Here is a 72,089-nt window from a genome sequence, read left to right as displayed (position 1 = left end):
TGTAACTCACTCCAGGGTGGGCAATGGAATCAGAAGATAAAGCAATGATAATAATAAGGATAACGAGGACATTAAAACAGACTGTGGATTCAGGATAATCAAGACAACATAAAGGGCATGTGACAGCACTAACACTATCTGATTTTCTCCATTTCAAAAAAATATATATATATTTAAAATAGATCATATCATATATTGGATATATAATATCGCAATATATAGATACATTCATGCACATATGAGTAAACATACGTATCTTTCTGTGAATATATTTTGTATATATTTTTTATTTTATATATGTTAATTTTATAAATATTTAATGTGTATTATGTATTAAAATAGTTTATTACATATGTAATATTTTGGTATATGTAAATTTCCATATTACTATTTGAAATGTGTATATAAGAACAACCTACTCCACATGTATTCTACATATATACCAGACACAATGTAATGTACATGTATAATAACCAATCAAAAGTTTAAGCCATACTCTTTATGGATTAGCACACTGCTGTTCAGCCATCCAGTCAGAATCTCTGGCAGACAATAGTTTTCTACAATAAAACTCAAAGTATTTTGAAGTTTTAATCTATACTGACAAAAGCTCAATAGATTTCTGAAATGTGACTGAAGATTTTTGTTAGTTTCTTAAAAAGAAAAAAAAAAAAAAGAAAACAAACAGTCTTTGATTTAATGTTTATATATCTATATATGTATATAGATGTATACATATATTCTCCTAAAAAGAAGTTGGTTTTCAGATTAAAAATGCTTTCCAATTTATTTTATGAAGTCCAGTGAAAAAAAAAAAATAATAATCTGTCTTCCCCTGCTTGTATCAGCAAGTTCTGCTCAGCCACCATCTAGACAGCTGCTGATTCCCCTGCGCAGGAACCACCAGGACAGTTTGTGTCCTATCCTGTCCAATACATGTTGGTGAGAAGATATGGAGTCCTGGGGACTACAGGAACCTTTGGTCTATGCAGGAGACCAGTAATGGACCACCAATGCAATGAACCCAGTAAGGGAGAAAAATTTATACTTGGAAAAAAATGACTGAAGTGTCTGCTAACAATACATATGAGGACATTTTGCCTCACTATGCAGTGCAATGCCATTTTTTCTTAATAATATTTCTGTTCACCTCTTAAGACCCAAAGTAATATAATTCTTTAATCATGACAGTTTGGCACCACATCTAAATTTACAGCTAAATGTAGCTTTCATTGAAGTCAACCCCCTGCTGGCATCCCAATGGCCATGAAAAGAAAATGTTCTCTTGCACTTCAGAAAAAAAAAGCAAAGGTGGCTGCAAAAGAATAAATGAGCTACTTATCAAACTGCATTTTAAATATGTAATTTCTAAAGTTACAGGATATTTTAAATGACTTATTTTCTTTCTAGTCTGTCTCACTAACTGGTTGTTCCTGTGCCAAAAAAAAAAAAAAAAAAAGGAAAATTAAATGAATTAGAAATGCTGTCCAGAGAATAGATTTGATTTCTCACAGCACAGTCATGCTGTGGTTAGTTAGCCACCTGGTCAAAGACATGCAAAGAACAGGACTATTCAGGTGCCCCTGGCTCAGGAAGAATCTGTCAGACCAGTTTCTAAACCATGAGAATACTCGCTGCTGACCATTGGGTGCTGGGTTAGATGATGTGATAGTCAAGCAGACTTGAAAGGAATGGCCCAAGAGGGGAAGAGAGCTGTCACCTGTGTAATAAAAACCAGGGTCACACTGAAGCTGTTCAAAGCAACAGTGGTTAAAGTTTTGGGTTTCCTTTTAATACTGTATTTTACTGAAATGTTACAGTGAAATAAGCTGTGGAGGGCTAGGGCAGCTGTATGTGACATTTCATTTCATTTCTGGATAGCAGGGGAGATGAATGTACGGGGCCCCCAGCCTATGCATTTCCATTCCCATTCCTCCAGAAAATGAAATATCATGTACAGCAACTTATACTTTATGGCTTAATTTCCTTCTGCCCAACCAGCCAATCAGAAACATAAATGGGCAAAAGCAATTGTACAATAAAACTGTATGTGTATTATATAACAGCCATATTATTCTGAACTTTTGCTCTATTTTTGCCTAAGGATCGATGGATAACTGAAACATAGCAGGAAATATTTTTTTTGTCGTTTACTTCCTAAAGAAAAACAGAACCACCCAATTGATAATAAAAAGTGGTATGTGCTTTCCTGTGAATGCATTCTGGCGTGGCAATTAAGTATTGAGTAAATAATAAACATCTCAAAGCAAACCTTTTACAGCCCAAACAAGACAAGTGAGTTACAAAATGTGCACTTATAATAGGAAAAAGCTACTTCATCATCACTAGAAGCGACATGAAACAACTGATGTTACAATTCAGCTACTGGTGCTTTCTTAACAGTGCAGTGGAGTATTGGGTATTGCTTGAAAGGAAGGAATTCCTTCCTTTGAGCACAGGGAAACTAGCATTTTCAGGGCTTCTCAAATACTGCGCTACCCCAGGAAAATGGAAAATAGCCTCTGAGTGCTTCAAAGATTTATTTATTTTTAATCAGCGAGCCTTGAGTGTTATTGTACTTATTAAAGATATCCAGCAAATGATTAGTTTCCGTAATACAATAAAGGACATTGGCAGGCCAGCTGGCAGAGACAGCATAGAGTAGCCGTGAGTTAATTAGTCCAATCTGCAATGTGGAGGGTCCTCTGTGACACTGGCTGCTGTTGTGTGAAGTACTGCTCCTACTGAAGTCAATGCTACTAATCACATCTGCTGAGACAGGTTTCATCACTCAAGGACAGCTCCTATATTTGTTGTTTTTGACAAAAAAAAAAAAAAAAAAAAAAAAAATCACTAGTAGTGCTCTCTTCCTCATGTTGCCTTGTGACACAGTCTCACTTCTGCTCCAAATGGGGTAAATCCTGATCTTGACAAGTGTGAGAGCTCAGCTCTGGAGAACATAACTCTTGGGTTTCTTCAGTGCATACCTCCCTATGAATGCTTTCCTTGCAGCAGCGAGCTTTTCAGTTTGGCTGTAGCTCATGTTACAAGTGGACAGGTTCATGGACACATCAGGCTGTCTCCCAGGTGTTTCACTTTTTGGTTTGCTTGGGCACTTTGCTTGGGAAGTCCATTTTCATGGCATATTTTCCTGCATGTTAACTGAGAGTTTCACTTGACCAGAAATGGCTTCTCTGGGTCATGCTGCTCACTAATCAATAAGACTGACACAGAGACATAATGTGGAAATGAATTGATTTCTGTGAAAAGAGAAGAATGTGACTAATTATTGTTAAGCCACCTGCCGCTACAGCCGGATTGAAACATCTCCACTATTCACTGCTATGTTTAGCAGCAAATTGCTAGGTGTGAAAGCTTTCTGTGAGCAATGCAAATGCCCAGCATGAGAGGGTGCCTTATTCATAGCATAATCCCATAACTTCAGCTTTTGTAGACATCCTGTCGTCAAAAGAGGTGCTTCTACCAAAACAGGATGTGTATGGCTTACCCCATGTGCCTGGCTTTTAAGAAGTTTTGAAGGCAGTTTGAAATTGAGCTATGGACATGACCACAACATGCAGCCCTGGCACCTGTCTTCAATATAGATGTATTTGGAGTCTGCTCTGATGCAGGAAATGGTTTTCAAAGATCATTTTCCCTTGATAAGCCTCAAGATGCTTTACAAAGGCTGCCACAATTATTCCCTTGCACAGATGGGAAAACTGAGGCAGGGAGACAACAGTGACTACCTTTGATCTGTGAGGAGAGCAATGGCAGAGGCTGAAATTGAGGGACTGCAAAATCCCTTCTAGGTACATTATTTCCCAATATCTGCCCTTGCTTGTTTCTTCAATTCTTCGTTTGTTCTAAAAGAAAAGAAATGATGGATGGATCTCACCTGAGTCATTTTCAAAGCAGGTTATGTTGTTTATATCAAACCCTGATATATATATCAGCCCCCAAACCTATCAAGCTGACCTGGATGCTCAACGTGGCTGCTCCAGGTATACTGCATTGCAGATTTGGCTGGTTAATACTAGGGTGTGAGTGACGGTTGTGCCTGTAACAAATTTATTCATAACACCTTGATAGTCTTTGCATTTTCTAGAGCCCTCATGGTCTTCAGAGAATTTCTCCCTTCTTTCTCCACTCACTGAAAAAATTAAGCTTTTAGCTCTTCTCCCAGGATCAACATGTCTGGGATTCCCTGAATGAACTGAATAAATCAACGTGATTTCTCTAGTGTTTTTGAGCACCTGTCTCTTTAATATGATTGCTATTCTGAGGCACAGAAAAATTTGCCAGCTCAACATTAGTCTCACTGTTTTTTTTTTTTTTTTTTTTTTTTTTAATGCAGACTGGTTACCTGTCAGTCTGGAGAGGACCCTGTTTGCCTGCCACTGTAAAATATTTGTCACACTCCTTCTCCTCCTCCATCCATTTCCAAACAGACACACAAAGGGACAGGAAGACCTTCGCTTGCTTAAGTGGGAATATCTAGGACTGTTTGGGGAGGGAGTTTAATACCTCTTATTTCAAATAACTTTCATCTCAGATTTCCCTGCTTAAAGTCCCTTTGAAGTTCTTTTTTAATTGGATTGGACTCAGAAATTAATTATCATGATTCTCAGCAGTTAGAGAGTGCTTTACCTCCTCCGAGCCTTGCTCAGATGTTAATGAATTAAGGACAGTTTGCATCCAATTTGGATTAGGTGACTAAACAGCTGAGAAAAAAGACCATGTTTCTTTATACAGTGACTTATTTTGTCACTGATGGGGGAAGTTCCTGCTGGGGGATGGCTGACATTTAAGGTGTTGTGCAGCAAGGATATTTCCTTTTGCAGCACAGAGTCATTAGGTTTGCTCCAAGCAGGTTTTCTTGGCATGGTGCTGGAAACGGTTGAGCTCAGTTTGCTCCCTCAACACACAGGCAGCTGCACCAAGTCACTTAGAGAAACAGCCAAAAAGCATGGACGGCATGTACCAGGGTAGATGGGCATATTAAAGTGCTAAATACATTCAACTGTAGTCGATGGTTCATTGCTGGTGGGTTAAACAACCTTCTCCCTTGCTGAGGGATTTTATTTGACAGCAAGGTTATAATGAAACACAGAAATCCAATATCCCTTCTATAAAATACAGAAGGAGAAAAAAAATTATGTGGACTAAAATTATGACTTAATATCACATTTAGTTTGTCCTTTGCTGGGATTGGTAGGCTGTGTTTCAAAGCTTTATAATTGATATTGCTCATAACACAAGGGAAAAAGAGAAAGAGGGCAAGCTATAAACTAAAAGATTGGAGCTGTAAGACAAGCATATTGTAAAGTGACAATAGGGAATAAGGTGGTTAAAGGGATCACTAGATGGCAGTCAGCTCTCCAGTAAGGATAATCGAGGGAGGGAGATGCAAGTTTGCGGAGATGCAAAATAGGCAGGGAGGAAAGTGACTGTAATGTGATAAAATTATTGAAATTATGCCAGATTTGTTTTGCTTTGCACCAGTAGTCCCAGGGCAGGCAATGCTATCTCAAAAGTGGTCTTGTTGTGTCACGGACTTGCTCACATGAGAGAGCATCCATCTATGCACACGCAAACTGAGGAAGAGAAAGGATGTCAGTCATGAAGTAAAGAAGAGAGGAAGGAAAAGAGAGAGAGAGAGAAAGAAAGAGAGAGAGAGAGAGAGAGAGAGAGAGAGAGAGAGAGAGAAGAAGATAAGAAGAGAGAGAGAGAGAGAGAGAGAGAGAGAGAGAGAGAGAGAGAAAGAAAGAAAGAGAGAGAGAGAGAGAGAGAGAAAGAAAGAGAGAAAGAGAGAAAGAGAGAAAGAGAGAAAGAAAGAGAGAAAGAGAGAAAGAAGAGAAAGAGAGAAAGAGAGAAAGAGAGAAAGAGAGAAAGAGAGAAAGAAAGAAAGAAAGAAAGAAAGAAAGAAAGAAAGAAAGAAAGAAAGAAAGAAAGAAAGAAAGAAAGAAAGAAAGAAAGAAAGAAGAAGAAAGAAAAGGAAGGAAGGAAGGAAGGAAGGAAGGAAGGAAGGAAGGAAGGAAGGAAGGAAGGAAGGAAGGAAGGAAGGAAGGAAGGAAGGAAGGAAGGGAGGGAGGGAGGGAGGGAGGGAGGGAGGGAGGGAGGGAGGGAGGGAGGGAGGGAGGATTTTTTCTTACCAAGTATTTAAGCCTTGCTTTAGGATGTGAAAATATGATAGTTCTAACTCAATCCCTAATGAATTTTTAGATAGAGATTGCACACATTAATGTTACTTACTTGTACAGAACCAGTGCAAGAGTGCCGTATATTTCAGCTAGGCTGAAAGCAGTGGAATATCTGACTGTCTGCAGAGTTTATTAATGTTTTTTATTTTTTGTTTTGTGTTGTTCATGGTGCTTAAGGATGTGTTAACTTCCATGGAGAAGGAGAGGTATCCTTGCTCCATAAACCAATGTTAGGGAATTCATTAAAATACCTGAACTGGGGGTAGAACCACAGCATTTCTCTTCCATGGGCATGTTAGAGGGAGGCAGGGGTTTGGAAGGCAAGGAAAACCTATCAAAGAGCAGCTATGATTTAGTTTATCTGCTCTTTTTGAAATCATACATCTATTTCTTCCACATTAACTCTCTTTCAGAAATGTGGCAAACACAGCCCACTTCTTCAAACTATTGCCTGAAATTCCTAAATTTAAGGGACACGAGATGGTGTGAATTCCTATATACCAGCAAAGACCATAGTATTACATTGAACAATGTGCTCCCTCATCAAGAACAAACATTTTTAGTGTTACTAGGGCTACATTTCCTAAGCTGTGGGGTTATGAATTCTACTAGATGGTTGCAGTTTGAACTGGAAAGTTATCATTCATAGCCCAAATCCTCCTAGTTGGCACTACCACGAATAAGACTTCTAATGCATAAATTTGTTAATGTTAGCCTGATAACCCCTTTTATAATTTTAAGACCAAACTTGCTTTCCTCAGTGGAGTGAGGAATGTGTCTTTTTAGAGAGCCATCTAGTTTTGCTAAATGACTTGGAATGATGGAGATCTTACTGATTTGTCCCGTCATTTGCTTCTGCAATACTCCAACAGGCATCACTCTGAGGCAGAGATTTACAGGTGAAAAAAAAAAACAAAAAAAAACAACCAAAAAAAAAAAAAAAAAACTAAAATCTGCCAGTACCTTGGAGGAAAAGTATGCAGAGAGGTCACATTTTTGAGAACATATCTTCCCTCAAAGATATAATTTTGGAACTAGAGTAAAAATTCTTGACTTCCAATATTTGCTGTCTCTCTTTCTCCTTATTTTTTTCCCCAAGGATAGCCCTTTCTTGGGCCTGACGGTGTGTTTTTATCCAGTTTTCTTAATGCTTAGTCCTTGGTTATTTTCTACAATTTACTAGACAACTCTCATGTACTTTCTCCTTACAACAGGGCTTGTTGAATGTGAACTAGTCACTGGCTCAGCTTCTCAACAAATAATGAAGATGGTGCATTTCCAGCCTGCTGAAATGCACTTTTTTTGGACATCTTTTTTTTTTTTTTTTTTTTTTCCTCTCTGAGCTTTGACTTTTTAAAATGTCATTTGCTCAAAATCAGTGACTCTATGATTAGACAAGATATACAGGTCATGGTTTCCAATGCTAGACACAGGGGCAGTAACATCTTCGCACACCTACATGCAAGGCATTGATTAGTCTCCCTACAAGAAACCAGCCCCCAGGAGTTAGGAGGAAACCTCAAGGTCTTTTTAAACCTGCTTTTTAAGGCAATTGTCCTGTCTGTTTGGGTCTTGTTCTGTATTTCTGAAGAGATAAGTTTATAATTAGCAGCATTTAAATAATTATTTTGAGAATTTTCAACACATCAAAAGATGTTGATTCAATAAATTCAGATGGACTTATTGGGGACTGGCTCTGCGTGGTGAAACTTACTGCTGAGACTTATCTGATATCCTGACTGCTTTCCCAGGCAAGCTGCTTTATGAGTTCCAAGGAGTCCTCTGTGCACTGTAAGTAGAGAAGCCTTGCTCTTCTGCCCCTGTAAATCCAGAGAGCTCATTTCATCATTATAAAATGAACAAATTGTTCCCAGTGTTTCTGAAATAAAATACTGTCAAACTGCAATTCAGGGGAAAGGGAAGGAAGTGCTTTCGCTCTTCATTCTGACTCTACATGAACATTTTCTTCAAGGTCTTGAGATTTTCAACGGAACTGAAACTGCGGGTAGATCTGCATCGGTATATTAATTCAGATCAGCAGTATGCTTTTGAATCAAATATCCCCGCGTGCCATTTGCCACATTTTGGCTCTCATTTCAGAACGTTTTTGAAGTATCTTGTTCTTTCCCAATGAACCTAAAATGTAGGCAGCACTCCTGTAGTGCCTCCAGCATGCTCCAATCACCCATGGGCCTTCAGCCTACAAAGTCAGTAGACTGACTACTTGAAATAAGGATAGTGTGGACCCAAGCTCCTCAGCAGCAACTGTTTTGCTCTACAGATACGATCCTACTAAGGAAAATTCCTTGCTGATGTGAGATAGCCATTGTATTCCAAGCAATCTAACAAAAGCACATATTTGAACGCACACTTCTCAAGCAATTTCCTTGCTTCTCTTCTTTTTTATTACCTAATGCATGACTATATTTATTTATTTATTTATTTATTTTCCCAGCAATTCCTTTACCAACCCCATGCAGGATTCTTGGTTTCCACAAAGACAGGTGCCCTACAGATGGACTTTTACAGATATGAATTTAGAGTCAACCACTTGGTCTCACTTAGGGCAAAGCAAAGGACCTGAGAGGTCTAGGAGAAGCTGGGCTGCTAGGCCCTGCCCACGTTTCTGATGCAGCATCATCACTCTCTATTGACCCATAACCTGAAGAGAAATATCAAGGTCTCAGGATTTTTGAAAGATCCAAGTCAGAATGTTTTCACTGTCTAGCAGTGGACATCCAAAGCTGAGCTAATCCCAGGTGGCTCTTTCCACAGCCAATGGAGAGACATGGGCCTCCAGAAAGCCTTTAAATGGATCTACATTAGAAACCTGTCTTAGGATAAGCCTCATCGGCCAACAGATATACTTTTTTCTTTTTCTTTTTTTTTTTTTTTTAATACACTGAAAGGAGACAAGTGACTACGTCAGATCTATGTGTCTTGGTTTTAGAAGCAGACAAATTCTATCTGTACACTAAGCAGAAAGAGATAAAAAATTAAGGTTTTGACGAAGCAGAAAATTTAAATTTAATTTTAAATAATTACTATAAATCTCAGTACTAACAAAATAAAAATGCCAGCAATGATGAAAAGTTCTTCACGTAACAGGTCAGGCAGGCAATTTGTTGTTTCCATGAAAGAATTTAGCTGAGATACAAGTATTGTGTACAATTGGAATAATATGTATGTAATAAGCAATTATCAGTTAGGAGCTCTGTTCCCTGGGCTCATTATAGAAAAAGCATATCAAGGCCTGCTGCTTAATATAATTTTCTTACACAGACTTTCACCTTACTAGAGTCATGTCAGAACAGTGAGTTCTTTTATTTTACCATTCTCTGTTTCATGGTAAGGATAAGACATTTTTCATTTGTTTTCCTGGTGGTATATTATCTATTTCATGCCTTCTAGTTCTCGCCTTTGCCTGTACTGCTGCTTTGCTTAGCAATATCAAAGCAGCTCCATCTCCTCCTTCGCATGCATTTATTTCTGTAATGGAGTGAAGAACTGAGGATAATTCATGTCATGGGACTGGGATTTGTGCATGTCAACACAATTCATTAAAAATAGTAAGGTCTGTAGCTTGTTCCCTAATATTCTGTGATAAGGTTGGTATATAGACTGACAAACTGGTAAAAGCAGATGAGGACATTTAAGTTTCCTCCATAGAGGAAAATCCTTCTGTTGCATTGTTCCAGCTTAGTAGTATGATTTTCATATCGTACTTGGATATCAATCCTTTGTCACCAATATAAACATTGTTCCTATGTCTTCCAGATATCTCCTCCTTTCTCCTTTGACTTTTGTCCTCCTGTAAGTCGTATAGAAGTCTGAAGAGTTTGTAAAGCTTTCTATAGCACTTTAAAGCCATAACGAAGAACTTAGTAAAAAACTGCACTTCTGCTAGTTGATGCTATGGATCAGTAAAACAAGATGAATAAATGCCTTGTGAAAGTATATGGGCTTTTTGACCAACTTCTTTTTAGTGCAAACATTTTACAAGACTTCTTCAAAGATGGGCCTTGGAATGAAGTTTTATCTCCCAGGGATGAGCAAAGAGCCTTGCATAAGCTCCAAACTGTACATCATACTTCAATGCTACTCTTAGCTATTGCTATTAAGGGCTTGATGGGTTCTTGATTTCCATCTCTATCTTGTTGTTTCCATTGGCTTTTTTTTTTTTTTTTCTTTACCATCTTATGACATTTAATTCTTTGTTTCCTTTCTGGGCTTCCTTGAAAAATCCAATATTCTTCTTCCTGATCTCCTTCTCATGCTATTATTGGGTTGGAAGATTATATTTTTTCCTATAAGTATTTTTTCCTATAAGTATTTAATTTAAATCACAAAACATAAGAATTTGATTATTTCATTATTCTAGGTGGTTTTACACTTTTAGTCATATAATTAATTAAATTATTTGTATTTATTATTATTATTATTACTTATGTCACTCCTGATATTGTTCCCAGCTGGCTGTTTTATTCTGAGATGAAGATGTTTTGAGACAGGTTTCCTAGGTCATGTGTCCAGTGCCTCTCTTTCACAGTTTTAACACAAAATTGCTCCTTGTGCCAGGTAAGGGTAAGAATTCTGCATGCTACTGCTCTTCTTGCATTTTTGCAGAGCTTCACAACAAAGAAAACCACGTCCTTTTCTTGTGCTGCAGATCAAACTAAGAATTGATGCTAAAAGCTAATCCCTGCTCCAAGGAAGTCAATCAACACTTTTTTTTTTTTTTTTTTTTTTCTTTTTTCTTTTTTTAAGGAACAGAGTCAGAAAGTCAGAAACATACGGTACTCCCTGCCTTTCTCAGTTCCCAGACATACGGATGCCTTCCAGCCACTCCGGTGGCAGAGAGGGCTGGCAACAGATTTAATGCCAAAGCCATAGGCACACTTGATTGCACAGCCTCATCAGTGTTTTGCGGGAATCCTGTGGGGCACCCAGGTCTGCGCTTCCGCAGGAAAGCTGTCTTGAGGTGCCCCTCAGAAAATAACAGAGCTGCATCCAAAGACCTTTTCGATGAAATGTGTGGGATATTTGTCACTGTCATCTTCTGAAAACAACTGTTGCCCCTGAGCTGAAAGGTTTTGGCAAGCTGTGCGCTCGATGTTAAACTCTCAGTAACAAGTAATGAACCATTCACTGTCAGCTAAGATTAATTTATGAATATTATGATGGTTATCTTCTTACTACTATATATTTCTAAAAGCAATGTGTGCACATATGGGATAAAGTGTGTTTTGTGACATCTTCTAACTGTGGTCCAGTTTCATTAACTTTTATTTTCCTCACCTGTTTCCAGTGTCATTATTGTCAGCCTGGGGGCAGGCATTGTTAAAACATTCATTTTAATTACAGCACAATAGGAATGCAGCCCCTTGTGATATTTATCAGTGGAATACTCCAAAAAAAAATTTAATATATTGAAAATAAATCCTGTTTATAGCATACCGCTTTCCCAACTGTAGAAGATTTTAGCAGTTCATATATCATGCATTTACCACCTTTTTAACATTTAAACAGAGCCCGGAATTTATACCCTTTGATGACTCACCAGTCCCCGCTGCTCAGATGTAATCATCACTCAATAAGAAGTGGAAGAACTGAGCGAACACAACTAATGCTGCAGCGCTGACCTGAATGGCAGAGCTGAACAAAGCAGATTAATAAATACCAACATGATCTATTCCGAGAGACAGACATGGGCACCCCACAGCAGGCTGGGTCTGATCTGCACACATGCAAGGCCAGGTAACAGAGAAAGGGAGACTGATGGATAAGCTCATTATAAAAGTTTATGGCAGACTTTTACTGGCCCTTTAACACTTTTGAGGAATGCGACCTTTGATGAATGATGGATTAATCATTTGCTGGAAGTTTGGGGAAATCCTTGAATAAAATATTTGTAGAGTATCTTTGACCAGGCTTTGGAACAAAGTACCACCTTTGACAGGAGAACTGTACCTTACTATGGTGGGACAACACTTATTAGCAAGGTCTATTAGCAAGGAAGTGTCCAAGGACAAGACTAACTTGTCACTGCTGGGAGCCATTAGCATGCAGTAGTACTGGCCCTTTTCCCTGGCATGTGGAAGGGTTGAACATAACAGCCAAATATTTGGCCTCATATCTCTGCAGTTAATGTCCTTCTGCAATTAAACTCAGTGAGAGTGTTCTGCCTTCACCTGTGGGCTGCAGCTGTGATCAGGCAATGTCTTGGCATATGACTGACCCTGCCAGGCATCTCCGTTATCTCCTTTACTGATGTGCATGACCTCACTGCTTTGGCACCCACACGGGATGCACAATTGGTGTCTTTAGGAGGTGCAAAGAGGTGTGGTAGCAGTAGGCTTCACCTTACTCAAAGGATTCCCAAGATCAAGTCTGTTGCCAGCCCAATCTGCCACAGGAGTGGCAGCAAATCCCACACCTTTCCCCGATCCAGCTGCATGGCTCCTTCACAGTGCATGAGACCCAGCTGTTCAGGATTGCTCACACTGAGATACGTAATTCATGTGCAGTTTAAAGGACCCGATTTCACTGAGGCTATGCTGATTTACCCCTCATGATGATCTGACCATATATATTTATTTAAAGTGCTGTCAGATTCATGGTATGTTAGAGCTCTGTGTGGTCTATATCGCCTTTAGGATGAAATAGAGTATCAAGTGACATAAACCTCAGTACTGGCAGTGGGTATTTATGGCTGTCACCATCTCCTTCAAACGGATGCCTGACAAACAGCAGCCTAGAGTAAAGAAAGGTGGCTCAGGGATAAAAAGCTTTTTTTAGCACCATTAAAGCCAGAGCACCTCATCTTCTCAAGGCACGACCCTGCTTAGGTGCCTACTGTCTGAGGGGTGAATGAAAGCCAATCAATGGCAGAGGCACCTTTGCAGACCATAGTAAGGGATGCCACTGGAAATGATGGGAATAATTTCCAGACCACTGGAAGGGATGCCAATGGAAAGATGCCACTTTGGCATAGTCAGAGCTTCCCCTGACAATCCCACTCCACAGCTGTTGGGCGGTGTCCCTCTACTTCCAGCATAATTGTGATGACCTGAACATTTCTCTTAGTATATTTGGTCCACAGAGTAATTTCTTTCTACCACTCAAGCCATGTGGACTCCATGGAGGGCAGTTCTAGGGAGATCACAGAATCACAGAATTTTCTAGGTTGGAAGAGACCTCAAGATCATCGAGTCCAACCTCTGACCTAACGCTAACAGTCCCCACTAAACCATTTCCCTAAGCTCTACATCTAAACGTCTTTTGAAGACTTCCAGGGATGGTGACTCCACCACTTCCCTGGGCAGCCTGTTCCAGTGCCTCACAACCCTTTCAGTGAAGAAGTTCTTCCTAACATCTAACCTAAAACTCCCCTGGCTCAACTTAAGCCCATTCCCCCTCGTCCTGTCACCAGGCACGTGGGAGAACAGGCCAACCCCCACCTCGCTACAGCCTCCTTTGAGGTACCCATAGAGAGCGATAAGGTCACCCCTGAGCCTCCTCTTCTCCAGGCTGAACAAGCCCAGCTCCCTCAGCCGCTCCTCGTAGGACTTGTTCTCCAGGCCCCTCACCAGCTTCGTCGCCCTTCTCTGAACCCGCTCAAGCACCTCGATGTCCTTCTTGTAGCGAGGGGCCCAAAACTGAACACAGTACTCGAGGTACGGCCTCACCAGAGCTGAGTAGAGGGGGATGATCACCTCCCTAGCCCTGCTGGTCACACTGTTCCTGATACAAGCCAGGATGCCATTGGCCTTCTTGGCCACCTGAGCACACTGCTGGCTCATATTCAGCCGACTATCCACCATCACTCCCAGGTCCTTCTCTGCCTGGCAGCTCTCCAACCATTCCTCTCCCAGTCTGTAGCTCTGCTTGGGGTTATTGTGCCCCAGGTGCAGGACCCGGCACTTGGCCTTGTTGAACTTCATGCTGATGACACCTTCCTGGGTCAGAAAAGCTTCTGAGCTGGCTGGCTGTTCACATACTGTCTCTACAACCTCTTCACTTCAGTTACAGGCTCCTGCCTTTCCCCTGTACTATTCTGCCCCACATTAATCACCCTTTCTTCCACTCCTAGATCTCCGTCATCTTCCCTTATTTCCATTTAGCTAATCCTCTGTAATTAACTCCAGAAAAATTAAATAATTAAAAACACACGTCTGAGAATTAATTTCTTGTTTGCCAGCCATCACTGTGTTCATATATTATATCCCTTTTTCCCCTACCCTTTGCCTTGTCTGTTTAAACAAAGCGTTCTTGGGTCAGGGACTCCCTAATGAACAGTAATGCACAGCATTGTGTGCTGCCACAATGGGCTTCTAATCTCAGCTGACCCTTCAAAAACCACAAATATCAACATTTAATTTCAGCTGTTTGTGGGATGTGGTGCTAAGTGATATCAGTGAGCACTGAGGGCTCCTCTTTTAACTGTGATCCTTGTATTTGCCTTGAAGGCTGGTTTGTGATGGCTGGTAGAGTGAAGTGTGCAGTGGAGGTACTGTTACCCTTGAGAAAGCAATTTTTAAAAAAGGCCCCAGGACTGCCCATATAGTTGCTACTATGGGAACATGCTACAAGTAAATCACTTTTCTTGGTGCTTAGTCTCTTATAGTTGGGACTTGCACCAACTACAAATTAGGAACATAGTCCATGGCAATCATTTGAGTTCTCTCCATAGACAGCAAAGAAAGCCAGACATTCTCAGAGGCTCCTTCACCTTGGGTATCAAAAGTCCCCTACCAGAAAGCTTCACAGATTGCTCCTCAGGAAGCTGAAGTTCAGGAAAACAAATCCTTGTCTTCACAGAGACACTCCTCGGAACACAAAATAAGCTCCTTCTGCAGGACTGATTTATGTCTACTTTTCCTTTCCACATGTAAACAACAAATCTTATACGGGGTCAACTTGTACCAATTCCTTGGTTTTGTTCCACCTGCCTCCTCAGTTTATTCTGCCTCACAACATTAAAAGATTGCTACAAAGATTCTTGTTAGCTATGTTAAATTGAAAATAGAACAAGCAAACAAGATATCCCCTAAAAATCATCAATTTGGCAAAATACTGACAGAGTAGCATATGTGCCCACATATTCACTCCTAACCTGTCCATTTTGCATGTCCATTTTGTGACACCAGAAAGTTAACCTTCGGAAGACCCAAGTGCTGGCTACCCTACGTGGAGTCAATAGGAACTGAAATTTACACAGCAGGAATTACTTGCAATCTATTTATTTACTATTTATTAGATTATTTTATCTTTATGGTTGGGTTTCTTTCCTATCAGTTTAACCTACTTCAGTTCCAGTATTTCCCATTGCCTTCTGTGTGGAGACACTTGCCAGAGTACAAGAGCTAGCAATGCATTTTCCCAGATTAAACAAAGAAAGCAGAATGAATCACAGCTTCATAGACTTTTTTTTTTTTTTTTTTTTTTTTTTTTTTTTGAAGGAGAGCCAAGAGAGACATTGAGTTAAAGAGTAAAGTAATTGGCACTACTTTGAGTTTTGATCTCACATATAGAAAACATAAAAGTTCAAGAGAACAGAGAATTCATCAGAATTGATTCAGTGTGACAAGGTACTGTAGGACTTCTGAAAAGTCATGTAAAATAAAGGCTAAACCCTCCGATTTTCAGCCTATCAAGTTGTTATACTTCAACCTTTCTTTCTCTCTGGAGGAAATCGTAAAAAGAGTGTGTTTTTTTTTTTCTTTTTTGTTTTTTTTTTTCTTTTCCGTTTTATTCAAGGTAAAAAAAAATAATAAATGGGAAGAAAAAGTGAAATCTACCTAAGAAATTTCCTCATGTATTATAGCTTTGCAGTTGCAATCTTCTTACCTTAACCCCCAGTAAGAGGTCCAGATTAGTTCAACATATCAAGTCTTTCTGATTTATTTAAATGGGGCTGGGTCAATTATGTGAATAAGGAGAGGCAGTGCAATTCCTAGGACTGAAGGCTGAAGTGTCTACTTTGCCGTGCAGATCAACAAATCAAATATAAATCAAGGTACAAGCGTTCAACAATCCTTTTAAACATTTTCTAAAAAGAGAGAGAAAAAGTGAGTCAATAGCAATAAAGTTTGTCCCCAGGAGCTGAGCAAAACTGAAATAGCATAGGCTATGCTACATTAAGGAGGAAATTGTAGGTTCTCAAGGTGGGAGCTGCTTTTTTCCATTGCATAAATGTAATTGAACAAACCAGAAAACTTTTGGCTGTACTGGAGAGGATGGTAATGAAGAATTGAGCTGACTTTTTCTCTTGGCCTCTCGGCCATAGTGTTACTCATAGCTCTGTAGTGACACCTAGAAGACAGCTTTGGTATTAAGAATACACCAAGACCTAATTTGATGTTTTCCTTGTTATAACTTTGGTTTTACCTTTCTAATTCAGAGATGAACCTCTTCCTTGGTACAGCATGAAGGAGTGGTGGAGATGAAGTGTTAGGGACTGACCACAGCCCCCATTCTCCATTACGCTCCACTGCTCCTTCACGGTCCCTCTCTGCCCCTGCTCCACGTGGGGTCTCTCCCATGGGATGCCGTCCTTCCCAAACTGAGAACACCCCAGCAGCCCTCCTGCTACCAAACCCTTGCTACGTACACCTAATATACTTTCCTGTTTAGGAGGTCACGGTCATTTGGAGGGCCACTCCTGCTAGGTGCCTACCTCCAGGGAAACACCCTACTTTGTGCAGAGACAACAGCACCAGCATATTAATTTTGCAACCCCCACAAATTATTTCAATAATAAACACTGCAACAAAGAGGAGGCAAAAGTGCAAAATCCTCATTTCTGGTAACAAAATATATTATTATATATTTCTGGGAAATAGAAAGATGGCTATTTCCAATTTAGAGTTAGGAAATAAATTATTTCTTCCTTTAGTAACGTAATATGGGTTACTAATTATCAACAAAGCAGAAACTTTGGACCATCAACTGTAGAAGTATTGACTGATGAGACTGTTAAACTGCTATTTTCAAAGCAGAATACTGGATAAGTCCTTTGAGATATTGTAACTGTCCAAAAGATTGAACAGAAAAGACAAGAAACAATTCTATCAGTATTTCAAAAGGATAATGTGCTGAAAATGTAACTATAGGTCTGTCAGTTTAATGCTTATCTAAGACAAAATCTCAGGAAGGCAAAACAGGGTGTGCTCAGGGGAGAGTTAAGGCTGAGAGACATAATTAATACCAGACAACATGGTTTAGTGAAAGTTAATACACAAATATTAAACACAAATAAGATTCATTTTTGGTGGAATTACCAGTCTGATGAAATGTGAAATTATTAAAATAACAGAGTTATGTAAGGACATATCATTTTCTCATTAAAAAAAAAAAAAGACTATTCCAACTTCAAAGTCTAGGTAAGCAAATTAAAAATTTACCAGAGAGATTTGAAAAGAAAATGCTAAATGCAAATGATAAAGGAATGTTTCTTGTATTGTTTTCTATCCAAATGTAGTTCAGGCAGCTCATGGATAGAGAGTGAAGGCAAGAGAAATCTGTGGTAAAGGCTGTGGTTGGCACTAAAGGAATGAGAGATAAAGATAGCTTCTAGAGAAAGGTCCAGACTGCAGGAAAATCTGGGCTTACCTTCTTTTAATTAAAGAGCTAGGTGCAAAGATCACACGGCTAGGAATGGGGAATGTGGGTTGTAAGTGAAGTAAAAAATGAATTAACATTTACAAGAAAAAATTGTCCCTTTTTAATGAGAACAGACTGGAGAGAGTTCAGATGAGATCTCTAGAATGATGTAAAATTTGGAAAGCCTTTAAAAAGTAACTGAGGAATGGTGAATTTTCAGGTGAATTTTCTCTCTTCACTCTTACACTACTGCACAGCCCCAGCCACACAGAAATTCCACCTGCACAACCATTGACAGAATCTGTTGAGCACCTTTCCATGGTTGCTGAGGTTGACTCATTTAAGACCAGGATAAGAAAAATCATTCCAGGTAATGTGAGGCTCTTAAGGTCCATATCTCTTGTATTGAGGAGCCCTGCACTCCAGCTGGGTCTCACCAAGTGTTGAGTAGAGCAGAGTTAAATCAAAACAGAAAATGGCAATCGTATTTTGTCCATTTGTTCTTGAACAAGATGTAGTGGAGAGAGAGTTTGTTGAAGACCAGAGTCAAGAGTGCCAAAGAAGAATCTATGAATTACAGGCACCTGATTTAATCAGCTGGTGAAGTAGAGAGACTTAACAAGAAAGATGACACAAATGAAGGGGAAGGAGGAGGAATAAATAAGAGAGAGTGAAAGAAATTTCTGCCAGACAGCCTGTTCTCTGGGAGCTGGACTAGAGAAAACAAATATTTGGAAGTGTAAAATACTGAGTGAGCTATGGGAAGGAGCCTTCAGGGAAGAGTCATTTACAGAGAGCAGGGTCATTGCATGGGACAGGGCAAGAAACATTAAATTCGTGGGCTAGGCCATGTGTCTTCTCACTTTCCATGATTTTCTATTCTTTTGTGCAAAGTAGAATAGCCACCACAGCACAGGTGTTAAGAACTACCCTGCAGAGCCTGATGGTTGAGATATTCTCTGAGAGGGGAGAGCTTTCAAGCAAAGGTGTGAATTGAACATGGATGAGTACCATAAGATGTAAGCTTCAGATTATTTCCCTTTCTAATAGATAATACTATTCAGTTCCAGAGTAGAAAAGAAGATACAGCAAACCCTAGAATAAAAGCTGAACAAGGACTCCAGGTTGAATGAAGTTTTCCTAACGCATGCACATTGAAGAAACATGAGTCCTAATAATAAAACTTTTTAATGTGCTAGGCAATTGTGTAAGAAAATTCAGTAATGAAAACTCAAAACTTGGCAAGTTTCATTTAGGAGTCAGGCAGCTATTTTTAACAGTAGGGACAGTTAAACCATTGGAACAACTTTTAGGAATGTAATGGAGAATCAGTCTTGTAAGTCCTTAAATGAACATTGCATTTCTTCACAGGAAGGTAGTTTCTGATTTAGACAGACTGTAAAATCTAAACATAGGAATCTTACTGTCAGCTTATATTGGATTTCAGAACAGCTGATCGTAATGGTTTAGTCATTCTGTTCAGTTGAATTTGTCTCAGCATGTCCTGTTGTAGCTTCCAACCCCATACAATTCCCTGTTCGAAGGGTGGCTTCTGAAATAACACTGAGATCATCACTCCAGACTATATTCAGTCAACAACAATTTCAAAATAAACAAATAAATTAATAACAATAATTTTAAAAACCTAACTTCCATTATATACTACAATACAATAGTATACTATCCTATATACTAATAGAATTTATTTTTATGTCACTGCATAATAGATACTTAACTCAGTGCATTTTGTAACTAGAGGAACCTACCGTTTTTACTTGAAAATCTCTAGCAAAGGTTTACTCTAACAGATTGATAGCAAACACACCCAACAATTACTTCCTAACTCTTGACTGACATGAAGCCATTTTCCCAGTCCAGAGTCTTTCATTTCATTATAACCCCTTTAAAAAGATGTCATACCATCCCTTTACTTTCAAGCTTAGGTTTTGCCAGGATGTATGTGTGGGGAAGTGGTAATTCTGAGATACTGGAAGCCTTCCAACAGGATAAGAACAGCAGCTTCCAGACATCCTGTTAACATCAATTTGTGGATAAATGTAACTTCTTATCATCTCCATTGCAGGCCATGGTTCTCAAAGACATTTCACTGTTCGTATAGATTTGTTTGTTCTGTTCAGAAAGATAGACGAGGGAAAATTCAGATACTTTGACAATAAAAAGGGCTGGAATAGTTAATGTCTGAAATAATAGTTAAACTTTGTAGAAAGCATTTCAAATAAGAGATTGAAATGCTAGATAAGGGGAAGCACTTTGAAGATTGTGATCCCGTTTCATCTTTGAAGACAGCCAAAAGGAAGTAGACAAGCTTAATGGAAGAGGTTACTCAAGGTGACTTGCCATCACTGTTCCTGAATGTGAAAGTAGCAGGTTAATAAAAAGTTCTTTTTTTTTTTTTTTTTTTTTTTTTTTTCCTTTGGAAATAGAAACACAACACAACCACACTAAATTTTAACTTCTCAGTGACCACAGCAACTTCCACTCAGTCTTTCTCAGTGAGGTATAGAGGCATGGTAGTCCAAGCATAGGAAGCTGCAGGTTCACAACTTCAAAAAGACTACCTGTAAGCCTTAGTCTGATCAGAATACAACACAAGGATCAAAAAATTTCCTTTAAAATATATGTGCATGCATGTACATATATGCCACTCTGAAGACATCTAGCCCCAGACCAAAGCTATCTATCAAAGGAGGTTGGGAAAGGGCATTCTTGGAAGGAGATGTGAATTTAATTTTCAAAGCAGCAGTCCAATAGCAGAGTGAAGTACCATTTGAAATCAAGTGTCATTCCGTAGGAATGCAGAAGTTTTCCTAAGGAAGTTTCCCAATGTCAGGTGATTGAAAAAAGGTTAAACCATAGAGCATTATCAAGACCTCTGGCACTCTGAATTAACATCAGCTAGCTAGCAGTACGAGAGGCTAGAGCAATTCTCTGAGGCAGAGATAACCAAGAGCAACCACAGAGAATCCCAAAGGAGAAAGAAAAGACAGCAACATTCCTGGTTCAGAAGAAAACATCAGGTGATGCATTATGAAATTACCATATTGTAAGGGTGGTGGGAAAATATCACGGCATGCCTGTACTCTCCAAAAAAGTGTTTGTTCAAGAAACTTTTAACTTTGCATAAGATGTACTTGCAAATGCAGTGGATACTTCTTGTCTGCATGGTTTATCTAGTACACTGTGGTCCCTTCTTTTTTCCTTAGAAATATCTAGGTCATGCAACTGCCTTTTAGAAAGTATTAAAATGTTGTTTGTAGAAAGAGGGATATATAAATTCAATTCCTTTAGACTAGAGAGAAAAAGTAAAAAGCTAACCTTGTAGTACTTTTTCCCATTCATGTAACAGAAAGTTATCAAGGTAAAACAGGTAAAGTGAAAAGCTGATATATCACAAAAGATGGGAGAGATCAAATACTGTGATGAAGTTTTCAGTGTTAAAGTTTTATTTCTTTCATGTGTCGTATTTTCCTAAAAATGTTTTTAGAAGAATACACAACAATACACACACTTGTTTCTCTTTGAGTCTCTACTTAATACTATGCAAAAAGTACCTCCAGTCTCCTGTTCCTCCCCCCCCCCCCCGAAAAAAAAACTAGCTCTCCTATCCCCTGTCCTTAAACTAAAGCACTACCTGTTTTTCTAGTTTAAATATCTATAAGATATTTTTTGCTGGATACAGCAGAAAGTAAACATAGATATTCCTGCAGGTTTTGCAACCACTAATGTCTTCTTCTTCTGAGGTCCCAAAGACTGGAATAATTGCATTCTGCAAAAGGAAAACAATTTAAGGGAAGAAAAAAAAAAAAAAAAAAAAAAAAAAAAGATGTATTCACTTATTAAAAATTAAATAGGAGTTTCACAATCAGCTGCTTCAAATATGCGTGAATAATGACAGCTAGAAACCAGTCTCTGCAGATCGCTCATGAAGTGGGTGTGAAGTTGAAGTCAGGGTAGGAAGAAAAATCACAATGATAAAAGAGCTCTTTCTTGGAGCTTTTACAAGGTCATTTGGCCAATACCAGATAAAAGTGAATATTTCTCCAGTACCCTGTAACAAGAGGGAGAAAACAGAATTAAAAATTATCTTTTGCAGCAAAAATAAAAATCAAAGTCATACTACCCTAGAATTAAGTCCACTGGAAAATAAAGTCTCCCTTTTTGTGACAGGTTTTAGCTTTTAATTATGTAAAGCACTCATGAAGGGATTTCTATCTTTTTGTAAATTTAATTCACAAAACATTCTAATTATCTGCAGACATATTAATAAGTCTTTGAGCAATATATTAATGTAGCAAGCTGAAATGGGTTTTAAAAACAACAGTAATACAAGGATTTAAAAAGTATATCCGTCCATAATTCTTATAAAGTTCATATGTAAATATATCAGTGGTACAGTAGATACTGAGTAAAAACAACAAAGAACCCAATATGTTGAACTCCTTCAGCAGCCCAAAGTTTACAAAGCTTAATAGTATTCTGAGCTGCAAAAGATGGTCATTTCTACCCCTGTGGGGAATTGCCTTTATCCACTTATTGCAATTTCTTTGGTGAATTTGAGTTAATTTTTAATAACAATTCTACTCCTCATAAAACTGAAAAGATGACTCATGGGAGGCCAACTGTATTATTTAGATACTACCTTTAGGATACAACCCTGCTATGAAAATATTAACTAAAACTACACTTGGAGCAGAAAATGAGAAATAAAGTTGTATAAGAGATTAAGAATATGTCAATTCATGTCTGAAAGAGAAGGGCTTTTAAATTATTATTTTTTAATTCCTCTTTAAAAATCCTAGGTTCCCAAAAAGGAGTTATCAGTCATCTCCTAAGGCAAGAGTAATGCATGTCACTACCTGAACCAGCATCAAAAGTCCCCAAGCCTAAATGTAAAGGTTCTGGACAAATCTTTAAATCAGAACTGGGAATTAGGGCAGGGAACCTCTTTCAGAACAGAACATAGGTTCGGTGAGGTTTATGAAAAGGTCATGTGAAAACAGAGGACCTCATTTTTCTGATGCAATACTGTTGATTTTTTTTTTTTTTGACAGTTTCTACTGATTCAAATAGTCTCCGTTTTTGAACATGGAAAACAGCAGGAAGACTGCAGCCAATAACAAAGTTGTAGTCTTTCACTTACAACCACTGAAAGTTTGCAGAATTACTTTCTGCATTTACAGTCACACTTCTCAGCTGCCCAGAGGTATCCACTCACAGTCCACAACACAGAGAATATGACTTTATTTATTTTATTTGACTATTGTTTATTTATTTATTTTATTTATTATTTACTTTTATTTATTTATTTAATACATAATTAAATACCTTAATAAAGGTATTTATTACCTTTACTCTAAGGGCCTCAGCTGTGGCCTCTGCAAGAAGAGCCCAGCAGCTGCCCCATGTTGGATTACAGCCAGCTCCAAAAGGGACCTGCTGCTGGCCAGAGACAAGCAATGAGAAACACTGGGCCTCTGGGAGAGCAGATTGAAGAAAGGGAAACAGAAAACTGCTACACAACAGCATCTGGGAGAGCAAGGAGTAAGACCCAGCCCTGCAGACCCCAAGCCAGTGCTGCAGGTGGGCAGGAGGTGCTCCAGACACAGCAGTTCCCCTGTGGCCTGTGGAGAGGCCCCTGGTGGAGCAGGCTGTCCCCCTGCAGCCCATGGGTCCCACATGGAGCAGATCTCCACACTGCAGCCCGTGGAGGAGCCCCCAGTGGAGCAGGTGGATGTGGCCTGGAGGAGGCTGCGGCCCATGGAGAGCCCCTGCAAGAGCAGGCCCCGGGCTGGAGCTGCAGCCCGTGGAGAGGAGCCCACGCAGGAGCAGGGGGCTGGGGGTGCCAGAATCCCATGGGAGGGACCCCACGGGGAGCAGGGGCAGGGAATGACTGTGAGGGAGCAGCAGAGGTGAATCCCCAAGGAATTAGAGCCCTCAATCCCTGTGCCTCTGCACCACTCGAGGGGAGGAGGTAGAAGAGGGGAAGTTGTTTTTAGTTTGCTCCTAGTTTCTCACCGCTCTATCTTGCTAGTAATAAATTTCATTAATCTCCCTATGCTGAATCTGTTTTGCCTGTGACAAAAATTGTTGAGTGATCTCCCTGTCCTTATCTCAATGCTTTAACCCTTCCATTGTATTTTCCATTGTATTTTTCCATTGTATTTTCTCCCCCTTTCCCTTTGAGGAGGGGGTGTGAGAGAGTGGTTGTGGTAGAGCTCAGCTACCCAACTGAGTAAAACCACCACACGAACAAGAACTAACAAATTAATTATTCTTACCTTTCAGTAACACTGATCCTTTATTCCAAGTCGTTTGATCCCTAGATAAAAAGAAAGAAAAAAAATAATAAAAAAATAATAAAAAATAATAATAAAAAAAATAAAAAATAAAAAGAAAGAAAAAAAAAGAAAAAAGCATTAGTACAGTTCAATGCGCAGTACAGTACAATGGGACATTTATGCCAGGAATTATGGTTATCCAGTTTTGTGGGTCTTTCCTGGTTACTTAGTGCCCTTTCCTGTCTTTTGAAGCTCCATTTAAAATAGTAAGTAAGTCCTTTTGGAAGATCCCAGTTCCAGTAACAAATATTTCTTTGATTTGAACTGTATGTGAATAGTGGGATGTATTGACTCAGGAGATAAACATATTTTGGTTTTGCTGAAAAAAAGTCGATCTAGAAGTGTTCCAAGTATCTGTAGATGTTTTGGTCCTTTCTTGGTCACACACAATTTGTAAGAGTGAGAGGTTTCTTCTGCTCCTCCCCAGACTACCACTATTCTCTTTGAGGATGAGATTTTCAAAAGAAAGTATGATTGAGCTCAGAGTCAAGCCAGGCAGAACACATCTGCATATGCTGTTTGACTGCCTCATCAGAGGTAAGTCATTAAACTCAGCTATAGCATGCCTGGACCTACTCATCTTAGCTCCCTATATCAATGCCAGTACTTCTGCTGAGTGGTTTTGTTTTGTTTTCTTTTGTTTTGTTTTCCTTCATCATCCTGCCAGGAAAAACTAGCCCATTACTCTAAAGAACTGCAACAAAACAGTAAAAAAAAAAAAAAAAAAAAAAAAAAAAAACAACTTTAGACTGCCCAGGCTAAATCTAAGACAGAAAACAGCAGTCTTTGTTAAAACAAATTTAGCTATTGTGGATGGCACTCTGGAGCCTTCTAATATAAATACTCTGTTCCAAACATTCCTATGTTAAATAAAATATTTTTCTATGTCCTGGGAAACCAGCATTTTCAGCGTAACTCTACACATGTATAAGCTTGATGAAGTCTATATGAAAGACTTAAAGTGTATGGAAAACTATGGCATACATGCCAGCCTTGTAACTTCATTGACTTTAGAGCTATGATTCTTCTTTGCTGTGCAACAGTAAAACTGCATGACTGTATTGGGTTTACATGACAAGGATTTTTGTAGCAGCTGGGGTGGGGCTGCAGGGGTGGCCTTGGTGAGTAGGTCAGAGCCAGATCCAGCCAGCTCCAAAAGGGACCTGCCGCTGGCCAGAGCTGAGTTAGCGAGTGATGCTGGGTGGGCCTCTGGGAGAGCAGATTGAAGAAAAGGGGAAACAACTGCCGGGCAACAGCATCTGGGAGAGAGGAGTGAGAAGCAGCCCTGCAGACCCCAAGCCAGTGTAGCAGAAGGACAGGAGGTACTCCAGGCACACAGCAGCAGTTCCCCTGCAGCCTGTGGAGAGGCCCCTGGTGGAGCAGGCTGTCCCCCTGCAGCCCATGGGTCTCTCATGGAGCAGATCTCCACGCTGCAGGCTGTGGAAGAGCCCTGGTGGAGCAGTTTGCTCCTGGGGGATGGACGCCATGGTATGGAGCCATGTGGGAGCAGTTCTTGAAGAGCTGCTGCCTGTGGGCAGCCCCCGCAGGCTCAGTTCGGGAAAGACGGCATCCCGTGGGAGGGACCCCACGGGGAGCAGGGGCAGAGAGTGACCGAGAAGGAGTTACGGAGATGAAGCGTCAGGGACTGACCGAAGCCCCTATTCCCCATTCCCCTGTGCTCTCCAGGGGGAGGACATAGAAAATGGTGGATGAGGGGCAGGTGTTCTTAGTTTGCTTTTAGTTTCTCACTGCTTTAGTCAGTTATAGGCAATAAATTACATTAATCCCACTACACTGAATTTGTTTTGCCCATGATGGTAATCGTTAAGTGATCTCCCTGTCTTTATCTCAGTCCATGAGCTTTCTTTCTCCCCCTCTTCTTTTGAGGAGAGGTAGTGAGGGAGCGGCATCATGGAGCTTAGCTTCCCATTGGTGTGAAACCTCTGCAATATGCTCCCTCTCAGTTTCTTAGCAAATAGCATAAATCTGGTTAAGACTCCAAAGTAACATTACCATGAAGCATGTTGCAAGAACTAAACCAAGTGCTAATCCACAAACCATGCTCATTTAATTTAGTTTTATCCCCAAACCATGTTAGTTTTGTCCCACATCCTCTTAGTTCCTGTCCTGTGGAGGAAAAAGAAACAGAATGTGGTTTCCTGTCGCATTGCACCTGTGTATTCAGGGCATAATTGTTTCCATCTCTAAATATCTAGAATTATGCATCAACTGAAGGAGCAGAGTCAGCATCTGAGAGAGCATTTCTCATTCATATGCATGACACAGGGCATAATGGGAGCATGAAACATGAAGGTGCAATATGTCATGATGCCTTGTAGATTCTGGGTTTACTATAGCTCAGAGAGTTACAACAAGACATCCAGTACTTCATTAAAGAAGAGTAGACATATACATTTCATCTGTTCACTATGTGACCTCTTCCCATAAATAGAATAGACAATAGGGTCCTTGACAGGGACCCGAAAAATAAACAAAGGCTCTGTTACAGGCATTAGCACGTGGCCTCTGGAAATCCCTCAGTGCTTGAGCATGGGCAAATCTCACAGGGGAGTGAATATAAAAATGTGCCATTATTTTAAAGTTATTCTTTTGTAAAAATAGAAATGTTTTTGTATTTAAATAAAGCTAATCATTTGTGCCACTACAGTGAACAGATATTGTCTCACTTATAGGCCCCAGCTGAGTAAAGAGTAAACCTTATTGATTAAACTTTGATGTTGATATGACAACCGTTATTTTTTCCCTCATATCCTAAAAGGTTTATATGTATGTTAGAAAAAATGGCAGCACAAAGGACATCAACATTTTCTTGGTAGCGTACAAGAAGATTCATTTCTCTCTCAAGGGTGCAGTAACTCAACAGAGAGAAGGAGAAATTCATTAATTTGTCTTCCCATTAAAAAGGCAAACCACACAACCACCCAGAGAGCGCTCTGCCATTTATAACCGAAAGGGGAAAAAAGACTACTTTCATGAAGATACTTCTTGAAATAACAGGATATAAATATTCTTAATAAAACACTAGATGTCTGGAAGGCAGAATTGGTTTATTATCAGTTGGTGGACTACTGGGCGGTGCAACTGTTCTCTTCTCCCCGGCCAAACACACGCAACAAATTTACCTTCCCCTGCCCTTTTATGTCCCTCATGATACCCAGCCACTGCCCAGCTTCTCCTATCCTCCTAGCCACTGCTTTTCATGGAACAAATGGAAACTTAATTATCTTTGAGACTTATACTCCCTTTCAAATTCATCTAAGACCGGCCAGCAGGTTGAAAACCTAATTACATGCAGACAGACAGCATGATCGTACAAACTTCATTTCCTTAGGAAACCAGGCTAATAGAAGTAATAACGAAAAATACAGCAGGTATATTGATAACGGTGCAATGTTCAGTTTCTGTAAGCGTGAAGCATTTGTGACTGTGAAGAGTTCAATCATAAAAGAAAAAAAAAATCAGGGAAGAAAAAATATTTCCTCTTCAGTGCAACTACAAAGAAGGAGCAGGTTAAAAAATTACCTGCAGGTCTCAACTTTGGGAACCTTTTCCTTTTCTTTTAATCTTAGTATATGGTCTGACCTCCTTCAGTTAGCTCCCTTGTAATGCAAAACACCATGTTGCAGACGACATGACTCGTAAACCACTCTTGGAGTTCAGCTCTTTTTGCTTAAAATCCCAAGGGAACGGAGAAGAGCCTCGATATAATCAAAGACACCAAGGCTGCAGCCTCCAGCCTACCGTTTGAGAGAGATTTTTATTTCTTGCTCTTGTTATCAAAACTCATTTTAATTCCTCTCCTTGATGACATACTCTTTCATACTTTATTCTTTCCCTGCTTTGTTCAGTGTTCTGAACATTTCATATTGTGGCATAGAGGAAAAACGGATAATCTAGCATTATGCAACAGAAGGCAGGCTCCTTGGGAACCATTAAGTAAACATCCAGAGTAGGAAATTTATCACTTCTGCACACAGGGTTTTGTTGTTAATTATGTTGATGTATTCTTTGAATATATATATATATATATATATTTATATATATATATAAAAGAAAAGCATAAATTGGCTGTGGACATTACAGAGCTGTCTGCTGTTAAAACTGTGCCTGGGCTGCATGTGGTGGCACCAACACCTGCCACGGGGGAGAGGACGTATGGCAACTGACTACAGGCAAAACCCTGCTCCTTCTGCAGACAGTACAGAAGTTTTAGGTGGTGACAGCAGATGCACTGGTGAAGATGCTGGAGTTCAGATATTGAGACTGTTGGTTGTTATAGACATTCTTTTATCAGGAAACAGTTTACACATTGGGATAAAGGACACAAAGTGAAATAAAAAGAATTATTTCTACCTTTGTTGCCTTGATTAACCAGGCCCCCTCCAGAAGATTTTACCTTTTGCATCTTACTAGGTATTAGTTACCTCTGTCCTATCTGAAGTCTAACACTGCTACTTACAATAAAATCATACAGGCCTGCCATGTAGAGTTTGCCTCAGCAAGTCCAAGAGAACTGCTGGGCACAGAGGTTGTCGAAATTCCTGAGCCTTCCACCATGGCTTGGGGCTTGCCCAAAGCTCAAAGGGATTGAGACTCCTTTTCCATTTTTAGTGTCTGGAAAACTCCAGCAGCAACACTATCTTCTCTATCATTCCCAGATTTTATAGATGCCCAGGTTTTCCTGGCATTCATCTGCCAAGATCCAAATCCACACCAAACATTCCAAGAAATCCTCAAGTTTTTCTTCTGGTTGTCTTCTAGACAGTTTTCCCCACACTGGCACATACACTCAGTTCTCTTAAACTCACACCATTTTGCTGCTCAGTCTTTGAAAATCTTCCATTTCCACAGTGTAGTCCTCTCAGCAATGGAATTTCACCCTAATGGAAATTTTCAAGGTGGGAATACTACACTTTTTTGGGTTTGTTTGTTTTTTGATCACTGAAGCAATTCTAAATAAGTCATATTAATGCTCGTTAGGACAGCTGAAAAAAAAAAAAACACAGTACTTAGTACTGGCTATATAATAGACTCCAGTCAAGATACCTTTTCTCCAGAAAAAAAATAATAATAAAATAAAATAAAATAAAATACAAATACTATATATTTTCAATTAGATGCAGTTGGTTCTTCCTTACCATAATTTTATACAGGAAGAAATGAACAGAAATGAGATTTCCCTCTTCCACTTTCAATATCATATTAAAGTGTTTACAGCCTTTCCAAACATCTTTCATTTAAAGACTTTCCAAAACCCCCATACAATTTCACTACCCTTGTTCTGAACTTTAGGAAGTACATTGGATTCGGTTCCTTGCACTACCTTCCATGCACAGCAACCGAGTTCTGCTGCAAGAGCAGCTGTTACTTCCTCCTCCCATTTGAACAGCTTATATTTAAGACAAGTTTTATTCTTAAAAAGCTACTGTAGGCAGCCAGCCAAGACTGCCAGGCAGGCTAATCACACACAGACATATAACAGTGTAAGGGAAAAAGTCAATTTTTAAACAATACCATTGCTTTCATGTTCTGTACCAAAAAACTTACCCAGGCACCATTACTGAGGTAGTCCAGACTCCCAGAATATCCAGGTTGGCAGATGTTATTAGTCTGTGCTTTGTTCTGGAGTCGGTCCAGGAAAGCATTATTTACCCTTAAAATATAGTTAAAAAATGAATACTGATTGAAGATAGCCGAGGAGTTCACAAACTCTTGAAATTTAACATTCTGTGAGCAGCTTTCCCTATTCCCAGTTAAATACACATCATTCTATGCTTTTCAAGCCTGTGTTGAATAACCACAGCCTGGCATGAGATAGGGTAGCTTTCATTTTCAATTCACTAGGTGCATTCTTATCCTGTGATCAATCCATCATGATTAAAAGGCATACCTTGGCTTTTGTGAGAAATGGCCCAAAATTCTCTCTAGAAAGTCATCCTGCATACCACTCACTTGATCAGCGAGGTTAGCTATTTCAACAATTCACCTTAGGTAGTCTTTCAGCCTTCATTATACAAGTTCCTACAAGTTCAGATTTCCTAATGAAAAAAAACCACTTAAGCTTCTTCCTAACAGAGACCAGTTGTGTAGCTGACAACTTTCCCAACCATTTAGCTCAGAAAGCAACTCTAGCATTTTCTTGTACTGCTTTATCAATCTGCAATGCATGCACACAGACAGATGCAGTTTCCCTCCATTTCAAATATTTTCAAACCATCTGAAAACTGTTTCTTTTTATCCTTATTAATGCTCAGTACAGACACACATGCTTAGACATGACTGTTGTTTCAGTGTTTTACAATGCTCTTTGCACAAAGGATGCAGAATGCAAGATACTGGATTATTTCTATCTGGGGACACAGGAAAGACTCAATTGAAAATCCTTCATTAAATTCTATGAGTAATTATCTCGATATCTTTGCTGGAGAAATAAAGCAATGAAAACTGTGCAGAAAGTGGTTGCCTACAGAAGTATTTTATTTTTTTTTAATTTACCTAACTATAAAAAAAGGGTTGCTTTAAAAAACAAACAAACAAACAAAAACCTTCTGAGGGCTATTTCTTTATACCTGCAGAAAAATAAAAATAAAGCTAAGAAAAAAGCTGAACTTCAAGATAATGAAAAGTCATTTAAGTGACAGAACTGCAAGATCAGAACACAGTGCAGGAGTGAGCACAGCCTGGGACACAAAGCACCACAGCAGCAGAAAGCCTCACTGCACTGCAGGTATCAGTATCTAATCCCATGCTTAGCTCTGCCTGTTAGCTTCAATGACAGTCAACTTCAAAAAAGTTGTGTGGACAAAGTAGCCTGTTCCAAAATAAAATTACTGTATATATATATGTATATATATATATGTTTATATATATATATATTTTTTTTCCCCAACTGGCTTTAAGTTCTCATGCAACTACTAATAGTTTCTGTCCCATGCTATATCCTGTGCTGATAAAATAAAATGAACAAGACACTCTGAGTAGTACTGCATTACTGTGAACAGCTGTAATGATGGATATTGGTGGTTTTTCCAAAGGTGATGTTAAACCAGAGGCTAAGTCACGATTCCTCATTGCAATAATTTTCTTAAGCATGAATGCATGAATGCCTGCAATTTTGAGACCCTTTCCAGATATAAATTAAAGTATATTATGAGTTTTTGCATCATACCTCCTCTGTTCGTTTTGAAGAGCTCTTGTCCTGGCTTCCTCTTCATTCTTTTGTTTTGTTTCCTTTAATTGAGCCTGGGAATGATAAAAGTGAAAAACTAAAACTAAAACAAAAAATTAACTTACTCCTAGTTAACATGCCTATGTTGAAAACCCAATGAATTCCATGTGGCATTAATTTCAAATAGAGCTATGTGTCATTCCTGTGTTTCGCTCAGCAGCATTTTGTTTACATGACAGCACAGGGCTCAAAACTGAGCTCCTTTTTCTGTTCAGTGTTGCAATGGACTGGGTATAAGTGAATTCAGACAGCTACGGTCCTACATTTGAAGACACCAGCCTGCACACAAGCTTTTTACATGGGCAGATGACAGGACAAGTGGGAATGGGTTTAAACTAAAAGAGGATAGATTTAGATTAGGTGTTAGGAGGAAATCCTTCACTCAGAGGGTGGTGAGGCCCTGGCAGAGGCTGCCCAGAGAAGCTGTGGATGCCCCATCCCTGGAGGTGCTCAAGGCCAGGCTGGATGGGGCTTTGGGCAACCTGGGCTGGTGGGAGGTGTCCCTGCCCATGGCAGGGGAGTTGGAACAAGATGATCTTTAAGGTCCCTTCCAACCCAAACCATTCTGTGATTCTATGATTTGTCCATCTAGCCTAGTCCTTTTCTTCCAGACAAACACTGTTCCTTAGCATAGCAAGCCCCCACTAGCTCCAGTTGGCCATACAGTATGAGGCAGAGGCTCACAACCCTGCCTGTGCTCCTGCCCAAGTGCTGGAATGCCTGCAGCTCCTCTGCTGTGCAAGGAAGCTTAGGGCAGTAGGAAGCAGACCTTCAGCTTCCTCTTCCCCACCCCTCAGGTTTGAATTTCCCAGCAGGTCCAAGGGGAAGAAAGCTGGAGTCATCTAGCAGGAGCAGACTCAGCCGGTAGGATACAATGGAGACATGCCTCTGGCCTCTGTAGAGCATGGGCAGACAACATGAGCTCATGGCATGGTGTATCACCTCCAGCTCCCTTGGACTCCCCATAGTGTGAGTGAAGGTCAGTTGGTGCCTACTGGTGTTGTGAAAGCATGTGCAAGCTCCCAGTGTTGCAGCAGCCTACAATCCTTACATCACACAGTATTGAGTTATATAAACAGTGACAAAGGGACTTCTCCGACGAGGAGAGTTTGCTTATCCAATTTTAGCTGGGACTGCTAAGGAAACACAGCTTGTATGACTGTGCTTCACACATATGCTTGTTTGTCTATCTGTTGCTCCCTGCAATGCACCCAAGGACTGAAGATGCAGATTTTCCTGAAAAGAATTTGGCTTCCAGGGTCAGGGAGATTGGATGGGAACAGACCCATCCTTCATATTTTCCATAGCAACTGAGTAGCAGTAGGAATAGGAAGTAAAAATAAAATGATGCAGTTAGATAAAAGCTTCAATAACTGAATGGAACTACAAAAGTTAAAAAAAAAAATCAATTTAAGTGGAACATTAAATAAAAACTATGCAATAAATGTGTGAACAAAATCAATAACTGTGAATGTGTTGTGTATCAATATTTGTCTAGCCTTAAAAGAAGAAACAGAATTAAGAAATAAAAAAGCCAACCTTAATTTTCACTGTTTTAAATAACTATTCAACCTGAAAATTAAAACCCGGTATCTGACTTTCCAATATGCTGAGTCCTCTCTTGGAGTAATGTTCTGAAATATATTGCATGTATATGATGCGGTGTTCAAAGTGTACTGAATATTTTTAAATCAAGCAATACATACTAAAACCTGTTCTGAAAAAAAAATGCAACTGACAATACCTATTCGTTTTATAGTTACACTGTGCTAGGAGGTGCACACAGGACAGAATTCACAATTACTTTAATAAATATTGGTTTGAAGTAGAAATGAGCCAACATAAATCTGGGGGACAATTATTGGAGCCTTTAAAATGCATATTATTTACAGTAGGTTTATACGTAGTGCATTACTCTGCACAGCAGGTAATAGCAATGTTGAAGGCAAGGAGCACTGGAAGCGTGTACTAAGAAACAGCAGACTTAAAGGCAGTCCACAGCTTCTTCCTAATCTATGGAAATCAGTGTGGAGTCTAAAGCTCTACACAAGTTCCTTAAACCAAGGCAAATAAATAAGGGGCATGCTAATCCACATTTTTATTTATTTTCTCAATTGAAAGATAAACATAAAGAATACAATAGCTACAGGCTTTATGCCCAACAGGACTAGCATTCAAAGATTTTCCCTCCATATAGTTTCTAGGAATAAGGATGTTGCTTTGAGAAAGCAATTGACAGTCTCCTTCCCTACCCCAACCTTTTGTTTCCAGCTTCCTGGTTGCTATGAAAGGAGCGCAATTATCCTCAACATTTTAACATTAACATTAATTTGGGTATTAGTAACAGCAGAGACATAAGTAGATCCTCAGTTAGAGAAAATAAGGCTTTGGGAACACCTTATAGTAGCCTTCCAGTACCTAAGGGGAGACTACAAGAAAGGTGGGGAGAGACTCTTTACCAGAGAGCGTAGTGGTAGGACAGAGGGTAATGGCTTTAAACTAAAAGAGGGGAAATTAAGATTAGATATTAGGAAAAAATTCTTTACTCAGAGGGTGGTGAGGCCCTGGCAGAGGCTGCCCAGAGAAGCTGTGGATGCCCCATCCCTGGAGGTGTTCAAGGCCAGGCTGGATGGGGCTTTGGGCAACCTGGCCTGGTGGGAGGTGTCTCTGCCCATGGCAGGGGAGTGGAACTGGGTGATCTCTAAGGTCTGTTCTAACCCAAACCATTCTGTGATTCTATTAACTAATATCTTTTTGAACGATTTGCAGTCAATGCTGCCTTCCACACATTTGCACAATTAGATCTGGAGCCTAGAAAGGTGACTTATTACAGTGCTATTGCGTGGTGTAGATGAACTTTAAGTGGATCTAGTACCTAAAACCATGCAGTGGTTCAGATGCATTTCAGGCAATGCATGCTGCACAAAGATGGAGTTCAGACCTGTAATTATGGCACACCCTCTTTTTAGGTGATTCCTTTAGGTGGTTAGCAAGTGTAGACTTGATAGCAAATCCGAGTGCTTCCACATACTCATTTGGGATGGCAGGGTGCACAGGTCTCTATTCTCCAGAAAGAGACTATTGAGAATCTGAGATCATAAATATCTGAGTAAGGTTACTTCTGCCTGAAAGAGAGGAAATTGGTTTCCTTAGACTATGAAATTGTGCACCACAATCCAAAAAATGCTCTGCACAATTGTGCAAATGGAGAGGCAAACAGGAGCTAGTCATCCAGATACAAATAGCCACGAAACCAGAAGATAACTGTCCAAATTTTACAACTTGGCTCATCTCTCTCACAATATTTGAAAACAGTGTCTAAAAACACTTTCCTTATAGAGAAGCTGTGTGCGTAGGCTACAAGTAATCAATGCATTTAATTGGTTTCACAGCATGCAAAAATGATACAATATGCAAACTGATAATGTATAATTATCTTCCTCCGTTGTTCTTGCTTCATTTCCTCTAATCTTCTGTTTTCATTCTCTTGAAGAGCTTGCTTATAAGAATGGCTTCTAGCCTATTGTTCAGCTGAGAAAATATACATATCGGTGTGGGGAGAGGGAGGATCAACATCCCAGACCTCATTCCCAAATCTTTTTACAGGTTATTAACAAAACAGAACTGTTTGAAGGATTCCATTTACTTAAAAAAATGATCAAACCGAAGACTAGAATTTAACCAAGGAGTGGTCTGAAACCTTTCAGGCATCCAGTTTGGCTGAACGTTCAGCTGCACATCACAACAAAGCAGCCACAGCACCTTCTATTCCTTGTCCCAGCGGCAAGCAAGAAGCTACCCTGAGCAATCAGAAAACACAATCAGGATATACGACAGTGAGGTGGGGTGTTGTGGGAAGACAGAAAAGCACTGGAACTGTTACCAAGTAGAAGGGAGGACTGGTAGCAGAGGGGAAACCCAGATTATTTCCATAGGAATATCAGAAAGGGATGTGTGGTTGTAGGGCAACAGAAGCTGAGAGATCAAGCTTACTATATTAGTTGGGTGGCAGCCAAGAGAACTGAAAATCTGAACCAGACATCGTGAATAAAGTATTCAGCTGTGTAAATTTCCATTACAGTGATTAGCCCTGGTCTTTCATAAGCTGTAGCTGTCTGTAAAGGGCCAGCATAGCATTAGGATCTTATGGGATCCTTAGGAACTTACACTGTAAAGTCTTTGAGCAGGGACAGAGCACAGCACACTAAATAATGAGCCAGTATAATATAATAGAAGAAGTGTGCAGGTTTGACTTTAGTGAGGAATTTGTTGCAGGTCTACACAATGTTCTCGAAACTTGATATATGTGTGCAGAATGACACCATTAAAACGACAGGCACATAATTTGCTAAAAAGACTGAATAGAGAAAGCAATTATTAATAGCTCAATTTTGAGCTGGGAGGAGTTGTTACATCTGTCCTGGGAGACTCATTCTGGGTCCAGTATTATTCATTACTCTCCATAATGGCTTGGAGAATTGTGTGGAGTGTATGTTAATCAAGTTGGAAGACAATAAAAATCTACACAGGACTGGTAACACTTTGAAAGACAGGATTAAAATTACTTATGAGCTTGATTAAATAAGTAGGCCAAAAAAGTCACCGATGGCAGAATCACTCCAAAGAAGTCAAATTTGTTCACATGCATCAAGTGATATTTGACACTGAAATTTGAACTAGAGGTACTGAATTAGTATCAATATCAAAGAAATGCTGCAAGGGAAAAAAGTCAGTCAACATGGCATTGTCCCAGATTTGTTTCAGAGCAATAACTTTAAATAAAAAAACTATACATATATATATATATATATATGTTCCACTCTTTTAACATGCATATCAGGCACTTCCTAGTTTTATCGCACATCCCAGTTTCAAATACACTGTTCCTGAATGTTTTATTTACTCCAGACAAAGGAGACAGATCCAAGATAACATCAAAATTAGAGTATAAGGTTCGCTAGTGGTTTAGCCTTTCAGTATTATGCCAAGTTTATTTAGACAACAACTCATTAGTTAGGTGCTTCAGATTCCTTACGCAGAGCACAGGGGTTGTGTGTATGCCTAGAGACCGTACTTCGTCCAAGTTGTTTGAGTTCTTGCTAACTGTATTGCTGCATTACAAGGAAGTGATAAATTGATTCAGAAAAGTATAGAAATGCTGCCACACAAAAGACATGCATCAGGTGGTACTAATAAAGAATAGGACAGAGAAATTATGAATTTTATCTGCTTTGATACTGATTAAGCAAAAGATGAACTGTGGTATGTAATTTGGCATAACTTACTATGAAATCTTCAAAACCTGCACCTAGAAAGGCAGGTGTATGTAGGTCAAGTAGTAGGCAAAGACTACAGGTACACCTGTATGTCTGAAATAGTTCAGTGTTACTTTAGGCATCCACCCAGTTCTGCACAGACATGCAGACACCACACTAAAATTATGAAATCCAAGTCAGTCTCAGGGCCATGAGCCCACTTATATTCACAGTTCCATGTTCACACCATATGAAAGGCTGTGGAGCAGGGTTTTCCTTACTAAAGAACGAGCTCCTCACCATTCAGAGCATGGGATGCTTCAGAGGGGTAGAAGGAGTTTCAAAACACCTTTTCTCCCTTCCTATAGTCCTTTATCTTGCTTGTCTACTCAGGACTACAAAAGACGGTCAGAAAGCCACTCTGTTACAATTAAATCCAGAGTACCCAGCACTGCTGAGCAGACGTTGGCTCCCTCAAGCTAGAAATCTGCTCACATGTGCTAAGATTTCTCCTTGTTTTTCAGAGACACCAAATGACGTGGGGAATCAAAGGGGAAAGGAAGCTACTTTCAATAACACCTTCCCTCTTCAAGCAACTGAAAATCAGAAAGAGATACTAGAAGCAAGACAGAACTGTCATATATTGTTTGGAGCAATTTCTCTAGTGAGAGTGTCTTGCACATTTCCAAGGCTTCTGAGGAAACATGCAGGCAAATTTTTACATCCCTTACACAGCTGTTGGTGTTCAAGGTTGTATACAACAGAGGATTACCCAGATTAGATATCTCCAAGTTTTTGCTGACTTGGGACCATTGTTTGTAACAATAATTTCTGCCTACTTGACTGCCTGCTTTGTCATCTCCCAGTTTCAAACCTCCCTAAAGGGGAAGATTTCTGTCTTTAGGGTTAATATACCTCACTGCAAGTTTTTACATCAGTAGGAATGCTTGGTTTAGATGTGAAGAGACTAATCAGATGTGCAAAAGGCTTCTTGAGGCAATTAGAATAATGAAACTTTAGCAATACTTTATCTATTCCCTAATTACATTGATACTTACCAGGCTCATTCAAACTGGGATAAAGTCCCCAAGCACTCTACGGAATCACTTTTAGGATGCAGTGAGAAATAAGCTAGATTTTCAATGCAGCAGAGCATCTGCTGACATGAACTAGTTGAGATTTCATAAAGGCTTGCCACCGACTGATGGGTACAGAGCACATTTAAGATTCTGATCTGAACATAGAATATAAATCTGGCTCGTATTTATCAGAGAGAGAACTGCGAGTAATAAAGGCAGTCCCCTACTATGTAGGATACTCTGCCAATTTATCACAGACAACGTAGGCAATTCACCCAGAAAGACTCCTTGGTTCTCACTGAGTTATGTATAGGCAATTAAAGTCAATTAGAATATTCTAATATCACACTATTGACAGCACCTGGAAAGTTGACAGAAAAATATTGTACATTCCACAGTTTTGCTTACCCGTGCTGTTGATTCTGGGCCACGATTAGCAAGCTGACAGGAATCACTCTTTGGCAAGCCCAACTCCAATCTGTTCAATAATTCATTGGTTTTGCTACAAAGAAATCCAATCCAAATAGAATTGTTAGTGCTTCCATAAAAATAAATACAGATTTTTATTCCACCCTTGGAATCTAGACTAGACATTTTATCATGTGACTGCTGAAAAACATCACAGGTGGAACAAAAGGTTATGGGAACAGACAGAATGAAAGGGGACGGAGGAAACAGAACCTATATTGTGGATAAGACATTTGCTGGGAGAATTTTTTAAGCAAATAGTTTTTGTCATTTGCATATTTGCAGTCTGTAGGGGCTATGCTTTCTTTCTGCATGGTAAAAGCTCCTAAAATACAGACTCACATACCATTGGACTTCATCAGAATGCAAGTGCTTCACTGAATTGTTGCAAATCCTTCTACCAGATCCATAAATCTCAGACAAGTAATTTAAAAGATTATTTTAAGGCATTTTCCTTCATTGTTAATACAATGCATCCTTACAACATATTACTTAATCAGATAGCAAGACTTAAAACCATTTTGTAGCATTAAAAAAAAAGCTTGTCTTTATTTGAAAAAGAGTTCCACAACATTGTCATTCCTTATTCTGGCGAGGACAATTTTATTTTTCCAGTTGCATCCCTTATAAACCATATTTTCAAAGTAGCATCCTGTCTCTCACAGTTTCTTAGAATCAAAGAATGGTTTGGGTTGGGACCTTAAAGATCATCTAATTCCAACCCCTCTGCCATGGACAGGGACACCTTCCACTAGACCAGGTTGCTCAAAGCCCAGATAAGCAAAGTCACAAAGAACAACATATATGCTAAAAGCAGGAGTTTTGGTACGGTGATCAGGAATCAGTTTCTTAAATTGCATGTCCAGGCATATATATTCACGTCCTTGCTCACTCAAAAGAGTAGAGTTAGAGGCAATTTTATTTCTGTATACAGCTTTGCAAAGCATGAAAGTACTTCAAGAGGGATTCAACACAAAGATTTACTTTCCTGACAGGGCAGCCAGCTAACTCTGTGGGGGAGAAGATGCCAACAGCAAAGAAAGCTACTTAACCTTGCACAAAAAGCCTTGTCTGCCAAATAGTGATGATGACTAACTGCAGAATCAGACTTAAAAGTGTTTTTATCTTTCACTCCATGTCCTGAAACAGAGAGTAGATGCAAAATGTTCTGCTGGTCAGTGGGTGTATTGAGGAGAAGTGAAGAAAATGAAAAGGAACCTACCTACAAGTTCTTCTGTGCTACTCCACAGAATATAAAACCACATTAGCTATTTAAGTACAGAGGACTTGCTCACACTGTAACAAACCATGCCTTTAGAGTCTTGGCATTCCCAATTCACTCCCTTTCCTTCATTACCTGGGAAGTTACGATAACCTCAGCCAACGCACAATATAAAAAGAACCAAGTGAAACACAAGAACACAAGTTTCCCTGATCTGTAAAACACCTATATGTTAAAGGAATTAATAGTATCTTCTTATCCAAGCTTTATGCACACACTTTTTTTTTTTTTTTTTTTTTTTTTTTTTTTTTTTTTCAGGATAAATGAGTGGTAGAGTGATAGAGTGGTGAGATTGCACAGAATAATTTTGGGAACTTGAAGTTTTAAATTGCAGATTGTGTTTCTACCTATGCTAAAATAACTATTTATTTCTACACCAGAAAGACTAAGAACTCCTACAGAAAGTCTGGACTTTATCTGAGAAGGTTGTAGCTCTGTAAAGAAATATCTGGCCTCTTGGGGGGTATATCTAGACACCTTAATTCCTTACAGATGGTAAAAGAATGACTTGGGGTATGCACAAGTTCTCAGTACTTGCATAAAAAGGAGGTGGATGGCTAAGACATTACTCTCCCCAGATCAGCACACTGTTATGTGAAAAACTAACTCAGTTTCAGTATTAGAAAAGATGCTTATGAGAGTGGAAGCAAATAAAGTTTCTCAGCAAGAATGTGTACTGCTTTTGTGTACAGAAGGCATCTCACTACACCACATTAAGTGATACAATAATAATGTTTTCCTATCACAACAAAGGGACTCAGATTTCTGAATATGACTGAAGACAAACTCTGTCAAGTCAGTCATCTATGTTAATTCATTGTGTATTGTCTCTATGAAAACCCAGCAGAGCATCTTGAGATGCCAGACTGTCAAAACGTTGTCTGAATAGTACTTTTCATAATATTAATCCTAAAGTCATAATAATGTAGAGCATAACACAAGCCATGCTGCAGGGAATGGGGGAAGTCAGAGAGATGACAGTTCAATTAACGTTCCAGAGGGGAAAGCATTATCTCCAGAAGGAAATCAGCATATCAAAGTGTCCATAGGTATTTCACATGCAGACAGTTGGAGCAACATCTCACTCTCACTTGCTAAAACTTCAGGGGCTAATCAAAAATGCTGATAAAATATGGTCCTCTAAAATAATTAATATGAAGGAAAGAAGAAGATGAACTGAAGAATTGTGCCAAGCATTATTCTGCATACAACAGCCTCCTTATATTCTTTGAAAATAGTTAGGCGGAAGGAAATACAAAATTTAGACAAAGCAAGGAGATGGCACCGTCCTAACAGGCTGATAACTTGAGCTCTTAGTTCCCCAAGATATCAGGCTGCAGGGAAGAGAGCAGTGTTTAGAAGCACTGGTTAAGCTGAGGCATTCTTACAAAAATATTTTGTGTTTTGTGTTTTATTCTGTACTTCTGTTTCCCATCACACAATTGGGAACAAGCCTTTTGCTACACTAATTAAAATAGGCTACTCCCATACTGGTTTAATAGCACCAGGCAATGGATAGCACCCGTAGCAATGGGAACTCAGCCATCTGCATTATGGTAACAGTTTCTGGCATAGTTTTGACCTGTTCCAAATAGTACTTTCCCAAATAGCTGTTGGCTGCTGTCCGGGAACTAATATTAACCACAAGTATCTCCCATAAGGCTCTATGGATGCAATTGCCCCATTTTGGGAGGTAAAAAAACTTTGCTAGCAACAGAAACAGGCAGCCTCAAGCCTGTTGGCCTCAAAAGTGACAGTGATTGACAGTGTTAAATTTATTAGCACTGATGCAGCTGTGGTGGAGTGAAGCACTGTCAAGCTTGGGATTGAAAAACTCTTAAGAGCTGTCATGGGAAAATCCTGACTCTGTTGCCAGTAACATGTTGAGTAACATGAGGACAGTGCGTGACCGTTGAAGTCAGTCCATGTTGTGACTCTTCCTGTGGGTCCTTGGATATAACACTTTACATTTCACAACTGTTCTTCAAGCTGAGTCTTTTCTTGTGCACCTCTTACAAGCTGTTACTTAAAAACTTATGCTTGAAGTGCAACAAGTACATGTAGAGTGTAGAAACATGAATCTGTTAGGTATTCCACTGGGAATGGTGTAATTTAGGAACTTAGAGTAGTATATCCTACAACCTCACGAGCTACATCTAGATCAGGGAATCTACATGCATTTCAAATTTTGGGGTACTAAATGTGTGTGCTCTCCACATTCCCACTGAGGTAAGACAAAGGGGTGGATATAAAAGCCTGAATGAGCCTAGGTTCATTTGGCATAGAAGATGAAAATAATTTTTCTTCCTACAAATATAGTTCTTGGCTTTAGATCCTTTTCACAGACTAACATTAAAAATGCATCAATTAAAAAGGCCTCTCATAATTTCATTACCACTTCCCAATGAAACCAGTGGCAGTTAATTCTTCTGCTTTAATTGATGGATATTGAAATGCCAGAATGTAGAAATATATACCAGCTTTAATGCCAGTGCTTTAAAAAAACAAAGCACAATATTGTTGTATATATCATAAATCTATTTATTTCTCCTGACAATTTTAAAAAGATAATGGACACTTACTGCTGCTGAAAACAAGACAGTTCCTGAGCTCTTTGGTTTCTCAAGCTGCAGGATCTCCGGCATTACAATTCTACTCTAACAAATGTCTGTAAGTATGCTAAGAGCCATTAAAAAAAAAAAAAAAAAAGGTAGTAAAAAATGAGAATAAACAAGCCTAAGCCAAATAAATCATTATATTCATTTCAGAGATGAAACAACCTGAGTGGCTAAGACAACAGAAGTAGCATCTCATGTTGGATGACACAGGCACACCAGGTCCCAAATTCTTGGCCAGTGTGCAATGCTGAAGTGACTTTTCATGCTTTCCCTCCAATTCTACTGAAAAATTAAGAACCATGAATAATGCATACACAGTGTTAGTTTCATACCTCACCATTCACTATGTTTTTTAAATAGTAAAAGGACTCCCCTTCTCAAAAACAAAACCCAAAACTTAATTTAATTCAAGATGCATCTTTTTTTGCAGCACCAACAAGCATATCTGTACTTCTCCACACCTCAGAATATTTAATTGGCTAAGCATAACAACTTCATCTACTTTTGCAGAAATTAAGATCTGTTGCTTAACACTACATAAGTCTACTTGCAAGAAAAGCTGCTATTCACTGCAGTAAAGTCCACGGGAGGTGCATTCTTACTACAGGCCTAAAATTAGCTAGGTTAGGCCAGGTCCAGACAACCAACAGACTGAATAGAAGAAAACTTGGAGGTCTAAACCCTTCTCTTGCTCCTTCCTCAGCTACAGCTTTGCCTTGTGCACTACAACTCAGTCACGCATCTGCTATGACCAACAAACCAGACTGGCTGGAGCTAGGGTGATTGCTGCTCCTCTGTCTCATGGCCTTACAAGGGCCATCAAAATCAAAAGTTAAAATAGCAGAAATTCCAGAAGCTGGCCCAAAGGTAGATGAGATGACTGCCCATTTATGCAGCTTTCCCATGGCTTCCATGTCAGGAGATAAAGACTCCAAGCAGAGCTGTAGTTGGGATTTTTGCAGATGAAAATAATTTGCTTAAGTGTGAATGAAGTTAGAGGCCGAAACCAAGATCTGTGAAAACAAATTCTACCAAATGCACATACTCCAAAATTAAGCCATTAAGAAAGTTATTTTTAAGAAAAACACCTCCATCTGTTGCCAACAAGCATGCCCTCAGCTCTACATGGATTCTCGTTCTTTACCTCAACTCTAACCCACACACAGAGGACAGAATCCACTTCAGTGTAAGAAGAAAATAACAAACATTAATAGTGTGCAAAGTTGTCAGCATGAACTTATAGTTTTTTTTTGTTTTGTTTTGTTTTGTTTTTTTTGGTGAGTACATGCGTGGAGATTCATCTTTTGCTGGAATTTATAAGCCGTAAGACTACAGAGTTGAATAACTAACCCATTAAGTTCCTGTGTGATGTAGATGGCTCTTCCCCAATGCACTTTCCTGGGAAGAAAAGCTATATTCTGGTTATGTAGTTTACTTGCTTCATGCAGTATTCACAGACTTCACTGGGAGTAATGCACAAGCATGCCAAGGAGGACTTGCACAAATCTAATAATAGTGATCAAAATGGTGCTGTCCTTGGCTGGTAGCCATTCTTGCCTGCAAGTCTTTGAGCATGAGGTCTAGGGAATAAGAACAAAAAATGTGGCAATTGTTCATTTTAGGTATAAGGCTTGAAGAAAGTAGAAAAATAGTAATAAAAAATAGGAACTTTCTCAGCAGAATTATTTTCATCACTTCCCACTCACACACAAAACTATTTTTTTTGTGTCAACCCACTTCCTTTTTTTGTTTTCCTGACAGAATGAAATAATGCTACTGAGCTATTTTTTCCTCCCACCGACTCATCCAATAATCTTGGAAGTTATTTTAGACATCAAGTTTCATTTATTATCTGAAGCAATAAGCATAAATCCAGTTTTAAGGAAAATGCAGTTTTGTATAAGTCTATTGCATAGATCTTCCATTCTGTGTGCTCCATCTGCATGTGCAATCTGCTTCTATATTTTCAGCCAGCTTGCATGGGCAGATTAATGCATACAATTAGAAAGCAACCTCACAGGCGTTCAATAAACTGCCTTCATTATTACACTCAAGAGAGTCCCTTTGGATGTCTATAAAAGCCTAGTTTTCTGCCTGTTAGCTAAATAATTGACAACGCTTAAAATAATCAGGAGCAAATGAACAAAATGAAGACCATTGTGGTGAAAAGAAGCAAACAAAAGATTCTCAAGGCTGAAAACCTTTTTGTGTGAGCCCTCTCACTCTCTTTAGCAACCTACATTGAAAGTCTGGTCAGGTTTACATTTGCACTTCTGTGGGGAAAATTTGTTACCAGCCTGCTGTTTGAACCACACATCACAGAGGACTGAAAACTGGCAAGGACGCGAGTATTTATCCTGTAAAAATAGATAAATAAATAAAAATTCTGGTTTGATTCAGGTTTTATTTTCTTGCATTTTATGACTTTTGAGAAAACTGCTTTGGCAGGCAAGCATATATCAGCTTGGTTTGGTGAAGCTCCTGTTCTGTGTTTGGAATATGCACTCAGAGGCACTCTGGCAAATTGTGTTTCCAGTTCCAAATTCTGTGCTGAATATATCAAGCACACACATGTACCAGAGTGCAACAGTGCCAGGAATTTTTACAGGAGTGCAACCTTCACAAAAAAAGTGACATGCATGTATAAAGGCAAGGGTGAAGTTGTACCACTGCCGTCATGTGCTATTAAAAAGAAACCCTATGTGTAGACTGCTTTTCCCATTACATAAATTGGTAGATGGCTATTAGAAATGCAGTGGACTACATCCAACGCTACAGTTTCTGGGAAGTCAAATTCAAATTAAGTGAAAGCACCTTATCAGAGAGCTGGGCTAAAACCTTGTGGAAAGATAGCCTACAGTTCAGGCTCAGATGCACACAGCTTACACAGAGCATTCATGCAAGCCACAGAGAAAAGCAAGTCACGAGCTGTCTATCCCTTACTGTTGTTTAAATGACAAATTTTGTGTCCTAACTAAAGAGGGACATTCTGAAAAGTCCTGGGCCAACCATCTAACCTCTTCTTCATTCCCATTTGTAACATTACACTCAGTCCTTTCCTCACAAGGATTAGGTAATTGCAAAGCATGGACTACACATTTATTATCTTTTAATGCAATCTGACAGAAATACAGCCTCTACCACAGGCCATCAATGTAAAATGCATCCAAGACACCATTACTCAGAAGAAAGGGCTCCATTTCCCATATAAGTAGCTTTCAGTAGGGAAGCGTGCACATACTCTTTATTTTCTAGATCTGGTATCTGCAGAGGCAGAGCCACAGCAATGCTATCACCAATAAATCCCTCAGGTGTTAGCACCAACCACAGCAATCCTGTCATGAAGCAATTCCTTCAGCCCAAAGTCTGCTCCTGAATGTTTTTTGGACTTTTTATACAAAGCTACTTTAGGACATACCTTGTGAGTTTTACTCAGTTCAGTCGCCTGGACTTTCAGATAGAGCCTTCATCCAGCTGTTCCCTCAAAAGACTCGCAGCCTTTTCCCCAACACTCTGCATGCATGCCTAGACCTCATTCTTGCAAGAAAACAACTCAACCTTAGAAAACAACTCAACTCTTACTCAAACAACTGTGATAACACATGCAGTTGACTTTTAAGGGCCAGCTCCACAGAAAGACACTAGCAAAGGTTTCAGGAGATAGGAAATACCTGCAGTCTGCAGGCAGAGGACAAGGCAGCAGGCAATTTTTCTTTTTGGCATTTGCTTATTTCATGTATACACCCTTTGAAAAGGGATTTCACTGAGAAGTTCGTGTTTTTAATAGTGACAGGAATTTAATCAGAACAAGGAACTTCTGGGCAGTATTATGCTTTATTTGCAGAGCATGCTAATGACACGAGAACCATATGTGCCTTTCCATATCAAATACAATCAGCATTTCATACCAGAGAGGTATTCATCGGGCTGTACCCTGTGGAGAAAGATACAGCTGATGGTGGTGATCAATTTAAAAGGTTTCCCAGCTAATGAGACCATTGGTAGGCATTGATCTCCCCAGGAAAACACTGATGTTGCAGCTAGAGATGCTTGCAGAAGACAGACTAACAAGGCAGCTTATTTTTTGAAATGGCTCTGCAGACATGGCTTTGCAGAGGTCACTGCTTTATATGCAGTGCATGACCTCTCCCGAGCAGGGAAGGAAATCAAAATATTCTAGCACAGACAGTAAGGAAAGGGGCACAACCTCATATTTGTTCTCTTTGCCACTCGACAAAGGCTCTTAGATGATGGAAGTAATGAGTCACTCATTTTTGCATAGTGCACAAAAGCACACAACTGCTTTAAATACCAAGCACTTTTCTAATAAATAGCAGTGCATCAGTGGAGTTACTTGGAAAGATCTGAAGTGTCACACAACATCTTCGCATTACTATGGGATGGTGTGCTCCGAAACACCAATGTGTCTTACCAATGACTTCAACATCTGGTAGTAAATCCATTACTGCTCAAGTCCTCCCTTCCTCTTCCCATCAGGGGATTTCATTGTACCAGGGAAGGCAGTAATGTTATTTTGTACAATATGAAATTTTTTCGGTTAACCAAAATTGCATTCGCTGTAGGTAGGCTTTCAGCTCACCTCTTTCAGTATCTTCAGGACTCTCCTGGTATATGTTTAATAAACAGTATATACAAATAATCTTTTGACAGCTAGACATCTCTGCTGCAATGGAGCTCAACAGTCCACCTTTAATTTCAGTCATGTCAGTCAGTTTGGTTTCCTGGGATGACTCCAGCTGAACACTCACAATGCTCTCTTAAATCAGTGGACAGAGTGGCTGCCAGCCAGTCTCCTCTCAGTGCTCAGCCAGCCTGAGCCCCTGCTACACCTGGGGACAGACTGACTGCCCACATAAAGGTGTTCCAGAGCATTTGGGATTGCTTTTGACATGACCAAGCTTACTTTTAACAGAAAAAGCACTAACCAGCAGAATTCCTTTCACCCTAAGGGGAAAAAAAAATAAATGAGGAGATGAGGGGAAAGGAGAGATGTGTCTCCATTCATGACTAAATAAAACTTAAGACAAAAAAAATAAAAAACAGAATTAAAAAAAAAAAACACAAAAACAAAACAAAACAAAAAAAACAGGAAGGTAAGGACCCTCACAATGCCCACAGGAAAAAGCAAGTCCCATAACTAAGGACCCCATTCTGAAAAGATTTCATGAGGCTGTTTCAGGGTAGGCTCAAAGAGCATGAATGTATCTCTCAGCAAAAGGCAGAGATATAAACATTTTGCAGGGTCTTCAGAAATCCTGAGGAATCAGGGTATGCTGAGGGGAAATCCATGCTGGGACAAGCAGAGGACAAACTGCAGGCAAAATGCCAATACATAGAGATGAACATTAGCAATATATTTTAGGAAAGAGCTGTACCTAAAGCTAAACAGGAAGAAATAAAAGAAAAATGTCAAGAAAGGCTGAGATCAGTGAGAAATCTCTAAAATGTCTATAGATTAGAGAACATAGTCTGGGCAAATGATGAAGGAAGTGGAGCTTCTAGCATGGGACAAAACTGACTTCTCCAAAGGTCACGGAGGAAGAAAGACCAATCAATCATGCTAGAAACACAGGTGAGTAATTTCAAGAGTCAAAGATAAAAAAAGGTAAAGGTGACTGAACAGCACTGTGTGTTAATTATGTGATAGTATTAGTTTGGATCAGTTAAAAATAAATAAATAGGGTAGAGTGAATTAGCAAGGCAGGAACTTCATTGCCAATGGAATTAATTATGTCAGGACTTAAGCCCTATCTAAATCTGATATTAAAGAGAGATTATTGGGAAACAGGTCTTCACTGCAGATCTCTACATCTAAGCTGTAGAACTGTAGTGAATGTAGAGTCCTCATTTTTTTTTCCATGTGGGTTAGATTTCTTTACTATTCACTAAAATAAATGGGTGGAGATGTAATTTAGATACTGCTTTGATAATTAGTCTTGGATTGAATGATCACATATTGATTCAGTTAGAGAAAGAAAGCACAAAGTCAGTCTATAACTCACAGTTTTTGCTTCAAAGTGTATGCTTTGAGAAGCTAAGAGAAATCTACTGAACCAAAGAGCTCACAGGATAAGATATGGAGGAGGCTTGGAATATATCAAGTCAAAAAAAAAAAGTGAGAACAACAACAGAAGCCAAACCCTTCCTGATCCCCAGACCAGCCAAAAGAAAAACCGTCCAACCAAGCAAACAAACAAGAAAGCTCAACCCCCCCAAAACCAGAAGGACAAGAAAATGAGGTCATTTAAATAGTAAGTTTCAAATCTTACTCACTAATATTGATCTTCAAGGAACATCTCTCTTCTTTGCATTTCTTGTTGCCTTTTTTTAACTTCAAGTCTCTCTGCCTACAACATTAAAAACAGGAAAACATACTTGAGATTTCTAGTCAGCAAGAAAAAAAATATTGATTATTTCAATTCAAGCAGTTCTGTATTCTAGTTCTCAAAACAACAATAGCAGTAGGTGGGTGCACAAGTGACCCCATCCCCAATTTTATAGTATTCAAGCATGACCAGACAAACAGCTCCTACTAAACTCATCAAGAAACTAGTCTGAAAATAACACCATGCTCCTGGCTGATATGTGTACCCTCATAAGGGGCCTTGTGAACCTTAATGACTCTCACACCACTGTTAGGACCACCTCTCCTAACATCTGGTGCAACACGTTCTAGTAAGAAGGTAGAGGATGAGAACCAGAGCACAAAAGCCAGTCATAGCCCTGTAACACTGAAAGGACAATGATTCAAGAAGATGGACCTGTGGCCTTCAGGAGCATCAGGTACTGGTCAGTTTGGATAAATGTTAAGGCTGATGAGGATGTGAGACATTTAGGCTCATCCAGTGTTATCCATTTATGCTTATCCAACTCTACCTCAGATACTATGTCCAGTGCAAGAGTCAACCAAAGTCTCAACACACAAAAAAGAAACATAAAACTCATGGGCAAATCTGGATACCACAGAAGCGATCAGGTCCTTTAACATAAAATTGCACAATTTCCAGTGGAAGGGTAGTCTGAGCTACCCCATCCCTCAAACTGAAGCAGAATAAAATGTTAAAATAGAGCAGAAGCTAGAGAACTTTCTGCAGCAGCAATATGTAGCTCAAGCTAAATTCCAGTCAAAAGGAGGCCAGCCAATTTTTTTTTTTTTGACACACAGGCTGTAAGTAGGTCCAGTGGGAAGAGCAGTCAAAAGGCAGTTCAGTGTATTAAAAGCAACAAATCAGAAGTGCCAAACCGTGATTTCAGCCCTGCTGTATTTTGAGCACAAGGCTCCCACTCTGAGGTTGGTGGGGGGATGCTGCAAGGAGAGCGCCTATCTGAGGCTCAGAACAGCTAGCACCACATTGAGCAAGCAGGCACTGCCACCTCCGACTGCCACTCTGCTCACCTCCCACCTTCAGATGAAAAAAAAAGCAATTGTTTCGTAACCCAGCAACCAGACCTTGCTCTAAACAAAGTGCCCTGGAAATTTCAGAAAATACCTTAAAGAAATGAGAAAGGGACTGTAGCTGGGAATGGCCCGTTTGGGCAGAGCCCCAAACGAGAGATGACACTGGGACCTGGGTGGAGGTGTTGTGCAAGACCAGGTAGAAAAGTGTGTATGTGTGTGTCAGGGGATGTAAGGAAGAAAATTGATGTTAGGAATATGACTGTAACTCCCCCACCCCATCATTTTCTTTCTGTAGTACAATCAATAGCATTTCAGAAAAATTGCAATTTACTGCCAGTCACTCGATTACTTTGCCTTCAGTGATTTCAGGGTGGGCATTTTTTAATTGGATAAAGAATGACTGTCTGGAAGAGATTTGCCTAACAAGTGCAAATTCCTTCTCAGCATGTGTTGGATTAAGAAAAAAAATCCTGTCAGATGTATGCAGACAGGAAAAGAGCCACTGTGTTGTGTAACAATGATATAAACTGTTGAAAGACAAATGACTTAGAGGTTGTTATTTGGAAAAAGGCAATGGGAAATTAAACAAAAGAACAAAGACAAATCTCTGAATAAGGTGTCCTGTTGCTCAGGCAGTTGGGATGTCGAGACAGTAGTAGAATGTATGAAGTACTGACATAACTAAAAGAAAACTCAAATTAAAGTAAGGCATATCACCCCACAATATGAGTAAATTTTGACTGCTTAAAGAATAGCTTATTTGCTCCTATCCCATCCATCCAGAGACTGATGATTTTTTAGGCAGAAGACTCCCATCCATCTGTGCAGCTTAACAATTTACAAGGGAAGAAAGGAAAGACAAAGAATCCGATGGCATCTACTGTTGGCAAAGGTGATGCTGATACCCTCATGGCATCAGTGAGTTCCCAGACTTTTCACAATCACTGTTCAACAATGAAATCTGGTGCCTTCACCTCTGAAAGACAGTTTGAAATGGGACCATCTTGCAGGCCTTCTTTAAGTTCAAATCCAAATCCCGCTGGAGTTGCCCTGCTCTATCTCCGAGATAGGACAACACAGTAATAAATATAATCCTTCAGTATCATATCCACTAGATAAAAAAGAAGGAAATATCCTCCAGCCGTTCTCCCACCAGGAGGCTGCCTGAAGAAAATCCCGGCATATTCAAATTACTTACTTGTGGCTGGTGCAACTGGTTCCTATTTCGGAAGTTTACTCTGAGACCCTTGCTTAGGATGCATACAAATGATGGGAAACGGGACTCAGACATTCTCTAACTAATGACAATCTATCAGTAGACATTGCCAGAGCACTTCACATTTGGCATGGTCTTCAAAAACAAAGCCAAACGTGGAACAGCTGTGATATTGAAGGTAAACATGTTGAAAAGCATTAGCAGAAGGTCTGTAAAGTGCCTGGTCTTAACAAATTCCTGAAAAAGGCCATTTGTGATGATTAACACAGTCAAATTAAAGAGCACATGATTTGATAAAGAATAAAATAAAATTACAGTTTGTTCTAAACAGGACAGTTTCTAAAGATGGCAGGATCGTTACTATGCAATGTAAGAGTAGAAGTGAGAAAGTGGCATTCAGTAAAATTACACTCAGCCTTTTTACTTCAAATCTTCTAACCTTTTCATATTTAGTCAACATTTAGAATATACACAGGAAAGGCTAAAGGCAGGATAACAGGAACAGAGGCTGAATGACAGGAAACAGAAACATGCAGCACACTGAAGTTACGCTATTTGGTATACAGAAAGCTTAAAAATCAAGAAGCCAAATATCAGCCACTTGTTTATTTTCTTGGGAATTTTGACAGTCCTTTCATCCAAAAGACTCAAAGTAAGTTATAGCTCAGTCTGGTCAAAATCTGTCATGTGAAAACTGTACAAAAGACACCAAGCTGCAGATGCCTGCTACTAATGAGCAAATAACAACACTGCTTCTCCCGTACTCCCACACTGTCTGCAGATCAGACACATATCTCAGCACTAGGGAGAAATACAGAAATAGGAATTCCCTTGCTAACATTACAAAATCTCTCCAAAATTATTTCTGTGAGCACTCAGAGCTCACTAGCTTAAGCGAAAGGAAAAGACGAACTCATGCAACCCTGGGTTACCCCATGAACAACTCAAAGCAGTCCCAGGATGATATGGCTGACATTGAGCAAAAGTAATCCCAAATCCCTGCTCAATGCTACACACAGAGACTGGTCTTGTGGTATATAGAATGGTGGGGGAAGGATCCCCCTTCTTTTCTTTGGCAGCTGGAGAGAGACAAGGTTGATGCCAAGAGTGTTGCTATTCCAGCATCTACCCTCATGGTTAATTAAAGAACAACAGAGACAGGCAGGTGGACTCATACACGTGGTCACACAGACCTTCCACATTTGGGTACAGCTTAGGCAAATACCCATTTTTCTCTTGGTCACAAAGATAAAGGAAGAGTGGATGTTGCTTTTCTGTGAAAAAACTAGTATTTATTTATTGACATAAACAGCTCCTAGGTTCACAGGCAGCATTGGGTTACAGCACATCGTCCTGAGAGTCACGGGAGAACTGAGCTGAGCACCAGCACCTGATCTTGTCATGACACATTAGTCTGTAGGGCTTCACCATTCAAGTTTGTTGGCAGAGTAGCTCTCCAACTGTGGAAGTTTCAGGGTCCCTGACAATAAAGGCAGATAGCCTTTCAGACCATCAGTTTGTTTTGTTGTCATTGTTGAATTAATTATAACCTTGAGCAAAAGAAGGACTGCCCAGGAAGAAGGCGGCTTGTGAATTTGCAGAAAGACTTTCTCTCAGCCAATGCCCTTTGGTTCAGTGGTCTACAAATCTATGACTTAAAAAAAAAAAAAAAAAAAAAAAAAAAAGTTTTAGCCTGTATTAGCCCCCTGTGTTAGCCTATAGTACCAGTACATAAAGCACTAGATCTTTAGGATCCCCTTTCTGTCATGTCTAGCTCTCTGGGTGAGAGATAATCTGGGTGAGATATGCAAATCAACATCTTTCAGTGGCTTTCTAGCATGCTTTTCTTAACCACAGAGTTGCCTTTTTAATATACTAATGTCTTCCAAGCAGAAATCTTCATCAGCTCAATTACTATTGTGGTAGACAACACAAATAAACAAATTCAGATTAAGAGTTCTCCTTCATGCTTCTCAGTTTTGTTTGCTTGCTTTGTGGGTGTAGGTTTATTTATTCAAATTAAACAGTTTGTTTGGCGAAGATGTTCACCATGATGTTGCACTCTTCTTTAGAAGAAACTGATAGTTACAGTTTTATTATCTACAACACCTATAAAGATTTTATAATCTGTCGGTGTGAAGGTAAGGAAATTAAAGAGCATGAAAACAAAACCAATATATCAATATATTTTCTAGGTGTAACTAGAAGTTATTGCAGTCTTGCAACAACTTCTTGTCCAATGCCCATGGGCAAAAAACATATATTTAATAGCTGAATAAAATATAATTAATCTCCTTTCTACCATTGCTATCATCACTGCTTCTGGAGCTATACATGAGCTGGTAACTGTTAAAAACATTTCAGATGGTACTATTTATTGTCCCTGCGAGTTATTGTGTATGGGCTTTTTCACAAAGATTAATGCTAACCACTAAAAGACGGGGAACAGACTAAGCTTCATCTAGAGGCAATTAAGGCTATTTTTGTTTATGCATCTCCTTGTATGCAATCCAGTAGCGATGATTTGGGAATTAACTCAGCTTTCAGCTTCTGCACAGAAGATCATTTTTATTGTTATGGAGACAAAACTTGCAAACCTGAAATCTCCCTTTCCCTCATTACTATCATAAACATCAGCATCATGCTCCCCCTCCTCTTTTTGTTTTGTTTTGTTTTGTTTAAAAATGGTACATTCTCAACCAAGTGCTACTTTGTCTCCACCAAGGAGAAATGAATGAATTTTTACAAAGGTTTATAAAGCACACAGTATGAGAAAATGCTTTGTGGGAATAACTAACTGAAAGAGACAAACACTTGCAAAATAAAACTGACGATTTGAAAGTGAGCTGTTGCTGGTGTCAATATATGGATATATGGTTAAAACTAGAAGGAAAAGAGAAATTACATTTAAGCTATGCACCTGAGTGTGCAAGCCATAGAGGGGTTGAAGAAGCATTAGGAATTCAGGGGGCAGTCAGCACAATGCAGTTAGACTATAATGACCTTTTCATGTTTGGATGCCTTTTCCACCATGACAGGCTGGGTTTTCTTTTGTTCTTTCTGTGTGTACAGCAAGCAGCTATGGATTTCTATAGTCTTTGTGCCACTTGCCACAATCGGATCTTACAGAGAAAGCTCATGCCAAAGTGAACTGTATAAGCTGTATCACTAGTCACAACATTTGCCCCTACCCTAGTGTTATTCCTTTCTCTCTACTAACTCTCCAGGTTGCATGCAAACACAAAGCTAGTTTCTGAAGAACCAAAGGAAGGTACAAACCCCAAAGAAAACCAGGCTAGATATTCTTCAGTGAGCTACTATGAGAAGGAGGACCGGATTTCCTGTTTCCCTGATGTTATCCAGGACTACCATTTCATTTAATGAGCCTGTTTCACATAGTTCAGCAAAATCAAGCATCAAGAAATAAACTTTGCTATTTGGTTCTGAATCTACGGTAACCATGTTTTACCTTTTCTCTCTGAATTGCTTTCTTTTTCAGGATTTCAGCTTCTTCAGCTGCTTTTTTTGCTTTCATGTATTCTTCTCTCTTGTGCTGTATGAAATTAAAATTAAAAAATATTTTCCATATGTACATAAAAAGAACACATAAGGTAACATGACTCTTGTACAATGTCTTTCAAAACTGGAGTGTATTTGATGAAAGTTTCCAGATTTTTTCTTAGAGACATTGAATAAAGCAGGCTGTGTAACTGCTGCTCCAATATTGGCTTTGGAAAGGCTGAGAAATCTGTGACTGATGAATGGGCATCCATGCAAGGAATCACACAGATGATTGATAACTTAAAAGCATTTATACCTTTCATAACAGGAACAACACATCTACTACCTAGCACTGGATGGGGGTGGTATGTTGATCAATTAGTGAAACAGTAGGCAGCACGCTGGAAGATACAGCAAGGCTTATAAGTGTCTTTACAACTGTACTGGTTATCATTTTAGATATGATCTGTGATACTGTTTGATACATATTCATGGGCAGATTTCTCATTTTCTTTGGTGAAGATCATTTGTTTCTAGTTTTCTGCTGTTTCCTTCAGGTTTCATGAAATTCTTTTGTTGAGCAGCTGTGAGTTCATTTTATAGCCATATGAAACACTTCATGAAAAGCCTTTTTTGGATTCCTGATATAAACAAACAAATTTATTCTTCCTGACCTTTTGTTGGTATTTAGATTGCACGAGCATCATTTGCTGTTTTTGTCTTGCTTCAGCCTCTGATTCCTTTCCACCTTAAAAAAAAAAAAAAAAAGTATAAATTGCATTTTGCATGAGCATTTAAAGTTAAAATGCCAGTCATTTCTGAACAGAGCAATATAACAAATTGAATGTATGCATCTACAGAAAATTTTTCATAATTACAGTAGCTGTCTGACATTAAAGAGAATGGGCAGGAGACCTTTTTGATCATTTTATCCATCCGTCAAAAGCACTAGCTTATTATTTGCAGAGCATCCACTGTATCATCCACTCTACCAGCAAATATATCCTACTGTATATGATCAGTTTACTGAGGACCTATTCCATTTTCAGAAGATCAGTCATGCTTTGCAGATGAGTCTTGATTTTCAGATCTAGCTCACCCTACCTTTGCTCAGTTTATCATGCACACATATTGAATCAAAAACTTTACTGGCCAAGAGTTTCTCTTTTATCAAGTTTAGGAGCCTGGAGTTTCTACCAGCTGTAATGGGATGCTATCATTTGAGGATCTTCTTAGCAATATCATGAGGCTTGAGGAAGGATCTCCTTTCTGAAATGGAAATCAAAACCTTTTCCACAGACCTCATATTCATATCCAGCTAGCAGAAGGTGTCCTTTCCAGAGGCAAAGACTCTCTACTGAGACCATCTAGACCTCTGGCCGTGATGTTCAGGCTTCAAACAAAAAAGTAAAAAAAAATAAAAAAAAAATAAAAAAAAAAGAAAGCAGAACAAATAGAAAGTGCTAGTAGCAACCAAGGGATGGGAAGGAATGCTTTTGATTCAATTATTCTGCTCTATTATATTCTGAAGTATTTTCTTGCTGTAGGAAACTCAATAATTTATTCCCTTGGTTGTTGGAAACAAGCAAACAAACAGTAAAAACAACAGCAGTCCCCACTCCATTCTGAGGATGAAGGCTATATTTACACCTACTGATTTTCTGTGAAATTCCCCACTATATGACCATTACTTCAATATGATCAGGTGGACCAATCTGTGCTACCTGGGGTGCCTGAAATATAAGACAACCATGCTAGATCCTTTAGGATGGATCACCCTTGACTAAAAGTAGTGTTCTCCCCTTACTAATGGAAGACAGCCAATCTTTACGTGACTTTGTGAGGTTCAGCAAGTGGGAGATCAATTCCCTAAGCACAAAAACATTCTCATGCACACAAAAAGCTCTGTAGGATTGAGCACTCAAGAATGACTGGCCATGCAGGATACAAGCAACAAGCTTACAGTAGCAACAAGCATACAGCTGGCATCGTGAAGTCTGGGAAATAAAATTGCTACTAAACAACTTCTGAAACCTTCCAGATGCTTGGTATTTCTTTCTTTCTAACCTGCTGTTGTCAACATTTAACACACTTGTGTTCACTGTCTGTTTCTGCATGTATTGCTAGATATCAGATCTAAATAAGTATTTTACTTATCATTAATTGCCATTGCCTATAGCTTTTCAGAGAGGTTTAATTCCTTCAAGTTGGTTAGACTGTAATCTGTCAAATGTTTCACTAAAGTCAGGTTGTGTTATGATTCAAAGATCGAAGCTGAAATTCCTTTAAGTGGTATATTCTTTATTGCAGCGCTGGATGCACGGGTGATCTCTCCACCTATCGTGCATACCCAAAGCAAAAAGCAGTCTTGAATTTATACAATCAATCTATCAATATTCTACAAGCACCTATACATATGCATTACCTATCCCCGCCTTCCCTCGCTTCTCATGCTAATTAGCCTTTTGGCACCTTGCGCCTGCGTAGAGCCTTCCAAGAATTGTGGGCAGGGGTCTTTGGGACGTGGGCAGGGGTCTCTGGGAGGAAGACCCCGAGTCTTCCTCACAGTGTACTTTTCACCTTTGGTCAAGAATCTGCTGAATTGGCATGTTTCTTAATTGCGAGAGCTGGTTGTTGCCAATTCTTCCGTTTGTTGTATCTTTATAATGAATTCCAATGTCCAGTTTTGAGATTTATAGTCCTTACGTTTGTTTCTCTGTCCGTCTGCCGCTTCCTTATCATGAGTTTCAGTGTCTTGTTTCGAGATATACAGTCCATGTCTGGGGATTGTCCTTGCCTCCCCAATGCCTCCCCAATACCTCCTTAATCAGTTATGACTGGACAAATTTATACAGTATGATGGAAAAAAAGGCCATTGCATTTAACAGGCATGATTTTTTTTTCCTCCACTCATTGCTTATGGAGGAGGGTGGCACTTGCATCATTCATTGCTCTCATCCCTCCACGGTACCTGAAAGTTTGCCAGTCAAATACTGCAGAGTTGAAATCCAGAATACTTATTTCCCTATGGAAAGCACAAGTGTAAAGAAACTTCAAGAATTCTCTGGTGATTTGGACTAGATGGGTAGTCTCTTAAACTCATTCTGAGAAAATAACATTGGATACTTTTTTTACCTTAATGAGTACATACAGTTGTGAAATTAGAGATGCTAGATTTTTTTTCTCCCTCCTTGAGCTCTCTTCTGTTCCAAATTTGTTCCTCTGGGAATGCTAAGATCTAATAATCTTTGCACCTTTCCTCTTTGCAGAAACACTGAACATAGTGCATGTGTCTCGGTCTCCAGGGGTCTTTCTAAGTGGCAGCTAGATGGAGTCTGAAGAGTTCATATAACCTCCTTGAATTCTCTCAGAAGCTTTTTTTTTTTCTTTTTTTTTTCATCTTTTTTTTTTTTTCTTTATTTTTTTAAATTCACTTCTTTCCTTGGGAAGTTTTTAAATGCAGTGAGATCAGAGGGAAGTTAAGGCCCCCCACATCCACTGCAGGCTTCCCACCACGTCCCCAGCCACGCAGCCAGCCTGCACACTTCCTGAGCAGACACCACACACCAACTTTCTGTTTTTCAGATCTCACTTTCTTCAGCAATAAACTTTGTGATCCTCCTGGGGCACAAGCATATCTTCTAGGACTTCCTCACAGGTAGGAAGCAGCTAGTACACATGAACTCACCAAGACTACGTCTGGCCACACGACTGCATGTGGGAGGGGAAACACAAGGCCTGACACCAACTTGCAGAGGTAGGATCACCACTGCCAACAGCTGGGACTCAGGCTGGAACTGGAACCAGCATCACCTTGACTCCAGAAACAAATCTGGGCTAAAGACAGTTCAGATTTCTGAATCTGAAATCTCCCACCTGGTATCAATTTTTATGTGCACAAAGCCACCCCAGACTGATCTTGGGTAGCATGGCTTACCAGCTTCATTCCCAGGAGGTCAAGGCAGACAATAACCTGCAGTGTACACCCCCAAAACCCTTACAACAGCCAAAAGAAGGAAGAGGAGCTCTACATTTATAAAACTAATAAAGGCATCATTATAATCATTCATTTTGTCATAATGAATTTTGCCCCATTTCTACTAATGCAGGCCCTCAAGGTCATCCCACTTTGCTGCTCTATATCCTCATCATGTTCTATAAGAACGATGTTTTCAACTTTTGTCTTGTCAGCAAGTTTCATCAGCTTGCTCCTACCTTTTGTGCCAAAGACATTAAAGAAAGATATTAAAACAAGATAGGTCTGAAGACTGATACCTGAAAGCATTTCTAATAACCTTCTCCTTGCTGTAGCACAACCTGCAACCCTATTCTCTATAGAAAACTAACGGTGGGTTGTTGGCTTTTTTCTTTCAATTTCTAATTAAAACACACACAAAAAAAAAACAAACAACAACAACAACAAAAAAGCAAAACCTTAACTGTCCCAAAGCACTATAGTAAATGCTTTATAGTGGTTACAGTTGAAGAGATCTACTACAGTTCCTCTCACTTGTCTAGAAAAAAAAAAAGGTTGGTTATCTTATCAGACACATCAGCTCAATTCAGTGTGACCTAAGTTCATGCAGCTTTTTATTCCTGTTTTTCATTTACCTACCCTTGTAAATTTACCTTACCTTTTTATAAAACTGGTAATACAGAGCCTCATGCATGTGTAGCCTGCAAATGCCTGAAGCTTCAGGGATCACTTTTACCTCTTCAGGAGCCAGAAATCAGGGAAGTATGTGTACTGTCCCCTAAACCAGAGGAGTTTTTTTTTATGGATAACCAGAGGGTCTCCAACATACGCTGTCCACCTGCATGCTAATGCCATATGTGCAGCCCCTCTGACACATCAACCAATCAATATTACCAGCGGAAGGGCTCATCAACTTCTTTTTTCCCAAATGTAACTATAGATTTTCTACACTGATGTTGACAAATTTCTTGAGTGACATTCTGTGCTGTTTTGCTTCAGAAACATCTTCATTGTTATGACCATCAAAAAGCACAGAGCGCATACAGCAGGCTCGTGTCAGCCCTTGTTAACACCAAATCTCCTTAATAAGTAGTATAAGAGAAAAACAGTGAAAGATGTCTTATATCGTAAAGGGTATGTGAGCATATATAATATGTATTGCATAAAACAAAAAGTACGGATTTTCCAATTCATAATAGCTGATTTAAATGTCTTACCCAGTCTCTGTGGAATCAACTTAATTGGCCTTAGCCTGTGCTCTTCCTTCCAGCGCTCCAGCTCATCTAGCTCTTTCTTAGCAACTGAACAGGTGCAAAAAGAAACAAATATGTGGAAGTTAGAAGCCATCCTAAAAAGCACATAGTGTCTTTAGCTGCGTATAACAGTGAAGACTCATCTAGGAACAGACCCACTTTTTCTGAAGGCATGCAGACACCCCTGCAAGAGGTTACACAGTCACTGGAACAATCAGATGGAGAGGAAATATTTTTGTTAACTTAAAACCATATGGTAAGTACTTTTTTCCTCCTGACCCTGTTTCTTAAATAAAAACAAGAGGTATGCACAATTCAGCTTCAAATTTAGACACTTCACCATTTATGTCTGCAGATGAGCTGGGTGCCAAGCTCTCAGTGTATTCATTGGAAATCCAGTCAATGCAGCCAGAGGCATTGGGAGACTTGTGGAGCCAGCCCTATGCTCTAGGATGGCTGGTTGATTAAATTGTTCCCCAGATTTAACTGACAGAGAAAAAGGCAATTCATTTCATATCAAAGTCCACAAAATGCATGAGAAAATGAGCTGTGTTTTAAAGTAGTACCTCAGTTACTCATTTGTACTAAACACATGAACCGTATTATCTAATGCCAGGCTACAGCTAACAGATGCTAGCACCAGTTCTTCTCTAACATGATAAAGCCAGTCCATGGGCAGGTCTCTAAAGAGCCCCAAGACTGACACCAGCTTCTTATTTCAGCTTTAAAACAAGCCCTTAGGTTGGGATTGGATTCACTGAGGCCCCATTTCTGTGAATATTGAAAATGGAAGCACTCTGCACGCTTGAGACCTTGCACAAAGTCAAATAGACCTTTACTAAGGCAGCAGGACCTATCTTCTTAGAGGCAATCACCTATAAGATGACCTGCTTTTATTCCTCCTTCCAGAGGATTATGGTTTGGTTCAGGGAAAGTCCATTTTCTTTCAACCAAAGGAAATCCCACCCCATGATAGGCTGCTCATAGAGCATTTCAGCCAAACTCATGATGTTTGAGAAGAATTGTTTTAATTGCATTATTTACTTGAGGGCTCAAAACTTGAGGAGTGCTGACTGACATTCCCTCAGCTGTCATATTCTACACAAATAAACAGCCAGGGGTGCAGGACTGCAGTGTTTTGTCATGTTTGTACACAGAATTATTTTCATGGCTCTTTTGTAGTAACTTTGGCCAATGAAAGACTTTTAACACATGCCTATTCTTTCTTGTACAGCTTCAGGATGTTCCTGCTTACCTACTTTCACCAGTAAGACTTGAAGCCAAGCAAAAGTGACCTTATATAACTACAGGTGTTTTGCTATCTAAAATCTTTCCCACCTTCATTAAAAGATCCATATACAATCTTTAAGCAGGGATTCAGGAAACAACAGATGGTATGGATCTAGTTGCTTTAGCTTCCACATGAGAGCACTTTCAAAAATATTTCTTTCTTGTACTTTTCTTCCTCCTCCCCATAACCTGAAGAGTGTTCAAAGCTGGGTTCTCCAATCTAAATTCAATCTTACAAATGCAGGGTTGAGTTAATTCCAGATGAGTCTTGTACAAGTCAGCTTGAGCAGCTACAGCACTGCTATTACCAAAAACTTGTTCCCGAAGAAGCCTTACTATGCGTGCAGTTTAGCCAGATGAGAAGTTGAACTTGAGAAAAGCCTACAGGGTGATGGCAAAGGCTCATAGCCCTGGCTTTATACTTACAGCTGCAGACATAAAAGTATTGAAAGGATGCAGATAAAAGTTGCAAGGGTGATAAAACACACACAAAAATAAACTTATTCAAGTAGAAATAATGCATTAGACATCTCAACTTACTTTGTTGCAACTGATTTCTTCTGGTTTCATCTGGGGTTATCAAAACGTACGAGTTGACACTAGAATGAAAGAAAACAATGTCTTATTTTTCCTGTCTACAGAAAAACAATTGGACTGGAAGGGGTTTTCTTCATCAGTGAGGTCAGTGTTCTGCTGTTGTAACAAAAAACAACAACAACAACAAAAACATTATATCAGAACCAGTTTTTACTTTGATTCAGGTCTTCAGGGATTTTTGGTAAATATTTTAGGAACACAGTTATATTTGCAGTTGGCAGTGAATACCAAGTATAATATTTTCAGAAACTCTTAGCCCAGTCTCCATGTTTCTTATTAAGTCTCACTCTAGACTGCAGACCTCAAATCTCAGCTGTTTCAAATCAAATCACTTCCTCAAATCAAGAAGTTCCTCTTCGTAGAGGACTACTTCCCCAGCGGCGCTATTGGTGTTTTCCAGTACGGTTTGCTCAAGCACAGGTCACACTGTCTATAGGGAACAGCACCGGTGTTGGTTGACCCACCCCATGCCTCGATGGCACTCAACTCCTCACAAATTCAAAGGCACATTGTTTGGCATGGACTTAGGTGAATTGCTGCCTGACCAAGCCTCAGTTTCCTTGTCAGATTTGTGTTTCTCCAGAACCAGGAATTCCTCAGGCATATTTATTTTGCTGTCACGCCTCAGGTCCGACACACTGAATAAGGGCTGAGGCCCTGTTTTGTTAGGCTGAATTCAAAACACAGTTGCTGTCTCAAAGAGCTATCAATCTAGCGTGACAGCAAAGAAACAGAACAGGGCTCGGAGTGTATTAGAGACTGGAGGTGATCAAATGAGTGATGAAAACATGTCAGTTTCACTCGGAGGAAACAAAGGTTTTTAATCTACAAGGTATACTGTGTGGGTAGGAGTTTGCACTGCCTGCACTCCACCTCAGCAAAAGCAAAGCCACAGGGGTGCAGGTTCACCAGCCGTGCACTGAGCAGAGGTTGGCTCCACGTATCAGAGTGTGCTCACATCTCTGCAGCGTTCGGCACAGCTTTAGATGCACATGTGGGCACTGGTATTTTATTTGATGTTATCTTTGGGAAGGCAGAAGGAGAAGAGCAGAAAACAAAGACTAATGAGAGATGAAAACTGTGCCCCTTGAAAGAAGAAAGGGCTAGAGGACAAGCTAGGAAGGAGAGAGAGCTCGGTTGGCTGTGGAAAAGTAATGAGAGAAGGAGGTCTGAGACAAAGGCTAAAAAGAGGAATGAAAATCATGCAAGGAGATCAAAGTGCAAAAAGCCGCCTGCTGCCATATCACTGTAATTCGACATTTGGGAAGGAAAGCATTTATATCCAATTACCTCTTTCTCTTTGAAGACTTGTTCTAGGAGGATGTGGATTAATTTGTGCGATTAAACTAGCAAAGACAGAGCTGCAAGCTTTAATGGTGTCATTTTAATGTGGACCTTTCCTTGCCTGCCTGCTTCCTCTGGCACCCAGTGAGACTGTTCCTCACCTCTCCACCAAACCCCAGGCCTTCAGAGGCAGGAGCAAGGTAGCAGCATTGCCCTTCCAGCATCATTGCACAATTTCAACTATTACTTAAAGGAAGTTTTGACAACCTATCTTCCTTTGCATGCTTTAGCATAATGTTCTCCATTACTGCCCCAACAAGCTGCTGTACAGCTGGTCAGTTTCAATAAGTATTATTTTTTTCTTGGCTTTTTCAGGTATTAATATCATATTTCTCTCAAATTCATACAAAAAAAAAAATATTGCATACTTTTTACACTGCCATCTGTTTGTCAGTGAAAAAAAAATATGGCTGGAATGGTTAAGTTGCAAGACTATATACTTCTCCCCCTCAAAACACATTGTTGCATCTAAGACATCCCACTGATTTGTAGCATAAGGGGCAGAAGAGTTTTTATATCATTAGATGTACCTTGATGACATTTTTTTTTCTAAATTAGGAATTCAATTAAAAAGACAACGAGGAGCTCTGTGTATCTGCACATGTTTAAGAACCATGATATCAGCTCTCGGCTTTATGACACGATAGCCTTTGTGCCATGAATCATTTTCTTTATCTGCTTTTGCTTTTTGGCTGGAGGAGGCCAAGGTGGGGCCACTCTCCTGATATCTGCCCATGGCCATTATCCAGGAGTTCAGAAGGATGGCACATGAAATATAACAAAGATCAATCAGTTCTTTAAAGGGGTAGAAGTGAGACCAGTGACAGGAAACTAGACCTACCTAGAGACAGCCCAGCTTTGTTTTCCGAAGAGTAAGAGTCACTGTGGTTAAAGAGTGCTTGTTTAAAACCTGGTTTGGTTTCTATGTTATTGAAATAAAAGCAAAGTTAAAATCAAATGAGGATTTAAAATCTCTGGTTCAGGAATAAAAAGGAGAACAGGATACTTTGGGTTTTCTTTTACCTAGTATTTATACAACATGCTCTATTTTTGGCCAAAGTAATATATATATATATATATATATATATATATATATGTATATACATGTATATAAGCATTGGTGAGCTTATCTATTTTGATAGTGCTCACCTTGGTCTCTCTGGAAAGATAGACATGTCAGAGTATAACATGGGGTATTGGGACTGGGAGAAGGAAGAGCAAACATACAGTAAGATTCCCGTGGGATGGGTGAAAGCCAGGGATTGAACCCATCCTTGCTTTTCAAATCTGCAGCCACAGGAGGAACCAGATGAGCTGCTGCCCAATAGACTCTACCTTCCTACTGGTTCTAAAGCTAAAATTCATATCCACACCGACTGTCTCTCATTTTCTTGATTTTTATTTTATTTTTTATTTTATTTTTTATTTTTATTTATATTTTTAAGGAAATAAAGTAAAAAATCCACCAGAAGCTTTCAATTCATGTTTTAGCCAGTTTGTGGGATACTGCAAATTAGTACTTTGTCCAGACAGAACCTCTGATCCAGTAAAGCCTACAGAAAATGCTACAGCCTCTCAATTTAATATTTCAGGCAGTTTCTGAGTTGCCACTGCAGCTTTAAGTCTGGAGTAAATTGTCCTACTTACCTGGATAGCAATTAAGGAAATGTGAAGACTTTAAGCTACCAGCAGTGTGCAGACTTTTTGTACTTTATACCAATACATGAAGTGAAGTTGAAAAGATTACAGAGAATTTTACTTTTCAGGTTCCCTAATAATGATTCTTATTGTTCTATGACTTAAATCTATCTTTGAGGTATGGTTGATTTATAAATACGAATATGGAAGTCACTGGGAGTGGGAAGAACATCTTACCAGGCTATAGCTCTTCATAAAAGAGAAACAAACCCTATTCTACATTTATAAGTCATATTAATCTTGATAAGACTTTTTTGGTTATTTTTTTCCCACAGAAAAGGGGAATGTATTGCCTAATTACTCAGACTGAGCAAATATTAACTATTGTGAAAAAGTTATAACCCAATAAGAGAATGCATCTGTATTGGAATAAAACTCAAAAAGCAACCTCATATGAGTTTTCAAACACATAGACATCAAATATCTCAATAATAAGAAGATTAATATCTATAAAGCAATATATACAAATAGATAGAAAAATCTTTCAATCAGGAGAAACATACAATACCCTCACAGAAAATCTGCAAAGATAGCTTACAGTTTGAATTATCAGCAACACTGAGCAGCAACCATGTCTGCAATGTTAAATTTGTAAGCCTGTGGGCGACTTGACACATTTAATTCACGCTACTCAAGGACTAGCCTTCAATGTTTTCAGGGCATAGCCTTTGCGCTACTTTCTTCTAGGTTTGTATAAAATAGATTATTTCTGAAGTTGAATAAACACATGAGAACTGCTGTTCACCAATAATGTTTTTTGCAGAGCTGTGCCCTTCAGTTTTTCCTCGAGCCCACTCCAGCCAGCTACCACTGGGGAGCCTTCCAAATGAAGTGTGAAATAGTTTAAAGAGTTACAAAAGTAATGGCTGTTATAAACTATTTCCAGTTCCACTGTGTTTTATATTGCTGGTGCATCAGTACATGAATGCCACAAAGCTGAAAGCTAAATATTTCGCTCTGCTAGGCAATGTGCTGTCTGCATTCAATAAGAGCCAGAAACCAAGGAGCGTGCAGGGGAGAGCAACACAAATGACTAAAGCTTGGTGAAAAAAAAAAAAAAAAGAAAAAAAAAAAAAAAAAAAGGAAGGTTTAGTATAGAGGAAGGACTGAAGGGAACCCTCGTGGGGCTCCAAATACATCTGCATATGAACCACTGAAAGGAAAAGGTTCATTTCTACTCAGTAATCAATGAAAAAAGAAGCACAAAGGAAAAGTACACAGGCATGTAGACATGTACTTGCACACATTTATGTGCATGACTGTGGGTATATGCGTGCATACCTTTTCCTTTTTTTATAGTAAATGTGCTTAATATATAAGCTTAAGGCTCAAGATACAAATGAAATACTGCATTAAACAATATGTTAAGACTGGCTGACTTTAAGAGAAGAAAAGAAGAGAAGGAGCAAACTGCCAAGGACAATCATAAAATCTTCTTCAAAGACACACTGTGCTGAACTTTGCATCCAGTTACCAGTAGTTGTTTGAGAATAGTCAAGTCAACACCACCACAAAATATTATTTTCACTGAGGCTCCTATGCCTGATGGAGCAGCCCATATGCTGCTAAACACCACAAAAGCTGCCACTACAAGACTCCAAACCTCAATGAGCAGACAACTGTCCTGTAGGTACCTGTATGTTGCAGTGCACAAGCTAATGATAACCGACAGCCCTAGCATTTGACCTCAGTCGTGCAATACACTTTGCACCCATATGTACAAATCTTGCTTGGAGGCTTGAGGCTTTGGCTTTCCATCTGTATGAGCAGCACTATCTTACTAGTTTGCAGCTGAGACACAAAAGTGAATTACTGGGGCTTAACATTATATACTGCCTCAGTCATCCTAGCTTTCTTAACATGAGAGACCGAAAATAAACTGCTTTTAGCAGAAAATGTTTACCACTGAAAATCTATGTTCATGGGTTTTGTTCTGTACTTGCCACAGGCTAGGAGTGCACTTAATTACCACAGTTCAGCTGATGTCTGGAAGCTTATTAAGCTAAGATAACTCACTTCTGTATCTGGTCCCTCCGTTTAGCTAAAGCTTTCATTAAAACAACATTTTTGCTATAGTTGAGGCCTAAGGATAAAACAAAGAGTTAAATTCTGGAGACGTGAACTTGCACTGGGAACGAGTGAGAAGGAAAACAGCAGCAGAGACAGGCCCGGGAGAAAGTTTGAGTCAGAAACAAGCAGTAAAGCAACAGCCCCGCACTCAAATCTCAACTCTCAGAAGCTGCTAGAGAACTTCCCAAAGTTAAAATCAGGTCCAAAGAGTAAAACCGAAACTCAGAACTGAATTTCCCAGCTAAGACTCAGCAGTTTGCTTTGCACTTGCTGTGTGATAGCACCACAGGAAGAATGGCAGGTCCACAAGGGGAGATTTAAATTGGAAATTATGAAGAATTTCTTCACAGAAAAGGTGGTCAAGCATTGGAACAGGCTGCTCGGGGAAGTGGTGGAGTGCCCATCCCTGGAGGTATTTAAGAGATGTATGGACATGGCACTATGGGACATGATTTAGTGATGGGATTCAGTAGGTTGATGATTGGATTTGGGGATCCTGAAAATCTTTTCCAACCCAAATAAACAGTAAATCAAACACTAGACTCAACAAAGTCCATGAAATCCCTGCTGTCAGACACACTTGTATTTATGCTGTCCCCAAATAATTCATTTGCCTTAGTGCAGCACAGTGCCAGGGATGTGTCGAGTGTTCGAGTGTGCCAGAGTCAGCTGGAGCACCTGGAAATCAACAGCAGAGAGCATTTATATTGAGACAGGCCAGGCACTGGGCTTGGCAGCATCAGTGCTGAGCTGAGCTAAGCCCCACAGAGGTGTTTGTGTGTTGCGAGCTGAGCAGGTCAGACTACCACATGAAGATTGAGACCTAAGCTAGTGGCATGTTTTCACCTCCACTTCCACCACTTTCTTTCCAACAATATGCTTCTCCTCCACTCCCGCTCTACCAAAGTACTGGTGTCCTTTCATTGCCCCCTGCCCATGTGCTATTTTTCTTAAACATAGCTCCTCATCAAGCTATGCATCAAGAGAACAAATCCAACCTCACGTGAATCAAGATCTTCCTAGGTAGTCTTCTAATGCAGAGCTAGGACACACACACCCCTTAGGAAGAACCCAGCAGTCCCCAAATCTTACTGCATAGCTATCCTCCTACTTAGACTCAGCCACTGAACGCTTGACTGGAGGTAGGGCTGGCTACTGACAACACCAAAGCCAGGCATCTCTGAATCGCCCCACCGTGCTGCAAAGATTAGTACATCACCCTGAAAGATACAGAGCTGGGAGATTTTGTCCCGTGCAGCAAATACCGCAGTCAACTCTAAACAAATTGTCTGTAATTCAGATTACACATACACCAGTACCACCAGTGGACAAAGGAAGCATTTAGAGAAGAAGCCAGTTTAATAGGCCAATTCAGAGTTATTAAAAAGAAGAAATTTCAGATTGTGAAACAAAATAATTTTCCTAAGAACTGCTAAGGACACTCTATCAGCAAAAGATTAAGAGGTGCTACAACACTATAGATTTTCTTTTTAATTCAGGATGAAGATTGGAAAAGGAAGGAAAGAAAGCCCTGATGGATTTGGCTCCTGCAGTCAAAGAATAACATTTCTCAAGTCAAGCATTCTAGTAACTGCTCTCCTTTCACACTGGACAATAAAGGACTATTACCAGCTGTGTGACAATATATCTTCACATTTTATTACTTTGAATTTGATTTTTTTTAAATGTATTTTGCCAGGACCAATATAATTCTTGCCAGGTTTAAAGACACCATGGACAGGCTGCTGTTGCTGAATGGGGGCAGGGACTATCACAACCTTTTTCTTTTTCAGACACCAGCAATAGTTCAGCTTCTAATTTCCGCACTTTCCTCCACCTTTTCTTCTGTACAGACTTTTGTTTCTGAATAGATATGAACAGGGGCAATTTGGGAATTCACTTTCTACAAGTTAATTTCATGGCACTTAGCAGACAAAGTGAAGTAACTTAAATGCAAGCTTATTATTATAAGCAGTTTCAAGCACTTGTCATCCTGGTGTTTTTTCTTCATAGCCTGAAACCACATCTTGTACAGAACTGGAGGGGGGCGATGTGTGAAGTTTCATTTCAATTTTGCATTTGAACAAGTATTTTTTGTAACTTAATTAGAACCACTTTATAATCACTTCGCAGCCTCAACATATCATATAAGAGCTTTTCCAAAGTAAGAGACAAATTACCATCTAATACCAGTTGCCCAACTTGCACTTTTTTGGGGAAAGAGTAAACTTTGATTCGGCTGGTGGGTGAGGCTTTAACATGTCACATCTCACACATATTTCATGTGTCCAGTCTACATAACCATCACCTGATCCCACACTGAGATGCTGCTGAGGTGTTTCCCCACTTCCAATTGCTCTGAAGCACAGGCTGAGACTTTGCATGGAAACTACATACACACACACCCTACTCGCACACAGGCTTCAACAGAGGCTCAGACTCCTGCTTTGTTGGCATCAAGACCAGATCTTGTCTGTTTCTGGAAAATAGTAAGCAGCACACTGACTGGAACGGAGCCACTTCTTGGCACAGAGGCATCCTTCTTGGGCCCCTCTTGTTTCCTTTGCTACACATATACCAGAAAGCCTTCTTAACTAATGCTTGTCTGTAGGTTTTTTAATTCTGCTGCCACCCTTTGACATTAACTGTCAAACTTCTCTGTTCAACTCTTTGTTAACCCTGAGCCTAAAAACCTGGACTATTCTGAGGGTGTGCTAGTATTTTAGTTTGAAGAATCATGTCCAAAGGGACCCAGAGACAAAAAGCTGAGTTAGCTTTGCCACCTCTGGAAGGATATTTTAATATGAGAGCTGGCTTGAAACATAACTTGAAATAACAGAGCAAATATTTATCAACAGATGTAATAGTTTTAAGAATAGAAGACTCCTCCTGCCTGCTTCAGCATTTCAGATACTTTCTACCACTTTCATCTGGGTTAGTTAAAGAAATCCCATTTTAATTGTCTTCATCTCATTCACAGAATCATTGAATAATACAAGTTGGAAAAGACCATCAAGATCCTCAAGTCCAACCATCTGCCTGACCTACCAAGTCCTATCACTAAATGTGTCCCTCAGTGCTCTATCCACACACTTCTTAAATACCTCCAAGGATGGAGACTTCACCACTTCCCTGGGCAGCGCATTCCAATGCTTGACCACCTGCTCCATGAAGAAATTCTTCCTGATGCCCAGTTTAAACCTCCCCTGGGACAACTTGAGACCGTTTCCTAATGTCCCATCACTTGTCACCTGAGACCTCAGCAAAGAGACCAACACCCTCCTTGCTGCAACCTCCTACCAGGTTGTTGAAGAGAGTGATGATGTCTCCCTTCAGACTCCTTTTTTCCAGACTAAAGTTCACTCATCTTCTCCTCATAATTTGTGTTTCTAGTCTCTTCACCAGCTTTCGTGCTCTTCTCCCCAAGGGTAGTGAAGAAACCCCAATCTCGTTCACTTCTTTGAGTGTTTGTTTCCCACTCATATTACATGGTTCCTCTTTGACCCAGCCTCTCGTTCATTCCTCTTTCTCATTAACTTCATAATACTGCAGACTTTAATTTGTATACTCCTGGTTTAGAAAATAATTCACCATTACTGCTTTATTAAGATGTGCAGAGAGAATCTTTCATCTCACATAGTGAAAAATATTGTGTGAAGCCCTTGTAGTAGATGTGTACCAGCTTTCCCTCTGCAAGTATCATATAAACATGAAACAGGACTTTTAATTATTCTTCCCCAAAAGCTTAGCTAGTTTTATAGGGATTCCATTATCTAGTCAAAATCTTTGTGGATATATTTAATCTTGCTGTAAATTTTGCAGGGAACTCAGGCGAACCAACTGATTAAGTATCTACTTAACTTTAACTAGGGGGTTGTACCAAGCCTTGGGCAAAGACAGCTACACCCATGGGAAAACTCCTGCTGCTCACCCCCAAGAAAAAAAACAAACAACAACAAAAAAAAAGCAAAACATTGCACATAGGACAAGTACCTGAGCTGCCTTCACTGTGATGTGGATATATGCCAGTATGCATGAAGGCAAGGCAGAGGGTCCTTCATGTTTGGAAGTGTCAGGAAATAAACATAGAATAACTTGAGAATGGCTGTTTGCTTTCCTGAAGGTGAGTTGTTAAAGTGCTTGAGGATTTCCAAGCAGCCCAGCTCTTAATAGTCCATGTATTATTACTACCTAGTAGAGTCATTCACGGGTTACAGTGGCAAGCTGCTGATTGCTGCTCATGACCAGCAGTCTGCCAAATCTCGCACAGCCTGGCTCCTCCTTCTTCAAGGAAAGGAAACTGAAACAGCCTTTAGATAGTGAAACCAGTTTCCATCAGCTGCATTATGAAAGATGGGGGAGAAAAAGCAAGGTAAGCAAACTCAGTGCACAATAACAACAACATTACATGTATTATTACTAGCAGCTCAGAAAAAAATGGTGAAAAAAAAAAACTTTTAACAATTAGTTTTGGTCAGCTAGGCATGTGCACAAAATGCACACCTGCTACTGACAATTTTTGTTTTGCACTATTTTTGCACGTTAGAGCTTATAAGGTATCTAAGCTTGTCACTAGAAAACCAGAGGTGGACAGGGCATAGATCCCGGTAAAACTTAAAATGAAATTCAGGGCTGAAGTTTTGGTTTTACTTCTGTCAGTATGAAGTTGTTAGAAGCTGTTCCATGTCCTGGATTGCATTCAGATCAGTGCTGGAACGCAGCCGACATCCGTCTCTGCAGCCAAAGGAAGTATTTTTGCACTTCCCAGGATGAAATATTAGTAGAGAGAAAAACAGGGAGGTAGGACCGGATTTGGAATTCTGGTTAGAAAGCGATGCCAAGAAGCAGATGCCATGTACAGCAATACCAAACGCACAGAACTGGCTGCTGCTATCACACGTAGCACTGATGCTGTCCGCACACATTGTATATAAGCAGCCCCAGGTGTGAGCCACACTGTCACAAAACCTGTTGGAAGACCTCAGGTGCCATTTAGGAAGCAGTGCTGGTAGGTAGGCTTCTCCAAGTGCAGGAGAACATGCTGCTTTTGTGCCCAATCCCTTTCACAGGATCTCTGTAAAGTATTCCTACATTTACAGGTGTGTACCTTGAGCAAAGTGATCTCGCCTAGTAAATCTCACCTAGGCTCCTTTCTACTTACTGCTGCTCTTGCTGCTGATGGTAGGCTGATGCTTGGTGCCCTTCCTCCTCTCCAGATGTCATCAGCTGCTGGGGTTTTCCAGCCGCCTCTGGTTGATTGTTGTAACCCTGAGAGGAAAATGGGGTACTGGAGGCAGCAGCTGTCCTGTACCTGCTGCCTCCCCTCCATCCTCCAACCCCAGACATCCTTGTCAGAATGGAGCAGCTAAAGCTAGGGAAAAGCCCAACACTGACTTCTTTCAAGTAAGTTTCAATTCCCTGTAAGACCCACCCCCAGCTGGACTCACAGCCATAGGACATGCAAATCCACAAACTCCTTTCTGATTCATCCTCCAGATGAGGCTCAATTTGATCATCTGAACCACAGCATTGAGTAAGACTGGAGGTGGAGTCATGAGCTGACAGCAATGCTGATTTTTGCTAATAAAACATACAAGTAACACGTTG

General features: G+C 39.7%; 1 protein-coding gene across 1 annotated transcript; it reads right to left on the bottom strand.

Moving 5' to 3' along the window:
* Positions 1 to 28,396: 28,396 nt before the first annotated feature.
* EPSTI1 (epithelial stromal interaction 1) lies at positions 28,397 to 71,828 on the bottom strand (the record flags this gene model as incomplete). The annotated part of the gene is made up of 11 exons (XM_084284930.1): positions 28,397 to 28,471; positions 29,735 to 29,840; positions 31,356 to 31,429; positions 34,852 to 34,935; positions 38,158 to 38,251; positions 48,412 to 48,485; positions 54,223 to 54,306; positions 54,929 to 55,002; positions 59,448 to 59,531; positions 61,314 to 61,372; positions 71,644 to 71,828. The coding sequence occupies 11 exons, from the start codon at positions 71,826 to 71,828 to the stop codon at positions 28,397 to 28,399; spliced, it is 993 nt and encodes a 330-aa protein (XP_084141056.1).
* Positions 71,829 to 72,089: the final 261 nt, after the last annotated feature.

Source organism: Netta rufina (genome assembly GCF_964035555.1).
Source record: "Netta rufina genome assembly, chromosome: 1".
Classification (NCBI taxonomy): Eukaryota; Metazoa; Chordata; class Aves; order Anseriformes; family Anatidae; genus Netta; species Netta rufina.
Note: the sequence above shows the minus strand (reverse complement) of the source record. Positions and strands in the feature narration are given on the sequence as shown.